Source organism: Castanea sativa, chromosome 5 (genome assembly GCF_040712315.1).
Source record: "Castanea sativa cultivar Marrone di Chiusa Pesio chromosome 5, ASM4071231v1".
In the NCBI taxonomy this organism is placed as follows: Eukaryota; Viridiplantae; Streptophyta; class Magnoliopsida; order Fagales; family Fagaceae; genus Castanea; species Castanea sativa.
In genome coordinates, this window is record NC_134017.1 from 46,969,461 (window position 1) to 47,041,549 (window position 72,089).

Consider the following 72,089-nt stretch of genomic DNA (forward strand, 5'->3'; position numbering starts at 1 on the left):
TGTTCTCTAATTCTAAAACTTACATAGTACATGTTATCAATTGTGAATGAAGTAGATCCGTTAATTTTTCCGCTGCACATGTTTTGTATGAGATACAAACAACTATTTTCATGTATTTTCCAACAGGTGACCTTTGAGACTTTACACTAGATGGAATGAAATATGAAGGGAAAAATGGTTTTTCTGTCTCTTTAGTAAGACATAAGTAAGGTTGATAGGGTTGAATGGACATTTTTGGATAAAATTATGGAAAAATAGGCTTCAATTATATACGGAGGATTTGGTATTTAAGTGTGTAAGCACTATATGTTATTTCATTTTGCTCAATGGAGCACCCAAAGGTAACATTTAGGGGTGTTCACCAAATCGCAAAAATCGCACCAAAACTGCTAGCAAAATGGCATAATCGCACCATACCGCATTGCATAGTGCAGTGTAGTTTGCGGTTTTATTATAAGAAAACCACACAAACCACATCGCACCATACCCTCTCTATATCTTAATATATTTATTTATTTTTAATATTAAATATATTATAAATAGTTTAATAACCCTAGTTTTAAAAAAAAAAAGTTTTGGGCTAGGTAGGAAAAACCCAAACTTTGAAAAATATACCGACTTCAAGCTGTTCAAACCACATTTTATACACCACACCGCACATGTAAGAAAGAGAATAATCACAAAATAAATGCAGGACAATTTATCAACGTGCCTATTGAGTACACGAATAACATGGTGAGCAATTTGAAACCTATAGGACTAAAACCTTAGATATTAGTGGCACGGGTGGTGGGTCACATGAAGTCACTAAATCATTAATGACCAAGTGGACTAAAATTATTAGGGACCAAGTGGGCCACACTAAAACAGAGAAAATTAGTGGCACTACGGGAAAGAAATGTGGCCATGAGAATGAAGATGACGACGACAGAAAGCAATCCAAGGTGTCGATCAAAAATCCAAAAAGCACAAGAGTGGAGGCTATTAACCAGCCTAACCGAGCATAATGATTGTCCTAAGCTAGAATTGTCAGGAGCTTGGGAACCTTTGTGTAGGCACTGTCCTTTCTCACTTGGTGACGGAAAAAGCTCTTCAGGTTTTTTTTTCTCATGGAGACAAAACAAACAATGGATAAGATGAGGAACATTCAGGCGGACTTACATTATGACTCCATGTTATTGTCAAGCGGGCAAATTGGCAATGTTATGGAAAGCATGTGTCCACCTACATTTGCAAACTCATTCTCAAAATCATATAGATGCTCGAATAGTGATTGCTAGCTCTTTACCATGAAGATTAACCGGTTTTTATGGGAGACTCGAGGAGCATTGTAAACATGAGTCTCGGGAGTACTTGAGGAACCTCCATTTAAGAGACTCTCTACCCTTGGTTATGTTTGGGGGACTACAATGAAATACTATCATCAGATGAAAAGCAAGGGTGAATCCCATGATCTCTTCAATGAATGGATGATTTCCAAAGTGCATCATTACACTGTGGGCTGATCGATCTCGGATTCAATGGAAATATTTTCACTTAGAGGAATGGTAGGCCTGGGAATGAGTTTGTTCAAAAGAGATGGATCGGGCATGTGCAAATATCGAGTGACGAGTTTTATTCCCTCATAGCAAGGTGCACCATTTCTAAGCAGCATACTTTGATCATGATCCTATTCTACTTACCACTCAGGGAGACCCACAGGTTGGTAGACAAAGAAGAAAGCCAAAGCGTTTTGAGGAACAATGGGCATCACATCCAGCATGTGTCAATATTATATAAGAAGTGTGGAATGGCTAGAACCCCACAGGTAGCCTGATGTACTAGCTGTTTGAGAAAATTAAAAAAATGTCATGGGGCCTTGGTGTAGTGGAGAAAAACCTTGGGCACTTTAAAAACAAAGATTGAAGAAAATATAAAGAATCGAAAGCTTTGACTTCTGCGAATAGGGCCAAAAATTGGGAGGTGATACAAAAGGTGAGGGGTGATATAAATTCCTTGCTATTCCAAGATGAATTATTTTGGAGGCAGAGGTCCAAGCCTATTTGGCTACCGGCGGGGGACAAAAATACTAAATATTTCCATTGGAGAGCAAGCCAATAAAGAAGGAAGAATCACATCCATGGTTATTTGGATGAGAATGGCCAGTGGTGTACATTTGAATCTGACATAGTAAAGGTAGCAGAGTCCTATTTTCAAAATTTGTTTACGACATCACAGCCATCAAACTTGGAATCGGTGATAGATTTGGTGGACAGGGTGGTAACCCTAGATATGAACCTTTTGCTTCTTCAACCTTACACCCCGGAGGAAGTTAAAAGGGCATTGTTTAGTATGCATCCTTCCAAATCTCCTACACTTGATGGTATGTCTCCTTTCTTTATCCAAAAATACTGGCATATAGTAGGGAATAATGTTACTAATGTTGTTTTAGCAGTGTTGCACTCTGGTCATTTTTTGCATAAATTGAACCATACCCACATTGTCCTCATACCAAAGATAAATGAACCTAAGTCTGTATCTGACTACCGCCCCATTTGTCTAGGAAATGTTGTGTCTAGAATTGTTTGTAAAGTTTCTTTTTTTTTTTTTTTTTATAATCCGCAAAGAGATTTATTTTATTCTATTAATTAATTACACAAGATTGTATATAAAAACTTATCATACTTAAGTAAGAATAGTAGCACCAGGCCCATTATTACAAAGAATGTTGGGTTCTCCCATAATGTGCATCCCACCAATATGTGAGACTCATGTGATGTGAGAGGGTTAGATACCAAATACAAAATATCATCTTTCAATTCTATGACATGTGACATGCCACTATGGTAGGCTTTCCTCAATAAATTAATTTAATATTGCATGGACCAATGGTCCAGAAGTCAAAATATTAAAGTCTATAAATTTTTAGCCGAAAGCCTTTAAATTTCTGTCCAATATACATATTTGAGGGCCATGAAGACTGTATTGAACAATAAACCACAAAAAAAACAAAAAAAACAAAAAAACAAACAAAAAATAAAAAATCGTTTCGCTAAAACTTAAATTTAATGTAGATATTCATTTAAATATAATTGAAAAATCTAATATTATAAACATATAAAAAGTAAGAAAAATTATACCTAAATTTAACCCTTTTATTTTATACCTCACCTTCACATGCCCAGCCATTGTTTTCCCCAGTATGACAGCATGGGATGTGATTAAAGACCAACGGGGAAAAAGAGCAGGAGCGTATAGCAGTGTGGCTGTACTCGAGGCTTGAATGTTGTAACGATGATAACTATATTTGATTTGATTTTTCTTTTTTTCCTTTTCCTTTTGGGGATAGGGATAGCTACATATATTTGATTGGAATATAGATTTTTTGTTTGCTTTTGTTTTGTTCTATCATCTGACTGGTTAGTGGTTAACTCTTAACACATCAAAAGCAAAGGCCGTTATCATCAATTGGCTGCAAATGTTGAAAGTAAAATGAGACACAACCGATGTGATATTTATGTATCAATACATGTATCAGATACAAGATAAAATTTTTTCAACTCTATAAAGTTGTAATTTACAATTATATTGTGTTGACTTTAATTCTATGCCAAATTTGATTGTAATTTCTTCAATCATATTTCCATGTATTTATGTGAGTTTTTAATTGTAAGAGATGAGTGTGAGAGAGTGTGAAGACTCAAGCTTAAAAGAATGAACAAGTGGATTTCACGAGTGTCTCACGAGAAACTTACTTGCGAAAGACCCACATGTAGAGCACATGATTGGAAGATGAATAGTCATGCCAGCCTGGAGATTTTCTCAAGTGTCTCGTGGGTAAGGCCAACTTGCAAAGTACTCATGAAACATTCTATTTGACAAAAAGCTGTGTTTTGCTTTACCAAGTCTTTACCCACACTATATGTACCCTCATTACCCACAAATTGTAAGCAGTGATTTTCAGAGAGAAAACCCTAGAAAATACACTTGAGAGTTAGAGATTGTTATACCCACAATCATGTACACATTTCCTTGTGTTTTTCCTCAAATCCTACCTCTCCATCTCTAAATCCTTGAGAAGTTGATAGCTCAAACACTTACTACACTCATTCTGAGTGTAAAGTGAGGTTTTGGTGTTGTTGGGAAGTATTGGAAGGAGCCATTTATTGGCGGATGCAATCAAGCTGAATTGCGAACAAGGTTTTGAGAAGCCAGTTGGTAGTAGGAGCTTGGAGGGCTCAAGTACATGAAATAAACTAGACTTGGAGGGTTTTTTGTTATTCATGTACTCCAACTTTATTCTCTAGTGGATCGATTTCGACTTGGACGGTTGCAGAGAGGTTTTTCGCCGAGTTCTTCGGTTTCCTCTTTAATAACACGTCTCGATGTTATCTTATGTTTGCATCTCTCTTCCTTACTCTTTAAGCTTTCATTTTATTGTTGATAATGAATGAATATGGCTTAAGGTAGTGTTATAAGTAGTTTGCGCTCATTTACTCTTATTCCACCCTTAGCTTAAGTTAGAGTAAAAGCAATTTAGTCATAATTTTTAATTGAGGATTTGAACAAGCTCTTGTGTTTTTACACAAATCCGAGCTTTCAATTGGTATCAGAGCAGGTTCACTTACCGGATTTCATTATCCTAGTGTGATCCTAGACCCCTTGTCTTGCTATGGATATAGCTATGGCAAAGGCCAACATGAAGTGTAGTTCATGTGTTTGTGATAATGGCTCTATGAGAATCCTTGGAGATTGTCCTAGCAATGAGCTTCTAGAGTTATTCAAGTCTAAGAAACATGCTAGAATTTTTGTACACATGCTGAAATGTTTAGAGCATAGAAATCATGAGCTTCATAATAGCTTGTGTGAGTCTAATTCCTTAATTGCAAAATATAAGAGAAGGAATAGACATTTTTGTGATAAAATTGATGGTTTGAAAAGAAAGCTTTACTTATCCATGAATAGTTTAAAGGAAGATGAGTCTTGCTTTGATGGCCAAGAATGTTTGTCTCATGTGTGTCTTTTTGTTCATACTGTATTGAAGGTGTTTAATTCATGTTTGTGGTATCTTGACAATGGGTGTTCAAAGCACATGACCGAAGATAAATCACTCTTTAAAAGTCTTAAGGAGAAGGAGAATGGTTATTTGACATTTGGAGATGGTAGCCACTCACAAGTCCTCGAAAAGGGAACTATTGATATTCCGGGACTTCCTTTGCTAACCAATGTACTTTATATCAAAGGGTTGAAACCAAACTTGTTAAGTATCATCCAAATATGTGAAGAAGACTTTCTAGTTCAATTTTTAAAGAAAGGGTGTCTAATTCTCAGTGAGGAAGGTGTGTAAGTCTTGAAGGGACTTAGGGCCATTGACAATTGCTATGGCATAGTTCCCAAGCCAAATGTATCATGCCAGAGTGCATGTGTAAATCTACTGGAGTTATGGTACCAATGCTTTGGACATGCAAATTACAAGCAAGTGGCAAAAGTTTCAAACCTTGAAGCTATGATTAGATTGCCAAAATTTGGAAAAATCGAGAAAAATGTTTGCAGTCCATGTCAATTGGGAAAACAAACCAAGGCATCCCATCCCAAAGTAAATGTTGTTGCTACATCTCGTCTATTGGAGTTACTTCATGTGGATCTAATGGGTCCAATGAGAATGGAAAGCATGGGTGGGAAAAGATACATCATGGTTGTAGTTGATGATTTCTCAAGGTACTCTTGGGTGGAATTCCTTAGAGAAATGTCGGAGGCAAGTGACAAGATGGAAAGATTATGCAAAAAGCTCCAAAATGAGAAGGGGGTTCCCATAGTCAAAATCAGTAGTGATCATGGGAAGGAGTTTGAGAATGCCAAATTTTAAGTATTTTGTAATGATCATGGTGTTAAAAAGGAATTATCAGCCTCAAAGACTCCACAACAAAATGGAGTTGTTGATAGAAAAACCGAGTGATCCAAGAAATGGCGAGAGTGATGCTTCTTAACAAAGACATGCCACAGAAATTTTGGGCTGAAGCGATGAACACATCATGCCACATTGGAAATAGAATTTTCTTCTGAGCGGGAACCAAGAAAATGTCATTAGGAATGGAAACGGGCCGAGTTCGGGCTAGGGTTTATGCATACCTACCCAAACCCGACCCGCGGGCCCGAACCCACCTCGATTATTAAACGAATTTTTTTCTCGGAGCCTAGACCCGCCTCGTCGGGCTCCACAGGCCCCATTTAGTTTAGGCCCAAGTAGTGGCCCAAATAGTGGCCCAACAAAAAAAGAAAAGAAAAAGAATTGAAGCCTACTTTGGTAAAACGTGGCCCAAATGCCAAAATTTGGCATTCAAGCCCATTCAAGCCATATAATGTGGCCCAAATGCCAAAATTTGACTTTAAGGCCACGTTATATGACAGTCAAATCAATCCAAAATTCCAAATTATAAGTTAATCATAAATCAATAAATCACCTGTTAATTATACGTTTATAAATCAATAAATCATAACTAAGATTTTAAATCAATAAATCACCTACCTAAGATAACAATATAATCATTAACCAACAAAACCATAGCTAAAATCACCACCTAAACATAAAAATAAAATAAATCCAACAAGTCCAAGAAATAAGTATCACAAGTCCAAGAAATTAAAAAATTACAAAATAAATCCCACAAGTTTAGAATAATTACAAACCAACAAATTAATCCAACAAGTCTAAGAAATTAAAAAGGCTACTAAAATTAATACAAAATGTCTAATCCTCCACAACTGTGACACAACTCCCATCCTCTTCATTAGGCTCCCCATCATCAAGAATTGTTTGAAGTGTACAATCTCCAGACATAGTTGAAGAACCTACAACAACAATGAATTAAAAAATGGAATAAACTTCATCAAATTGTAACTAGCAAATATAAAAATACAATTTTGATTTTATAGTCCTCACACAATACCAAAATAGTCCTCACACACACACACAAACTCAATTCACATAAGAACAAAATCCAACCAAACACTCAACAAATTCAAGTATGTAACGAAAAAGATTAAAGAGTTGTTGCAATGAATTTAATTTCAAAGAAGATTAAAGACTCTCTAGTCTCTACATCAACAAATGTCTACCAAATACCAGAACCATATGACCAAAAGTTTCGAGTTATGCAAGAAGAGTAAACATTAATCAAACAGATCATTCACGAAGGTATTGAGCATTCGCAAAATAGCCTTATAACAGAAGAATAATAAGCTCCTTTATCGAAAGCAAACATATGCCATTCTATGTAAGGAGTAGTAGTTAGAACATTTGGGCAAAAATGCATAACAGAACTATTAGAAAAGTAACAGAACCAAGTCTGGAACAGTACCAAGCTAAGATAACAGAACCAAGTCTAATCCAACTACAAAACTATTAGAAAAGTAATCAATCAAAAGCAATACATTAAAAAAGACATTTTGTACAAAATGCAACTATATAAACAATTAATCTTAAACGACAAAGGAGATATACCTACGGAACACCTAGCGACTAATGACAATAGCATAATCACCAAAACACCTAGTGAAGACACCATGGTCACCAACGTGGTGCTCAACGTTGCAAATCACAAATCCTTCAGGGATAGATCTGAGTGGCAGATAGCTTGGCCGAGGCGTGACTACATGCTCTTGTGCGTGGCTGAGTGTGTGGTTGCGTGCTCTTATGTGTGGCTGCGTGAGTGACAGAGAGAAGAGAGATTAAGGGTAAGGGTGAGGGCGTGAGGCACTGAGGTGTGAATTGAAATAGGATTTTGAGAGGCGGATGGGTATTGGGTTAGTGACTTCGGTTTTACAATGATATATATATATATATATAAAGAGGGTTTTTAGTAATTTCATGGTAATCGGGTTATATCCGGGCCGGGTTTCGAGTCGGGTTTTAGGTTTTTTTTATAAAATTCGAACCCAACCCAGACCCGCTTCAGGTTTTTTTTAAAAACCCATACTAGACCCGATTCTTTATCGGGCTGGGTATCCATGGGTTGGATCTAAATTTCCAGCCCTAAATGTCATATGAGATTTGGAAGGAAAAGAAGCTAAGGTGAAATATTTCTGAGTATTTGGAAGTAAATGTTTATTCTCAATGATAGGGAGAATCTTGAGAAGTTTGATGCCAAGAGTGACGAAGGGATCTTCCTAGGATACTCCGTAAATAGCAGGGCATATAAAGTGTACAATAAGTGCACAAAGATGGTGATGGAATCGATAAATGTGGCCACCAATGACACCATTCCAGAAAAGGATGTTGGAGAGGATGGTTAAGTTCCAAGCCTTAAGAAGAATGAGGGTGATAGTAACATGTCCTAAAGTGGTGATGTTAAGAGACAATCTCTGGAAAAGAAGTCTACTTCTACTGCATCAAGAAGGGAGACTAGATCAACTCAAGGGTCTTGTAGTCCACTCACACCTCTAGAAGTTCAGCTTCCAATCTCTCATGATGAGGAACCCTCTACTTCCAAGAAACCTTCATTAAGAGTAACTCTTAATCATCCTAAATCAACATTATTGGTGATTTGGATGAAGGACTCCGTTTAAGAAGAGGACCGACCTATAGTGTGAATCATGTGACGTATCATTGCTACCTTGCTCAATTTGAAACAAAAAAAGTGGAAGAAGCTTTGAAAGATGAAAATTGGGTAGAATCCATGCACCAAGAGTTTCATCAATTTGTTAGAAATGATGTATAGGAGTTGGTTCCGAGGCTCAAAGACACACATGTAATCGTCACCAAGTGGATCTTTAAGAACAAGACCAATGAAGATGGTGAAGTTGTTCAAAACAAGTCTAGATTGGTGGCTCAAGGATATACTTAAGTTGAAGTGTAGACTTTGATGAGTCATTTGCTCCAGTAGCAAAACTTGAGTCAGTTCGAATTCTTCTCTCCATAGCGTGTATTATGAATTTCAAGTTATACCAAATAGATGTGAAGAGTGCTTTTTTAAATGGACTTCTACATGAAGAAATGTTTGTTAACCAACCGACGAGGTTCCAAGATCCACATTTTCTGGACTATGTACTAAGATTGAAGAAAGCGCTATATGGGATGAAGCAAGCACCAATAGCATGGTATGATCGTCTTACCTCATATCTTTTAGATCATGGTTTCAAGAGAGGTCAAGTAGATCGTACACTCTTTGTCAAACCAGATGAGAAATCTCTTCTTGTTGCTCAAGTATATGTGGATTACACTGTATTTAGGTCAACAATTGATCACCTTGCTCAAGAATTTACGGAATAAATGAAGAAGGAATTTGAAATGAGCATGGTGGGGGAGCTAAATTACTTCTTAGGCCTTCAGGTGAAACAACACAAAGATGGGGTATTCATATCTCAAGAGAAGTATGCCAAAAATCTCGTAAAGAGATTCGGTTTAGACTCCAAGAAACATGCATCCACTCCAATGAGTTCCTCGGTAAAACCGAGCTCCGATCCAGCTCATGTGGAAGTAGATCCAACATTCTACAGGACCATGATTGGTAGTAGTCTCCTTTACCTCATTGCAAGTAGGCCAAACATAGGCTTTAGTGTCGGGGTATGTGCACGCTTTCAGGCAACACCTAAAGAGTCCCATCTGACAGCGGTCAAAAGAATCATCTGCTATGTCAATGGAACTTCCGAATACGGGATTTGATACTTAAGATATTCGAATGACTACGTAGCCGAATACTTAGATGTTGATTGGGCCAGGTGTCTTGATGAAAGAAAAAGCATCTTGGGAGGTTGCTTCTACCTTGAAAATAACTTGGAGTCGTGGATGAGCAAAAAGCAAAATTTAGTATCTCTTTCAACAACTGAGGCTGAGTACATTCCAGCGGGGAGTTGTTGTGCTCAACTATTGTGAATGAAAAAGCTCCTACATGATTATGGAAACTCTCAAGACACCATGTGCGTGTTATGTGACAACACTAGCACCATAAATCTATCCAAGAACCCTATTCAACATTCAAAGTCATAACATATCAAGATTTGATTTCACTTCATTTGAGACTTGGTGGAGGAGAAAATTGTATGGCTGGAGTTTATCAACACCGATGATCAAAAGGTAAACATTTTTACTAAACCCCTTGATGGTCCATGGTTTGAATCTCTTCGTAAGACCATTGGTGTTGGTATCATCCCTTGACTCATATCTCTTGTGTGACCTACTTTTGTTTATTGGTGCATTCTTCCTTTATAGGTCTCACATGTATGTTTCTTTTACAAGTTTTTGTTTGTTGTATCTGTTGATTTTACTTTGTTTGTTCTGTTTTTTAGTGTGTTGAAAAATTCAAAAACCCATAAAAAGTTAAAAATCTCAAAAAGTTTGATTGCTTGTGTTGTGTATATCACATGTAAGTTTGGCTTAGTACATTTGTACGAATGGTTTCGTGCATTTACTAGCTTAGCTTGTTATGTATGCACATTTTCTAAGTGTAACCAACATCTATAAATCTAAGTTTGATTGTTGTAAATATATCTTCAAGCTTGTCATGAATGATTGGTCAATAGTTTTGCTTGATTTTGATACATGAGTAGACTTGTGCCTATATATCTCCTCACAATTTTTTTTTTCTTTTTCAAAAGAGTTCTTCAAATGTCAATCTCCAAAAGGAGAAAGAGCTGAAAAAGCTTTGCTTCGAAAACTAGTTTGACTAGGAAAAGGTGGAGCAAATATGTATTAAAATGTATAGTGCCAAAGCCAAAAGCTTATTTATCAAAAATACATCAAAAAGTTTCTGGCATCACTTTTTAGAAATTTGAGTTGTATTTGATCAAAAGTATGAAAAATTGAAGCCAAATGAAAAGCTTTCAATCAAATGTAATCACTTTGGTGAGGGGTCATATATGTTCATTTTTACAAGTGAGATAGGTCAATTGACTTTATACTAATTGTATATGACTTGATTGAATTGATCATTGAAGCTTCATACTAGACTATGGACTAGTTTATACTTGATCCACACACACATCACACAATTCTAATGTTTAATGAATGCTTATTCCATTTGTGTGATTGTACGTGTTCAAATGTGATGTGTATACTCAATTGCTTGTTGATCAAAAAGATTTTTGAAGTATTTTTTATATGTTTTTGAAAGTGTTTTTATGTATTTTGTGTCTTTAGAGTTTTGTACAAAATGTTTATCTCATTTTTATAAAAAAACTCTTCTAGAAACATTTTTGCGAGTAAGTCGCGACTAAGTCCTTCTTGTGAAAATGAGGATGACAAATTTCAGAATACACTGAATTTCAAACAGAGAGTTTCGTGACTAGCTCGCGAGTAAGAGCTACCCGCGAAAACTGTCAGTATGCTTCAGTGGCAATTTTGGGAGTAACTTCGCGAGAAGCTTACTCGCGAAATGCGCGAATTTGCAGTTTTTAAAGCTAAATAGGGACAGTTTTTTCAAACCTCTTCATTTTGCCTCCTCTGTGTCTCTCAACCCAAAACGCACTTTCTCTCAAAAACTCACCCAAAACTCAAAATCAATCCCTCCTAAGACTCAACTAAGGTATGTTTCAACACTTTTTCACTATTATTTACTTAGATTAGGTCTTAGATTCTAGGATATCTAGGGGTGGTTTATTTTTGAAAGGGTTGAAAAAAATTTAAGTTTCTTGCAAATCATTTTAATTTTCTTGATTAGGCTGTGTCCTATTGTGTTTGTTTGTGTTTGTGTTTGTGTTGGACCCAAGTGGAATTTTAACATGTATTGAGAAAAGGTTTCATCATGTTCGTGCATTGTTTTACATGTTAGTGGTGTGTATGTACTCTAAGTGTTTGATGAAATGCCCAAATGATATATTATCGTTGTTTTGGACTTCGATGAGTACCAAATTTTGGGGATTACTATGTTTTTACATTCTTAACATGTTTTAAACATTGGTTGTGTGTTTTACACACTTTGCCCCATGAGTGTTTTATCATGCATTGTCATGCATCACATATGCACACTTGATGCACACACATGATCACTTGACATGTTTTGCATTTCACTTATGCTAGATAAGTATTGTTACATGTTTAGCACTTAAAATATGGTCTTGTGAAATTAGGTTTTATGTTTTATGTTCTTTTTAGGACTTTTGTTCATTTTCTTAAACTAACTTGTTTCTAATCAAGTTTGTTTCCTTGTTTGCATTTGTTGTTTTTTGTTTGTGTGACTGTTCTTTTTGCATATGTATTGTCGTTCCTCTTGCGATAAAGACCAAGTGATTGACCTCACAACATCCCCTGTGTCAAAGAAGACCTGACATTCATTCGACGACTTTGACAACAAGAGATTCAAGACTCTCTTGGACTTTCAGTCGTCCTCCAACAACTTTGAGAGTGCACCAACTGTGGTGGAAAGGGTTGTACAATTTGACACCCTAAGATCCACTTTTATCCCTAAGATATTTGCGGATAAAGATTGGGCAAACCTATTTGGAAACTTTAAGGATCCCATTGACGAATTGGTCAGAGAGTTTTACTGGAACGCTTGGTTCACCAGAGCTAAATTGAAGTGTTGGGTTCGAGGAAAGGATTTTATCATCACTCCAGACTATCTTGCAAAGATTCTTCACATCAATCGTCCGGCGCATGTGGACATTTCACCATATGATGACAGACTAACTCTAGTGACAAAGATTCTTGACATTCTAAGAGCTGATTATGAGGTATCCGCCAAAGGAGCACAGTTTATCAATCTTGGAAGAGCACAATTTTTGTGTGATCTAATCAAAGGAGCTTTAATTGACATTTGTGCTCACATATTTCAGACGATGGGGAAAATAGTAGGACGATCAGTTGCATGAATGTGTCTTCCTTTCTGCAGTCTTGTCATGAAAATCATGGTTTTTAAAGGTGTTCGTCCACCAAAAGATGGAACTATCCTACTCTGTCAATGACCAATATCCATGATGTCTCTCCAAATGAGCAAGAGTCACTCTTTTGCTAAACAGGGAAAGCAAAGTCCCTCCAAAACACCAAAGAGTGACTCCTCCACACATGCCACTCCTTCCAGACATTGATCAGCTACTCCCATTATCCTCAAGCCTCCCGAGACTGCATTTCCTCACACGCCTGAGCCGTAGTCTACTAGCACTCAGTCAGGACCATCTAGTTCTCATCCTAATAGGTTGACTACCTTGATTGAGGGTTTGCATGAGCGTATTTTTGGTCTTGCTAATGTCATATACTCTACCAACAACCAAGTTACGATTCATCTAACAACCATTGAGACATAGTTGGATGAGATTCAACGCAAGCTAGAGGAGAGCCTTTAGCTATTCGTGCCAAAAAGGGGGAGAGCATCTTAATGTACATCTTTGGCTATAGCTTATAGTAAGAGGGAAAGCATCACAAGAAAGAAGGTGTGCATATTGAAAAGGGGAGTTTTGTGGGCTCAAAAGGAGGAAGCTTACCTACAGTCACACACACTTTTGGATATTCTAACCATTGTTTGACTAGTCTGGTTTACTTTAAAGTTTTTATAGCTTTTGGATATATTTTTTACATTGCTTTCGAAAGCTTTTAAGTACTTTAGTTTAAAAAGTTTAAAACTTAATCATCTTTAGTACTTTTTGTGTATCTTGATTCTTGTAGCCATTTTTATGCTCATTGCTTTCTATTGCTCGTAGCTTTAGTTTCTTTAATGCATCATGTTTGTTGGACATGCAATTGATTTTAGTATTACTCTTAATTGCATTGTGTGTCCAGATGATCATTTACTAGACAAATGTTCATTGTAGTCATTTCTTAATGACTATTCATGTTTGAACAAGTTATGCTTCAGAGCTTATATCTCTTTTGGTATCTTGATTGCATTTTACTTATTCCTATACGTACCTTGTGTTCTACTTGTCGTGAGCTTAATGAAAGTTTGTTGTATGTGCAAGTTTTTTAAGATACAGGTGTATACGATGCAAGTGCTTCACAGCTTCTAGAGTTAGGTGTGAGTGAGTTTTGCCTATGTTCCTAAACTCGCGTTTAACTCTAGAATTTGTTCAGGGGTTTTATCATGGAATAGCCAAAGGAGGAGATTGTAAAGTTGTAATTTACAACTATTTTGTGTTGCCTTGAATTTTGTGCCAAATTTGATTGTAATTTTTTCAATCATATTTCCATGCATTTATTTGGGTTTTTCATTGTAAGGGATGAGTGTGAGAGAGTGGGAAGACTCAAGCTTAAAAGAATGACCAAGTGGATTTCGCAAGTGTCTCACGAGAAGCTTACCCGCGAAAAAGCCATGTGTAGAGCACATGACTGGAAAATGAAGAGTCATACTAGCCAGGAGATTTTCGCAAATGTTTTGCAGGTAAGGCCAACCCGCGAAGTACTCGCGAAACATTCTGTGTGGTAAAAAGTTTTGTTTTGCTTTACCAAGTCTTTACCCACACTATATGTACCCTCATTACTCACAAATTGTAAGGAGTGTTTTTCAAAGAGAAAACCCTAGAAAATACACTTGAGAATTAGAGATTATTATACCCACAATCATCTATACATTTTCTTGTAGTTTTCCTCAACTCCTACCTCTCTATCTCTAAATCCTTGAGAGGTTGATAGCTCAAACACTTACCACACCCATTATGAGTGTAAAGTGAGATTTTGGTGCTGTTGGGAAGCATTGGAATGAGTTATTCATTGGCGGATGCAATCAGATTGAATTGTAGGATCCGGAAAGTTAGAGAAGACAAGGTTTTGAGAAGCCAGCTGGTAGCAGAAGCTTGGAGGGCTCAAGTACATGTGATAGACTAATCTTGGAGGGTTTTTTGTTATTCATGTACTCCAACTGTATTCTCTGGTGGATCGATTTCGACTTGGAGGGTCGCGGAGAGGTTTTTCGCCAAGTTCTTAGGTTTTTCGTCGAATTCTTCGGTTTCCTCTTCAATAACGCATCTTGGTGTTATCTTGTATTTACATCTCTCTTTCCTACTCTTTAAACTTTCCTTTTATTATTGATTATAGATAAATATGTCTTAGGGTAGTGTCATCGATTGTTTGCACTCATTTACTCTTATTCCGCACTTAGTTTAAGTTAGAGTAAAAACAATCTAGCTGTAATTTTTAATTGGAAGTCTGAACAAGCTCTTATGTTTTTACACAAATCTGAGCTTTCAGGCTCAACGAGTTGATAGTATAAACTCTTGTTTTCTTCTATCCCAGAGTGGCTTATTTACGTTTCCTAGGAAGCTACCACCGATATGTCTTAGTGTTTGAAATTATTTGCTGTCATAGACCACTGAACTTGGCGGAAAACTCAAAACATTACAAATTCAACAAAATCAGAAAAAGACGTAACATCTTCTTTCGTGTTTTATGAAAGAAAAGCAATAACTTCCCCAATATAATGAAATTTCACATCATATTATTTCCTATGAATTTTTTTTTTTTGGGAGTTGGTGTGGGGTTGGTGAATAATTATATAGATTAAGAAGGCAAAAGAAGTGGAGGGACCAATCTCAAACTTCCGGGGAAGAAATCCAAAGGGAAATTTTGATGAGTTGTTCGCTCTTGCCTAAGAATTAAAAATAGTAAAATACCACGAATTAACCAAAAATAAAAGAGTTAATTTTATTTTATTAAAAGTTTTCTTTGTTTCCTATATTTTATTTATTTTAAAAAAAGAAAGAATGCTGAGACGGGTTAAATAATAAATAATGCTGAAAATGTTGAGTTTGTTAGTGTAACAAATTTGGTCAGATGGACCATTTTCGAAAAGAAATCAAATGGATCAAAATAAAAATTCTAAACTGCCTTAAGCTTTTAGAGGAAAAACGTAATTAGAGTAAACTTCATATATCTACAACGGAGGGTTCGCCTATGGCTCTGGCAAAGAGATATCAATATTTTATTTGATTCACGGATCAATTCGACACAAGGTTCGGCACTAATAGAAGTTGCCGACTATCCTAGTAGCAAAGGAAAAGGGCAGGGCCTGAAATTCAGACCAGATGAGACTCTTCTCCGTTTGAGCCACTCCCACACACTGACCGGAAGATCTCAGTTGTCTTGGACTGGACAAGTACGTAGAGATCTTAGTGGGACAAAGGAGGGATGGACCAAGGAGTGCAGATGTAAAGAGAGGTGGAGTTCTCAAAACATCTTCTTACAGCTATTTCTTAATTTGGTAGAGATTGATGAACGTATCAAGATAAGCAATATATCATGTACGTATACTTATGTTAGATGACTAGGCTCATCACACATACATGCTGATTTTTTTTTTTTTTTTCTAGGCACATTCTTATAGGCTAAGAAATAAAATAAAGTTCATCCTCTACAGATAATTCCCATCTTAGTCAATAGTTTGTACTTGTTAAACATGACTTCTTTTTTTCTCGAAAAGCATATATACCATGTATTTTTTGAATTGATAAACTTTTGCTTTCTAGTTATTTCAATTTGAGATGAAGAATAGGATTCAAATATTGCTAGAACGATAATTTCAAATCAATTGCTACCCGTTTATCAAGCACTGGAGTTCTCTTCATAATTATAAACAACTACTTGAAGATGCGCATCAATTACTCCTAACTAGACAGTTCGTTTATCAAGCAGTGGTGTCTTCTTCAAAAACACCTACTTGAAGATCCATATCAATTACTAACTAGACAGCCAGTTTATCAAGCAATGGAGTCTTCTTCAAAACCACCTACTTGAAGATCTGTATCAATTGCTTACTGGACAGCCCGTTTGAGTGCTAGTCCCAATTTCAAGGGAAATACCTACGTATTTCTTAAAGTAGAAGACAAAAGTGGAAGGGAAATGAAGAAGATTGAAAATTTTAAAAGATAGGGAAAAAGAGAGATAGCCAGATCACAACGATATCAAAATTTGTAAATTAACAAAGAAAATTAAGATCTTTTGATCTTCTGTCCAAAAAGGGGGAAAAGTATATATTATGATTATTAATATTATACACGTAAAAGAATCTTAAAAGAATTGAGTAACAAATTGTAAACATAGTTCATCAAGACAAAATCATCAAAAAAATTATCAGTGTTATCATGAGATATGAAGATCTTGTTGATGCATTCGCCACTACCACTGCTAATCATAAATCCTCCAACCATACAAATGAAAGGATTTGATGTCCAGTAGTATTCATCAACCTGAAGAAAACATAGAGAAAATTATATTTGAATCATCACATAAAACATTCAAAGAAGAACTAAAAGGTTAAAAAAAAATGTTGGAATAAAAAAAAGTGGACATGAAAAATTCTATACTTTTAGGGTCCGTTTAGATAGAGTTTATTACTGAAAACTGAAAACTGAAAACACTGTAGTAAAATAATTTTTAAATGTGTAAATAGTACCGTGGGATCCATTTTTAATAAAAAAAATTCTGAAAAGTGAAGTTTGTGGGTCCCGTGAACAATACACGGGACCCACAGATGTGCTGAAAAGAGCTAAAAAGTCAACAAAATGCGGCTACTGTTCATAAACAGTAGCATGAACAGTAGCATTTGTCCCCTCAGTTTGAAATGCAACAAAGAAAAAAAAAAAAAACTGAAACGTAAAATGCAAACGCAATAATCCCTATCCAAACTCGGCCTTAATATATAGAGATTTCATTCTTCCTAAAAACTAACAATAATAAAATAAAAACAGAAGATTTCATAAATCAATATCAATATATATTTTATTTAAAAACAAATATATATTAATATTCAAGTGTAAACTTCTTCTTTTTTTTCTTTTTTTCTTGCGAGGAATTGACAGTAGACTTTATTTATTAAAAATCATGTTATGCAAAGTACAATGAGAAAGAGAAAAAATGGGTTGTGTAAGGTAATTTACCTTATAATTAAATTGTGTTCTTGGTTCTAACTTGTATGCTATCAATCTCACTTATTTTAAATAATAATAATAATAATAATAGTAGGTAGTAGTAGTATACAGAAATCCACTAATTAGCACCTCAAGTAGATTTAAATGTCGATTTCAATGGAAGACATAAAAATCTTATTTACATATTCATTCAAAATACTTAGTGGTTAGTTTTTCTTTTTATTATTTTAAGTATAAATTATTTTATAGTTATGACTATCTTTATGTTTACAGAAATCCACTAATTAGCACCTCAAGTAGATTTAAATGTCGATTTCAATGGAAGACATAAAAATCTTATTTACATATTCATTCAAAATACTTAGTGGTTAGTTTTTCTTTTTATTATTTTATGTATAAATTATTTTATAGTTATGACTATCTTTATGTTTACATTTATATTTTTCACATTTATATTATTTTGTACCCTTATATATACATACACACAAGAACACACATAATTATAAACATAAATATAGAGGTTTCTTTGTTTGTACCAAAAAAAAATTGTTAACTTGGTTTATAAATATTTATAAGTTGAATTGAAAATAATCTGGCATTATAGCAAGTTAGCTTTGAGTTGACCAACTATATGTAGGATGTAAAATGTCGATGTTTATTCAATAAGCTCAAAAATTATGTGTAATATACCAATGCCTAATTTAGATGATAATGGATGAAGGGGCCAAGTTAATAATAATAAATGCAAACATTGAGGGAAAGATATACAAAATTTTAATTTTACAAACGAAAATAAAAATTATCCTAAACCCAAAAGTTGTAATTTAAGTTTTTGACAAAATTAAATAAGATGTATAGATATTTTGGAGAAAAAAAAAAATTGTGGATTAGACAGTAACAAACAAAAAAGGGTTTAGATTGAATTTCACATTGTTTCATTAGTATTGTTGATCAGATCAATTAGAGTTTAGTAACTATAGTTTGCACAATGCATCACTTTTATCCTTGAGTAGAGTCATTATATGCAACACCTAACACTGAGGCATATTTTAGAACATGAAGGAAGTGTGACAAGATTTTTGTAAAACCTCAATATGCATGGCTTCCCAATCATTTTATACATGGGAAAAGTTGTATTGTTCAACCCTTGGAATAATTTTTTGGAGAGGATAGTTTTGTTTTCGTTAGACCCAAAAAAAAAAGGTTTAAGCAAAATTGTGTTATGTACATATACTCAAATTAGCGATGGGATAGCAAGAGGTATTTATCGATCTAGCTAGCCTACTAATAATGAATAATTTTATAGACAATTATTTTTACAAAAAATTTTACAACTTGTTAATTTGTGCTATTATGAGTGGTGAATATTTTTTATCTTATGTGACTCACAACTTTATGTTTACCACTTACAAACACACAAATCAACAAGTTGTAAAAATGATTGTGTCTTTGATAATATTCTTGCTAAATAAAATAAATAAATAAATAAAAACAAAAAAAAAAAACAAACTAAATTCAAGTAAGAAGGATACGATGATCTCAGGAAACTAATTAAACCCTCGTAGGAAACGGAATGCCATTACATAAGACCACTTAATAATATATTCTTCTGGAAAGAAATGAGGATACCTTTTTCATTTCATCATACATCATTATTGTCATGACCTATCTACTATATGCAAAATGTGGGTACTTTCCTTAAAGAAAAAGTGTTGCTACTTTCTTTTTGGACTGAAATTTTCAGTTAGATATAGCAGACTGGAGAGAGAGAGAGAGAGACGTCCAAACTTCCCCTTTTTTTAAACTAATATGACATTCCTAATCCTAAAGGACTCCATTACCTAGATATATAGGTAATTAATTAAGCCAAGAACTCAATCAATATGTGTCATATTACATTATTAAACGTTCTTTCCTTATTTAATTTCCTCCTAGATCTAAAAGCACAACCAAATTGACACAGCAAGCAACTCAAACAAATTATTCAAATGTCTTCTAAAAGTATCTCCAACACTATCCCATATGTATATAAACATTCAACTATCAGGTTCATCCACTTCATGATCCATCATTTTCCATGAACCATCAGCTTGTTGAACCAGACCCTTGTTCTGCACACATTGCCATGACGCCGGAACAAGATACTCTTCCTTCAAACCATCCATTGTCTTGTTTACGAGTACAATATCCCGATGAACCTCCAACTTGAACCCTCCTAAAGTCCCATGCGTTCCAGCAACTCCATGCAAGTAACCCTCCAAGTTATGCCAAGTTGACAAATTTCCAGGACTCTTCAAATAATGTGATTTGCGATCATCTATTTTCAACTCGTCTCCAACATCAGAGTAACCTATGAAAGGATAGTCAGGAACAAGATCTGGAGCATTACGAATACGTAAGACTCGAAGATCTTTATGTTCTGAGAAAACTTTCTTGAAGTTGGAATCCCCCACATGAGGACTGGCAAATACTATTGCTGTTACTGGACAAGCTTTGTTTGGCTGGTCTTTTAGCTCGTTTATTCTATTGGCAACTATGTCAACTGCATTTAGAGTTGCAACTGCTGCACCCAAGCTGTGACCAGTAACAGTTATACTGATTTCCTCGTTCTTGAATTCTTCTACTAGTCTCTTAATCTCACCTAGAACCTGAATGACAAAAATAGCAAACAATGTTTAAGACTTAGTTATTGCTAAGATGTTGTAATTCAGTAACATTGCATATTCTTTTTTATGTGGAGAATCAGGGTTTGAATCCCCTCTCTCTGACTCTTCCCCATAGTTGCTACTATTGAGTTATCAAAAGAAATACTTTGAATATCATTTTTTTTACCTTGATTTCGATCTAATTTTACTTATATTACTATGTTCTTAAATATTGTCACCTTTTATATCTTATCAGTAACTCTCTTAATTAAATTATGAACTTATATGGCTATTGACAAATATATATATATATATATATATATATATATCTCAAAACTTACCTGGTTTCTGGCACTAGTCTTGTTGAATGGAGAACGAGCATCATCAGAAGTGTATATGGAATACCAACCTTGGTGCACCTTAGGATCATCCTTAACCCCAACTCCAAGTAATTTGGAAGCTGAAACCAAAAGAAATTCTAGATCATTAATCCACTCCAGGGCTTGTACTGTTCCTCTCCAAGCAATCACAATATCCCTCCTTCCTAACACGGCCTTCCCTTCGTCTGTGGCTACCGCAACATACCCAATCCAATTTGATTCCTTGCTCCATGCCTCCCTTGATAATGACTTTAAGATAAACGCATCAGGAACATCGATGCTCGACGTTGCATACAAGAACTTGGTGACACGATATTTGAAAGGATTTCCTTTCTCTAAATTCACCTTAGAGAAGAAATCCTTCTTCGCATATCGGCTACTTCCCGCAAACTTAGACATCTTCTCTGTATCAAATGCATCATATGTAGCTTGAGCCATTTCTCCATAATGAATTATGTACCTTCGAAGATCATTGTCTAGAGGCTCCAACAAATGCTTCCAGTTATTCTCGCCGCTAAGAAACCTCCACTTTTTGGCTATGCTATCCATCTTTTTCTTTGCCTTTCCACCTTCTAAGGATGAGTCCTATTGCATGCTTTATATTATGTACTACATGAGCAATCATATAGAGCTTTTCAAATTTAGAGTCAAATTAATTTTAATTTTCACAGTTAGGTAACAAAAATCTAAATACTAGATTGTGAGAATGAAATGTCTCTGTCTAGCTGCCATAATTGTAATTTTAAAAACTCTGACATATTCATATGCGAATGTTTCAACTCACATTTAAAGATTGGTCATGTTTCTCAAAAAAAAAGAAAAAAGATTGGTCATATTGGCCCTATTGTTCAATAACTTGGCCTAATAACTCAAGTCATTCGGAAAGTTAAAAGAGTATAGCCAGAACTTTCTTTTTCCCATCCCAATAAACAATGATTATTCATTGGATATGTTAGCTAGCATAGCAATACCATTAAGTCAAATAACCTTTGGTACTCACCGATTAATTCGTACAAATCCTCATACTTAACCACATATTACAAAAACGTTAATATTATTATATAATTAATCACCTCCCACGTTGTGAAATACTTTTAAGGTATATTTCACGTGGACTGATAACTATTGGGTAAAATTAGGCAAAAGGATAACATTTTCGAAAAAAAAATGAAAGAAAGAAAGAAAGAAAAGTTAAAGAACTGGATTTTCGAAGCTTTATTAATTTCAATGCTTCAAGCAACATGCTAGCATTCCTTCAGGATTAGTAACCGAAATTCTTAAATCTGATGGCAGTACTGGATCATGTAACTTGTATGGTCTACACTGCTGTTAAGTTAAGTGGTCATGACCAATATGGCACATCCTTGGCTTTGAAGGCCTTCCCACCATTCTCTTTTTCTTTTACTTTTTCCTTTTTTCCTGCCCAGATTCCAGTATAGCAAAATTATAAACTTCCAAAATAAAATTTATCATTAAATAATAGTAACAAGCCGTGGATGAAACTAACTCTCTCTATTCATATATATTTAGAGAAATTTACAATTAATTCCTTGGAGATTTCTCAAAAGTAAACGGCACTTCTTATTATATAGGTGTTTTGATTTCCAAATATTCTTATTTACTAGATAACCCTATTAAGTAGGTTTATTTTCAGTAATTGCTATTATTTTGGCCCCCAATCTTGAATTATTATTATTATTTTCTTGTTTAATTGGTTCCTACCCCATTAGTCAAGTATGTGATCCCATGTGCATATTAGGTTTGCATCTCCACTCTACACTTGACAGCGGAACCACTTATTCCCGCATCACAAATATTGCCTCTAGCCATCTATTTCGTGTAGGTTGATCTAAACCAACTCATCAAGAAACGACTAGTCTTGCCTTCGAAGTTTTCAAAAGAAATATATATATATATATATATATATATATATATATATATATATATATATATATATATATATATGTATGTATGTATGTATGTATGTATATGTAAAGTATGAATATGATTGGAAGCCGAAGAAGGCATGTATCTCGATTTGTCGATGAGATACTTTGCCGACCTTTGCCAGAAAGGCAAAAAATGACATGTTCTGCTCACTAATGCGGTGATATATGTAAAGTATGAATATGATTGGAAGCCGAAGAAGGCATGTATCTCGATTTGTCGATGAGATACTTTGCCGACCCTTGCCAGAAAAGACAAAAAATGACATGTACTGCTCACTAATGCGGTGATATTATGGCATCACAATCCAGCTGCTTCAGCTGGCTAGTAATGACATATAAGGAACTCCCTAATGAAAGTTTAGGCATAATACTTAAATTAATTACATAATTCATTGTAAAGGTATATAACGTGACTAAAATTATATGTGGATGTTCATTTCAATTGTGAAGGAGTGGGTTGAGTGAATTTTTCTCCAAACCAAGTTGGAAATTGAAATGGAATAACCATGATCAATAGTGGAATCACTTTAGGGTCTAAAATGGGTCCAGTTGAGTTAGGTTAGGTTGGATTCCACTTGGTTTTAGACCAGAAGCTAGTTGTCCTAAATGGGTTGCTAATAGGTCGGGTTAATCAAGTTAGGGGTTAATTTGTATTTTTTTTCAAAGGCAAAAATAGAAATAATAATAATATTAAATTCATGAAAAAAAATAATATCATTACCATAAAAGAATTAAAAAAAAAAAAACTGAATTCATGAACCATGTCAAGTCATCAACCTCTTCAAATGCACTTGTTCTTGTTGCAAGTAAGATAATAATAAAGTTAAATTACCTAAAAAAGCTAATTAATTTTTTTTATAAAAAGCTTTAAGAATTAAGCATAAAATACTAGGTAAAGAAAAATAAATAATTATTTAATATGAATTGCACCTCAATTTGGCAAGTAATTTCATCTACAATTCAAAATTTTAATATAACTTAAGAATACAATTAAAGTCAATCAATAAAAAATTTAAATTTTATAATTATTACTATTTTATAAATGAATTAAATTATTGTCAATAAATTAATTAAATTATCTTCAATGACCAACTCAAAAAAAAAAAAAAAAAAACTTCAATATACAAAAGGTCAACCATCGCACACCTTTGGTGCGATAATCACACCACAATGCTTGTGGGGTGTGAGGGAAGGAGAGGGCTAAGGGCTAAGGTCCACATCTAGGAGGGAGTTTCACACCTATATACACTTAGATTATACTAAAGTAGAATTTCTATCTTTTATATATATATATATATGTAAGTGCACAAATTGTACTTGGACCCAAAAACAAGTGATGGGTTCTGGCCCAATGAGTCTTATACAATGAAATTTGTAGAGTATGAGTTTGAAACCTAAGTCTGGAATGTTGGAAGTTGATTAACAGGCTAGATTGCCACAATCTATGCAAGTGATAAATATATATGACAAAGTAACCTCCTCGGACGTAAGCCGAAAACAACGTATATAATATTTCTCTTTTTGTACCAAAGATTACAAGGTTTAGCTTTTTTATCCAAGAAAACTAGTCCCCCCTCTTCTTTCCTCTATCGTCTTCTTATATACTTCTTTTTCCCTGTTTCATCCACGTGTCACACAAATCTTCCTCTCAAATACTTGTCTAATCTACCACCTTCTTGAAATCTTAAAATAATAGCAGAAATGTTAAATTCTACTGTTCAGAGGTCACTTCTCCATTAATGCGGTTAGGGAGGTAAATGCAGGGCCTTTAATGTGGTGGTAGCAGCTTTTTCCTCAGATATTTCTTACACATTACTGCTTCTAAAGAGTGCTTGGATCACACTTTTACCCACCAATTCTTCCAGGATTCTGCCTCCAACCTGTTTAGCAAGTCCTAGGGTCATTGCTAGGCCTGTCCGAGGACATACTCCTCCTTGGACAACTCCTTTGACCATTATAGTACGGACTGACTTGTGGGCTTATGGAATCTGACCAAACAGACTTGTATTAACCAATCAGACCCAAAACTCAAACGTTTGTTTAAACATTCTTATCCCCACAATATATATATATATATATATATATATATATATATATATATATATGAAATTTAGTAGTTGTGTATATATATATATATACACAACCCATCCTAGAAGCTAAGTGGGTTGGATAACTTGGATCGAATCGACCCATTTTTTCCTCTAAGTCCAAAATTCATGTGTCTAGTTGGGATCTAATTTTGTTAGGTTTTCTTTAAGGATAGGGAACTACAACATGCTAAAATTGGGGGGGGGGGGGGGGGGGAATTCCTTGTTAGATATTGATTGTATAAATCAATTGCATAATCCTTCAAGCCCTTCTTTGTTTAGTTAAAACTTCAAGTTGATGCTATTAAAATCAATTGAGAAATTAATCTAAGGTTTTGTTTCGACCAAAAAATTATTATAAAACTTCAAGTGATATATATAATTAATGTGTAATGTGACATGTTTAAATAATACGTGTAGATATTAAGTAATTATTAAAAGTTTTATTGATTGATATGATTCGATCATTGTATAATTGGTTTTAGGCTACACTCTTGGATCTTATAAAAGAAAAACTAAGAGAAGAATGTGAAATCTTGTAAAAGAAAGTAAATTTTTTCTTAGTTAATTGTATTTTGCTTAAAATGCAATATTTCATTTATTAAATATTCCTATCTCTTTATTTACAAAATTATTTTAGTTATATGTTGATGTAATGAAAAATCTAGAATTTCTTCCTCATTGAAATATTATTAACAAAAAAATTATTTGGTTCAGTTGGTTATTTAAAAACATTTTATTCCTTCAACCGGATTAAACATCAGTAAATTTTGTAAAAAGAACCAAAATAAGATTTGAATAAAATATTCATTTGGACAATAATACTTTGATAGACTAAAATAAAATTGAAAATATTCTATAAATTAACTGGATAATTTGATTATACTTTGGACCCTACAAATGGAGATATACATTGGCACAAAAACTTCGGGATCTTACTACCGGCCTACTTGCGATTTTAGGCCCACATAGACCATAGTCATAATAAGATAGTTAAGCACAATAAATTTAATGGAATATGTCTATCATTTCAAGTACAATGAAATTTTTTATCCCTTTGGAAGTCATTACTAATTATGTCAATTTTCCAATTGAACTATGATGCAATTTCTAAGTTTGTGTGATCCGTTTTTCCTATGAATGTTTTATTATTCATCTGTTTTTCTTGTGTCTGTGCTTGCTTACTAAGATGTAGAGCTTACCTCTTATTTCTCTATTTTAGATTTTGAGGATTAGAGAGTTTGTGCTACCATCGAGGTGGTACGCCTGAGAAGAGTATTAAGATTTGTATAAATAAATTACAAACACAAAAATCTATAGGACTGTTGGAAAATTTGAATTTGTGAACTTATTGGTCGATTGTAATTTTCTAGGAAATCTCTTTTAACTATTAATTTAATGGAGTTTAGATAATGTTTAACGGTCAGCTTTTGTTTCTTTCTTCTTCTTTTTTGAAGAATTATCTAATTAAAGGATGGTCAATGGAATTTTTATCAAATTTTAATTTTTTTTAGAGAGTTTTAGCCTATGACATCTGCTCTTGATAATAATTTTTTATCATCAGATCAAAACACCAATTAATTTTTTGTGTAGGCGGGCATTAAACCCCATGTCTTCCATCTTTTGAGTTTTATTTTTTCTGTTTTAGAAGAGCTTCCATTCTTTGAATTGATAAATAGATATTCAAGGTTCAGGCATTTAATATGACCTCATTCATTAAAAAGAGAATAACATAACGAGATATATAAATCGTCGATCATACCATTAAAAAGAATTTACACCGACTTACTTGTTTTCTATACTATGCTAGCTAATTAATGCATTCATAGAAAGTAGGCTAGTGTGAAAAGAGGATCTTACGCTAGGTCAAATGTATGAATAGTGTATGAATAGTGTATGAATAGAGATTATCAAACAAAAAATAAAAACAAAAAAAGTACGAATAGAATTTTAAGTTTTGCATTCATATCCCTTTCACATTACCTCCTTGAATTTTTATTTTTTATTTTTTAGTGTTAAGTGATACTTCCTTGAATAATGCCCGGGTGTTTCATTGATAAACAAATGAGCATATTATCAAAGTGATGCATTATTCATGCAAGACGACAAGCAATTGAGAAGACAATTTTAGGCTGAAAGAAGTCAACTCACATTAAAGACAACCTTTGGCCAAACCAAAAGATTGAAGCAAAGATTATGACAATACAAGCATAACCCGCAATATTGGTTTCCCAGTATTCTTAATTAATACAGTATCTAGAAAAAATTATACTGATAACCATTGGTATAACTCAGAGAGGATCATGTTCATTAACCCCGAAAACCAGTTTAAACCTTTCTCTATTCATACACTATTCAGACTTGAGAGAGAGAGAGAGAGAAAGGTTGAATGTTGGGCATTCTAGCATTAAGCAAAACTGAGCTAGGTAAATGTTGCCAGTTGCTACAGTAGCAAAATGATGTGATAGAAATAGATTTCTCTAAGTAGGGGCCAACAACGTAACATGCATATGGCTATTGTATCCTAATTCGTTCTTCAACAATATATGCTTTAAACTGGAGATAGCATGCATAAGTCTACTAGAGTGCTTATACTTTCTCTTTTTAAGTTATTTTTATAACTCGATAGTTATTGTATATGGAGGAGATTTAAATCCTTAATATTTCTGTCCTAAACATTAGGACATGCAAGGCTCTTGGGTTCTTCACTTATATACAAATACTAGTCATTAACTCATGCGATGCACAGATTAGTTGAACAAAAATTTTAAATTTTAAAGTTTCCTAATGTTATGATCATTTGAAAAAATAAATTACAATTTAAGAGAGAAAAAAAAAATACTAACACAAATAATGTTAGGCATGTCATGTCTATTATCAATGGCATCCTTTGTTTAATGAAAATTAAGGTCTCAATCATTTTTTTAATATAATATTTTTTTTGTTTGAGAAAGAATATATTATAATCCCTCCCATTGCTTAATTAGTTTGTAAAATCCTAGGTTTTTTTCTTGCCATATAAAATGCAACCAAGAAACCCAAAAATAAGAAAATAGAAACTATAGAAGTTTTTACATAGGAGACAGTAATTAATTACATTAAGAAATGGCATTGACACTCAAAAAGAGAGTAATCTAGAGCAATAGGTTTTGGATTTTTTTTTTTTGAGAGAAATGGAAAAGCTAGTTTAGTGTTATAGGCCATAAATAAATTGACATCGTTAGAGAATGAAGACAAATAAATGCATTGAAAAGAATAGATTTTGAAATATATGAATGTAAAAAGAAGAAGAAGGTAGTACCAGTTGAAAGGCCATAGAGTTTTAATCAAGATAGAAGATGACCAATCTAGGAAGCAGTTGGAACGCTCCTATTATTTGCATAGTCTCGGCTAGCACCTTTTTGCTTCTTATCTACTTATGATTCCAACTTTTATTCTTGGCAAGAGAAAGAGGCTCTTGCCTTCAGGAAAAAAATGCCACAAGAAACATATCAACACCCTTTTTGGTTCTTAAATAATAAAAATTTACAAAACAAATTTATGAGGTTAACGCATAACCTAAGCTTGTTCATCAAGATGATTGAACACACTAATCAATTTATACTGAATTAGGTTAAAAGAGTCCTATCATACTACTATTACTCTTTTTTAACTCGAGTCTATCAGGATTTGGGATTGGAAATTTATATAATTAAAAGAGTCTTATACTGTAAATGATGGTTATAGTCTACCACTAATTCTTTTCCTAAATCTGAGTCCTGTTATGGTGAAATTCAAGTCATTTGGTGTATGTGACAATGTGTAAGTATTCTTGATCTTATCTATTTTTTGTTCCTAGTTCCCACCCCTCTACAGAGTACAGACTCATTGATTAAAAAGAGATATACACAATATCTCTACTGCTTATCCAAACCAAAAACGAAACTGAAAGAGTACCCGTGTTTTGATAAGCTTTTGCATTGAACTCTGGAATTTAAAGGTAGCCGAAGCATGATATTTTTCAATAGAAAATCCAGGAGATCATTCAAACTCATTGCCATTGTTGTTCTTCTCTTTGCCTTGGAGTTTTAGAGAACATCGAAAACATTTCTATCTATATTAGAATGTAATGGGATAAAAAGATTTCATAGATTCAGTGGGAATTGAATTCCGAATTTTTGTGGGAATGGAAGTCCAAAACATTTCAAATTAAATATTCACCTAATATAATGGGATAAAAAGATTTCATAGAGACCCAATCAGACCATAATTAAAATTACAATCTTAAAAGAAAATAAGAACAATAAAAAAAATAGGACATTAAAAAATTAAAAAGAAAGTAACAATTAATAGTGTTTTAATTTTATTTTTTTAAATATTGTGCTAACGTAAAAAATTGTAAAAACTTTAGAAGCTTTGGTTTTATATATACTAGCATTTAACCTGCACAATGCACGAGAACATTTTACATATTTAAAATACCATCAATTTGACATAACATGACAATAAAATACAACAATTAATATGTTTGTTAACGCTTTTTTTTAATAATGCAAATCACATCAAGTAGTTTGGATATTTTTTTGTTTTCTTAACATTTTACATAAAAGAACAAAGGTAAAATTCCTTCTTTTCGCCAAGTTACAAATCCTTCACTTCAAATAGACTATTATTTCTTCTTTAATTTCTTCGTTTTTTTTTAGGCAAGAAAAAAACTTCTTAGCGTATGAACAATTCAACATAGTTCTCCAAATTCACCTGAGACAATGTACACACACCATGTCCTCTATTCCTTAGTTTCATTCTTTCTTTTTGACCGTTTCTCACAAAAATTTAAAATTTAAAATGCATGGCAGAAAGAAAAACACATATCCATTATTGAACAAACAACATAAAAAAAATAAAAATAAAAATAAAAGAATCTCACATTAAATAATTAATTGGGTTTTATTAAATACTCTAGAATTTGTAAAAAATCAAAATCAAAATCAAAATCAAAGCTCACATTCAATAATTAATTATTTTCATTCATATACCAAAGTGCAACAACACCCAGCAAACACAAATATAATTTAACATCCTTATTGTACATTAAAAAAAATCGAGAAAAACAAATTTCGAGAGAGAAACCAAAAAATCAAATCAAAACCCTTTTCTTGACACATAACTCAAATACCTAAATATAAATCAATCCAACCAAAATTACCCAAAAGTCCCATTTGTTAGCCGCAAAGAAACCATTCCAAGCATCTGTTGTGCTATCGGTCAATAAAGAAGCAGAAGCACCAATATTTTGCAAATACATACCACTGCCAAATGGTATCTTTTAGTTTATTTAAAAAAAGTATCGTTTGGAAGATTTCTTAGATAAGAAACATTGTTTGGATAATTACATCGCTTGATATTCATATTGTGAGAGACCGAGAAAACTTTCTGAGGTGCTCTCAAAAACAGATTTGGGTGCTTTATGGCACCTCTCTTTTAGGTAGTGGTGTGAAGTCGCCACTTATTTTTCTATACAGAAAAAAATAAAAAAATAAATACAACTACTTGTTCAAAATACTTCAAATGTCATTGATTCAATAAAAAAATATGATTTTGGTAAATTAACCTTACAAGGCTTTGGTTTAAGTTACAATTTATGCAAAAGAATACAAAGCTTTGGTCCTAGTTACAATCTACCAAAATTAAAGACAAAACACTAGTCTACCTATCCAAAATCCTAAATTCGGGGACTAGGTTATAGAATGGAAAAGTGTTAGGCACCCATTCCACCCAAATAGAGTATGGTCTTTTAGACTCTAATGACCACTATACCCTTTTTTGTTGTATTATGTTGAATAATATGTTATAATACACATGACTAACACTTAAATAAAATAAATTTAAATAAATTTTCCTTATGACTAATGTCCTCTTTTTAAAGAAAAATAAGATCTGTTTTGAAAAATAAAATAAAAAATTTGATTAGTAAAAATCAGATCTATTTTTGCGAAAGGTAAAAAAAAAAAGAATTTGTTAAGAAAATCATATTTGTTTTGAAGAGTTAAAGAAAAATGAGATTTGATTTGTAAAAATCAGATCTCTTTTTAAAAAGTTAAAAAAAAAAAAAAAAAAAAGAGAGATTTTGTTAAAAAGAATCAGATATGTTTTTGAAAAGTATTAAAAAAACATGAGATTTTGTTAAAAAGAATCATATCTGTTTTGAAAAGTTAAAGAAAAATGAGGTTTGATTTGTAAAAATTAGATCTGTCTTTGAAAGTATACAAAAATTTGATTTGTAAAAATCAGATCTATTTTTTAAAGTAAAAAAAATAAGATTGTTAAAAGAGGATTCATATTCATGAGACAAACTTATTATGCATGCATCACAAATTAAAAAAGAAAGACTTTAACCTAACTCTTAATTCTTTCTTTGAAATTTCAAAATCTACAATTTTATAAAAAGAATAATTTTCAAAAAAATTTCCAGATCTGTATTTAATGAAAATACAGACCTGTTTTGAGATCAGAAAAAAATCAGATCTGTATTTAATGAAAATATAGATCAGTTTTGAGATAGAAAAAAATACAAATCTATATTTAATGAAAATACAAATCAATTTTGAGATCTGAAAAAAATGGATCTGTACTTAATGAAATAACATATCAGTTTTGAGTTTTAAAAAAAGGCTTTGATAATCATTAGCAGATTTTGAAATCAAAGAAAAAGAATTAAAACAAACAAACAATTAAAGAACATGTCAAAGAAAATTCCAGCAAAGTATCTAAGCATGGTGTGCAATTATTTATTAAGAACAAGGCACAATAAAACATATTAACCACATTCATGCAATGAACAACAACATACTAACGAATGGGAAAGAAAAAAAAAAAAAAGAAATAACTAAATACCTCTTGCATGAGCGTGCTCTTCAAATGAAAGAATATTTTAGAAAGCAAAGAATATTATTTACTTCTTTGAGGTCTAAAATACTTTACATACAAAAAAGAAGTTCCTAAAGCGCAAAAGCCTCCAAAACGTATTTAACATAAGAGGAGCAGAGAAGTCAGAAAAGAAAAACCCTAAATTTTTATTTTTTTTCCTCTCTATTTATAGAGGTTGGGATGCTTAAAAAATAAGCTGAATGAGATCAGAAACAAATTGGAATGCGTCATTATCTCTAAAAAGTCGAAAAAGATTGGATTTATCTTAATCAAAAAGCAACCCGGGCTGGGAGAAAAAGCTATTTTATAATAGTCTTTTAGTTTGAATAAAATTTAAATTTATTAAAATTTAAATAATAAACTTTTTTTTGTAAATTAAACAATTGTTAATTTTATCCCTTAATTTGAGGAAATATATCCTAACAATTAATAAAAAGTTAATTTAATAATTAATGAGAGTAGCTGCTTATTAGGAGACAATTGTTCTAGAGAGAGAGAGAGAGAGAGAGAGAGAGTTTCATATAAATTTATCAACTCCTCTGAATCTATACAACATGTATATCCTTCTAATAAAAATACATGTGCATAAGTTGCAACTCAAAAAAAAAAAAAAAACAAACAAAAACGTAAGATGCTAGAGAAATTATATGGAAAGACCATTGGTGAATATATATAAGTTTTGAAATTTCGATAATAGATTTTTAGTTGGAGTAGGATTTAAATTCCTAACTTAGATGATAAAGTTTTAGCTAAATTAAATTATAATTAAATCTTATCCCTTGATCTGGGGAAATGTATCCTAACAATTAATAAAATAATTTTTTTCAATATTTAATAAAATACTTGAGGGAGAAAAAGCTAGGTATGTTGTGTAGGATTTAGGATTTCATTTTAAATATATTTTTTTTTTCTAGGGAAGGAAGTTAAAAAAACTATAATAGTCTTTTAGTTTGAATAGAATTTAAATTTATTAAAATTTAAATAATGAAATTTTTATATAAATTAAAATATTCTTAATTTTATCCCTTAATTTGAGGAAATATATCCTAACAATTAATAAAAAATTAATTTAATAATTAATGAGAGTAGTTGCTTATTAGGAGAAAATTGTTCCAGAGAGAGAGAGAGAGAGTCTCATATAAATTTATCAACTCCTATGAATCTATACAACATGTATATCCTTCTAATAAAAATATATATGTGTGTAAGTTGCATCTCGAAAAAAATAAATAATAAACAAAAACGTAAGGTGCAAGAAAAATTATATGGAAAGACCATTGGTGAATATATATATATATATATATAAGTTTTGAAATTTCGATAATAGATTTTTAGTTGGAGTAGGATATAAATTTCTTAAATTTATATGTATGTTATGTTACATGTTTTATTAAAAAATTTATTGTCACTTTATCTAAAAAAATTGATAAGAACAAATAAGTTGTTGTTTCTATCAACTGAAACTTAGATACATGTTGTATGTTTTGTTAAAACACTTATTTGTTTCTTTATTTAAAGAAATTGAAATAACAAATAAGTTGTTGTCTCTATCAAGTGAAACTTAGATTCTTATTGCATGTTCTATTGAAACAAGTATTGTTATTTTATTTAAAATGCATGTTGTATGTTTTGTTAAAACACTTATTGACCAAAATTTAGATGGATGTTGCATGTCTTGTTAAAACACTTATTGATTTAAACTTAGATGCATGTTGCATGTTTTGTTAAAACACTTACAATTATTTTATCTAAAATGTATGTTGCATGTAAAACACTTAATTTTACTTTATCTAAAGAAGGGAAAAATATCCACACACCCTCTAAATTTTAGAATAGTGGCCACAATGCCCCTTGAACTTTTTTATTGGTCAATTAACTCCATAAACTTTACATACCAGTCAAATAAGTACCTCAATTAGTCTCCTATCATAAAACTAACAAAACGGTCATGTGTCTCTCACGTGAGTTTTTTTTTTTTTTTTTTTTTTTAACTCAAACCAAAAAAAAAGAAAAAAAGAACAAGGTCTTTGAAAGCCAAACCCAGTTCTTCGTTTCATACAATCTTAAGCTTTTCTTGGTTCAAAAAGCCTAACCCAGACCAAGTTCTTGGTTTCTTAAAAGTCTTTAGTTTTACTTATTGAAAAACCATATCCAATTCTTTTTATTTTTAAGAAAAAGGTCACACTTATGTGAACAAGTTTCGATATTTTAACAGCTTCTAATTGCTTCTTGAAAAACCATACCTAGACCAAGTTCTTGCTTCTTGAAGCTTTGGCAAGCCCATCAATACTTTAACAGCTTCTATCTCAATAAAAAAATAAAAATAATAAAATAAAATAAACAACTTCATTTTGGTTTAAACTAGCATAAAGCAACTGTTAAATGTACTAAAACTATTTTGTTAGTTTGTCTGCGAATTTATGTGTATATAGGCCCGCCAATTTCAACATATCTATGGTATAGGTATTCTCAATATAAATTGGAACCACTTGGTTTCTACATCACGGAGACCTTGCTTTTCTTTGGGTTTGATTTTTTTTTTTTAAGCTCAAGTGAGATATACGCAACTATTCCATTAGTTTTTTAACAGTAGACTAATTGAGGTACTTATTTGGCAAATATGTAAAGTTTATGGAGTAAATTGGCCAATAAAAAAGTTCAGAGGGTGTTTTGGCTGCTACTTCAAAGTTTAGGAGGTGTGTGGGTATTTTTCCCTCTAAAGAAATTGATAAGAATAAATAAGTTATTGTCTCTATCAACTGAAACTTAGATGCATGTTGCATGTTTTGTTAAAACACTTACTGTTATTTTATTAAAAGAAATTTTAAAAATAAAAAAAAATTTGTTGTCGGTCTCTACCTAAGAAGCACGGGTGTGTTTCCAAATTTGGGTTTGGGTGCGGGACTCAGCAATTTTTCAAAAAGTAGGGTGCGAGGTGCTGCAATTAAAAAATTATTAAAAATATTTTTATTTATATTTTCTATACATTTTTACTATTAAAACATTCTTAAAAAAAACATAACTAATCCAGCGACACCATTGGCCAACCAAACCTTCTGCAGGGCGCACTATATTATAGTTTACATAGCACCATTATATTATTTTTGTTAATATTTGGATCTAATTATATTTCATCAAAATAAAACAAAATGGTACAAAATGTAATTATACTCAACTGCCCCTAAAAGCAGCTAATTAATTGAATTAGTTAAAATAAAATTCATTTCTCTTATTTGGTGTACAAAAACAAGGCCGAGGAGCAAGGCCCATCTGCGAGAGTGTGAGGCCTGGAATCATTTCTCGGCAACCAAATGAGGCTGAGGAGCAATCGAGCAAGTCAATCACAATCATCTCTAAAAAAATGAGATTCATGTATGATCGTCGATCATTGATTGGCTGTTCCCGCATGATTCAAGGTCGATTTTAGCCTATTTCGGCCGTTTCGATCGTCGGCCGATATGCTCTAATTCAGTCGATATGACATGATTCTGGCCGAATTGGCCTGATTCAGCACGAATCGAAGCCAAGTAGGTGCAAATCGGAGTTGGTCAGCGCAAATCCAAAAAAAAAAACTCAGACACGGCACCGACGCGCTGGCAGCGACATTGGTGGCTGCACCCCAAGTTGGGCCGCATCGAACGCCAGTGCGGCACCCTCCCAACCGCGTCAATGCTTCATAGGTCTCTACTTAAAAAACTATTTTTGTCCTAAATATTGTTGTAATTTGATGAAGCCACTTGGCGCAACTATGACTTCTAAACCCAACTTTTATGATTTAGTATGTTAATTGGAGTATTTTCATTTATGATAAACTTCTCTTAAAACTTTTAATTCTAAAAATAAACATAAACTACTATCATCAGAATAAATATTATTTTTAGAAATAGTTATTGTCTCTTTTGACAATTTTGAACTTAATTATTGAAAATTGGATTTCTTAATGAATTTGTGTGGAAAACTATTAATTCTCTATTTTTAATTGTGATATGGAAAGAGATAAAGAATCTATTCACCATCCATGTGTGTGGAAGATTGAAAATTTTTACACTTCTAAACTACCGCAAATAATGTAAAACGTACAAACATAGCTCACAACATTTGAAAAGAGAACAATTTTTTAAAAATAATTTTTATTCAAAAGCTTTGGGTCTTGATCATTAATATTTTTACACTGTAAAACAAATAAACAATGGCCAATAGAGGTCTTAATTTTTTTTTTTTTTACTACATAGAGGGCTTTCTTCTTTTTTTTCTTCTTCTTCTTCTTCTTTCTCTATACTACAAGACAAATAAATATAATATATTATATTTTATTGAAGACCTTCCATTTGGGGGCTTTAGGTCATTACCTAAATGGCATAAGGCTTTGATACTTTCCATTATTGAAAAACTTATTCAATATAGTGGAGAATAAATAAGAGAATTTTATTTACATGCATGGTGAAAAATTCCTCTTTTTCATTAAAAGAAGACAAAAATTAAAAGGGTAATTGCAATAAAATTAAGGGGTAAATAAAGAGAAATTATTAAATCCATTAAGAAGATTGTTAACGTGGTCCTCCTAGTCTTTCTAACTAATAAAACACTACTATATATACAAATGTGACATCACCTAATGATTTTTATTTTTAATTCTCTTACATTATTTCCATATGATGTCACACATTTGCATAAATAGTATTATTTAATTGATTGGGAGGATTACGTCAGCAATCCTCCCGGTGGTCTTAATAATTTCTCATAAATACGAGTAAACCAACAAATCTTTTATGAATTTATTATCATTATAACTCACACTGGAAGGCTTCTTTATTTTCCTTTTACAAACGAACGACCCTTCATATTTTTATTCCACTCTTAAATCTAAGAACACAACCAAAAAGTTCTAATAAGCAACCAAAAGCAACGTAAACCAAGTAATGAAATGATTTCTACATGTAATTTTAACCACATATATTAACATTTAAAGATCTCTCTCATCTTCTTCATGATCCATCAATTTCCATGAACCGTCTGCTAGTTGAACCATACCCTTGTTCTTCACACAAAACCATGAAGCCGGAATAAGATACTCATCCTTCAAACCATCTATCATCTTGTTCACGAGTGCAATATCACGGGGAACTTCCAACTTGAACCCTCCTTGAGTCCCTAGTGTTCCTGCAACTCCATGCAGGTAACCCTCCAAGTCATGCCAAGTTGACAAATTTCCAGGACTCTTCAAGTAACTCAAATTGCGAGTATCTATTTCCAACTCTTCTCCAACATCAGAGTAGCCTATAAATGGATATTTCGGAACAATATCTGGAGCATTACGTATACGCAAGACTTGAAGATCCTTATGATTAGAGAAATTTTTCTTGAAGCCGGAGTCTCCCACATGAGGGCTGGCAAATACTATTGCTGTCACTGGAAAAGATTTCCCCAGTTGGTCTTTGGGCTTGTTAAATCCATTGGCAACTATGTCAATCGCATTTAGGGTTGCTAGTGCTGCTCCCAAGCTGTGGCCAGTAACAGTTATACTGATTTCCTCATTTTGGAATTCTTCAACTAGTCTACTAAGCTCACTAAGAACCTGGATGACCAAAAAACAAAAAGCAAATAAAATTTTAATTATCATATTTAAACCTTGAATTTGGTTGAACCTTATTTTAATTACTATTTTCTTCACATTTTTCCATCTACTATATTTTGTCAATAAGACATTCACCCTACTTTTTTCATAGATAAAATATGATTGAAACCTTTGGTATTAATTTTTATATATAATAATAGGTGCAACTGAAAGAAACTCAAATTAAAATTTCAAATTAGAGTTCTAATTTTGCGTCATATGTCCTAAATTATTCATTCTTAAAGAGTTTTATTTCTTAATTTTAGAATCAAATGTGAGACCATACCATGAATATTCATCTAAGTAAGTTATTAAGTATAAAAACCAAAGAGTCTAAAATAAATTAATCGTAAAAAAAAAAAAAGTGATTAACAATAAAAAAAATGGAAAATTTACATTTTATACCTAATAATATCCTTACATAATTTTTTAAAGAGTTAATAAAAATAAAAATAACTATTAATATTATGCATTTTATTTTATATCTTTAAATGTATTCATGTATATGCATGAGGTTACAAGCTAGTTCTATAATAATTAATTTATACAATGAAGTTAAGACAACAATTAATTAGTTCTTTTATGTAAGAAAAATTTTAATATATAAATTTTTTATCCGAAAATAAGAGACTTCACAAGTTATATAAACTCCACACTTGCCTACCCGACTAGCCCGGAAGCAATTAAATTTAACCTCTAAATTAAATTATAAACTTATAATAGACAAATAAAGTATCAAAATATACCTGGTTTCTGGCACTAGTCTTATTGAAGGGTGAACGGGAGTCATCAGAAGTGTAGATGGAATGCCAACCATGGTGCACCCAGGGCCGGCCCAATGAAATTTGGGGCCTAAGGCGGCGGAAATTTTATATGAGGCCTTTTTATGTGAAACATTAATTAAATAAATATATATAATACTAATTAAATTAAGACTAATTTGATGTAAATACAAAAATTGATGAATAATAATAATAATTAAACTAAGGTTAATTTCATACAGAGAATTGAATATCATAATTGAACCATAAATTTAAACAAAAAGAACTAGAAAAAATATTATTTTTTTAAAAAAGAAACTTACTTTAACTTGGATATATAACTATGCATAGTTAAGTACAGTTGTAACCTAAATTTTAATTTATATATTATTTTTAAGAGAAAGAGATAGATAAATATTATTTGGTGCGTGGCTTTGTAGGATATTAGTTTACAAAAATTAAGATCTCAAACTATTAGAGGAGATTAATCATCATTGATGATCTATCACATTTGCAGCATTTTTTTGAAACATTTTAGGGTTTTAATTGGTTTTAATTTCTATTGGTCTCTTATTTTGGAAGCCTTGTTAGAAATGAAAAAGAAAAATACTAAAGATACTGCAAAATGTTCACAATATAATATGATAATGACTGTAATTGATAAAATTCAACAATTTAATTTATTTGTGTTTGAATTAATTTTTTATATGATTGGTGACATGTTAGTTAAATTTAAACTTAAATCTATAGTAAAATTTGTGGTATCTTTAACATCACTTTAAAAAAAGTACTAATTATTTAAAAAAAAATGTTATATTTTTATAAAATTTTGGCCCTTTACAAATAGAAATGAGGCCTTTTTTAGTAGGGAATTTTTTTTTTTTGGTTGTGGGGCCTTAGGCCTAGGCCTAAGTTGCCTAGGCCTTGAGCCGGCACTGGGTGCACCTTAGGATCATGCTCAGCTCCAAGTAATTTGGAAGCTGAAACCAAATTAAATTCTAGATCATTAATTCACTCCAGGGCTTGTATGGTTCCTCTCCAAGCAATCACAATATCTCTCCTTCCTAACTCGGCCTTCCCTTCGTCTGTAGCTACTGCAACGTACCCAATCCAATTTGATTCCTTGCTCCATGCCTCCCTTGATAATGACTTCATGATAAAGGCATTGGGGACTTTGATATTTGATGTTGCATACAAGAACTTGGTCACACGGTATTTGAAAGGATTTCCATTCTCTAAGCCCACCTTAGAGAAGAAATCCTTTTTCGCATATCGACTACTTCCTGCATACCTAGATATTTTCTCTTTATCAAAGGCATCATATGTAGCTTCAGCCATTTCGCCATAATGTATTATGTATTGGCGAAGATTAATGTCGAGGGGTTCCAACAAATTCTCCCAGTCATTTTGACCACTAAGACTCTTCCACATTTTGGCTATGCTATCCTTTGTTCTCTTCATGTTTAGCTACACTTTGTACGGATGTACTACTAAAGCATGCTTTATATAGCCGTTTGAGAAATCAAAGACTGCGTTTGAAATACAGAGTCAAATTTGGAATAACATCAACTTAATCATCTCTGACGTTTTCTTCCTTTGAATCTACAACTAAAATCAAATATTATAGATTGTGAGAATGAAGTTGGTCTTTGTTTAGCAACCTTAATAGTTAGCTGAAAACGATGACAAATTCTTGTGCGGATTTTTTTTTTTTTTTTTTTTTAATCTATGGCACTTAAGACTGGTCATATCTGCTCTATTTCTGCAATAACTTCCTAATTATAAATCGTCATTACTGAGCGATACCATTAAGTTAAATAAAAACAGATACATGCTAGGTAGCGACACCGTTAAGTTAAATAATCTTTCGCACATGAAATTAATTTCTCAAATTCTCTTCTTACTACTGCAAAATGCAAATGATATATATATATAAAAAGTAAATCTTATAAATAATTCTGGATCAACAGATACAACCTAATCCCACTCAAAGAACTTGTCAAATACTCATATGGCTCATATGGTACATCAATCTCATGTGTACTATTTTCTTAATAATACTTTGTGTTGATTTTTTTATAGATATGATAGAATTTCAATCTATAGTTCTATGATGATCACTCTTCATCATCAAACCAAAACAGTAATTTTTTTTTTTAGAGTTTCACAATCTATGACGTCCGTTTTTTATGATATAGCTTTTTATCATCAGACCAAGATACCAATCGATTTTTGGTATAGGCAGGAATTAAATCCTAAATCTTTTATTTAACCATCATAGATTTTATCAATTGAACTAACAAGAACCCACAGGCCAAGACAATAATTGGACATAACAATATCATTAAATTCAAAAAATAATTGTTTAAAGCTTTATAACTCAACTGCTTGATACCTCCTAAACTTTTGAAGCTTTAATTTAAGGACAAAATTTAGTTACAAAATTAGTCGTACCCTTAAACTACAACATTACTTAATATCTTTTTATTGAATTTTAATTTTGATAAATCCATCGTTGGATTACATCTTCTTTTTATATCTCCTATGCTTGCAAAATTTTTAGAAAATTAAACATCAATAGTTACGTCATAAATCAATTGTTTAAATTATAAATTTTTGTAATTTAAAATTATGCATAAAATATAAGCTTATAGAACATATAATAAATAACATTCGATTGACGCAAAAATTGACATGTGTATTAAGAGTGTAAAAAACATATAATTTAATGGTTAGAGTTTCAAAATATATAATAATATTTATTTTATTGAATAAGATTGTAATCTTATACTACAACCAAATTTGTAACTAAATTTTGTCATTAATTTAATGCTTCAAAAAACGTGCTCATATTTCTTCAAGATAGCGCGCACGACTGAAATTCCCCAATTTGACGACAATATTAAATCTTGCAACTTGTAAGCCCGGCAGAGTTGTTAATTCAAGTTTTTTTTTTTTTTTTTTTTTTGAGAACCAGTTGTTAATTCAAGTTAGTTGACGATGACTGCTCATATTCTTGGCTTATTGAAAGGCCTTCCCACTTTTTTTCACCCAATTTTTTATGGAGCCCCACATTCCAGTAGCAAAATTATTAGACTTTGCCAAATACAAGTAATCATATAAATAATAATAGTATATATAGTTAATAACTTAATTGTGGTGGCAACTAGCTTTCTGTTCACATCTGGGTTTTAAGAAAAATATATTGACTTCCTTTAAGAAGTTGAGATGTCAACAAGTTAATTGCATTCCCTAGCTCCTTTTGAATTGAACATTAATCTCCCTTAAATTAGAAAGATATTTTATGTTGATCGATCAACAGTCAAGGTACAAGAAACAATGGGGCTATCAAATTATTTAATTTGTTCGTTAGCGTACAAAACAAAACAAGGAAAAAGGCTTTTTCTTTTCAAAATATATTGTTAGATCTTTGATTGATTCTCTTTTATTTTATTTTTTTGTCAAATTTTCCATCTTAATTATGTTTTTTAATAATTATGTTCTTCCTCACAAGAAGCAAAATGCTTCAGAAATTTGAGTTAATTTAACAAAATAGAAAAACAATTAAATTTTTTATTTTTTTATTTTTTATTTTTATGTATATGAGCAACAATACATTAAATAAGAATAAGTCAGGTTCATCAAAAAAAAAAAAAAAAATAAGTCAGAATAGTCGAATGTAAGCCCCAATTGGATTAGTACAATGATTATTAAATATAAATTCAATGGTCATCGTACCTTTAAATAATGAAATAGTAATTTCCTCCCAAAAAAAAATGATGAAATAGTATGTCATACATTTAAAAAATTATAATAAATGTGTTAGGTGAACGAAAGATATCTATAACGAATTATATTGCGAGTATCATTTGTATAATACTTTTCAACTCGAGAGAAGCCAGTGTACTCTTCATCAAAGTAAGGAGTAGGTGATATTTCACGCATGAAACCTGATCAAGGGATGAAGAGAGATCAGTGTGAAAACTATGGTTCATAGGTACTGAAGGGAAGATTTCCATGGTCAGATTTTTTAAGACATATAGTCAAACATGTGCCATTTATGTTTGCATCTTCACTCTAGATTAGACGCAGACAGCAGAACTACCTATTCTCGATGACAAATATTGATTGTGAGTTTTTCTTGCAGGTTCATCTAAACCACCTCAAGACACAAGCAGTCTGGATTTGAAGTTATGAAAAGAACATATGTGGAAAATATGAAGATGTTTTGAGGAAACAAAAGGGAAAAATGTCATTTTGTTTTTCATCTCTAAATTTTAAAAAATTCTTTTTTTCATCCCCAAACCAATCCAAAATTATCACAACCCAACTCAATCCCTATGGTAAGATCAGCTTAGATTTTAGAACTAACATGAAATTTTTCAACCCAACAATGCCCAAATTTGGGTTGAAAAATACCCCTAACCGAACCCAACTCAATTTATGAACAAAAATTTCTGTAGCATGCAGGCCAGAAAGTTGGTATGTCTGCGTCACCAAAATGACTATAATCAATTATCATCCTTCCATATATATGCCAAAAGACATTGGTTATTAGGTCATCAACATCAAGTTGTATTGAATAAAAAAATGAAGGGCTCTCAGCTTGTTGTTTCTGAAACTCAACAAGCTTCTTGCGTCTGTCTTTCATAGCTTTTTTCGTTTTTGAACACAAATAATTATTATAATCTACAAAAAAGATAACCCACATTTTTTCACCTCCATACTTGTCAACTACTCTGCTCATAAACTTGGACTGATTTATGTGAGACCCCACACTTATCTGTAATATCTGCTTCAACAGCTTGTGCAATAGTTACTCTTCTTTATGAGGGCAACATGTGAGCTTTGTTCACGAGGTACAAGTCCATGAATATTCCCTTCTTCAACATGGACGACTGAATATTCTTCATGAGGTTGACGAGAGATATAGTCATTTGTGCTAAGCAACATGTTCTAACATGTTTCCGAGGTTTCTCACATTCATATTGCGTCTCCTTTTGTAGCAAAAAAAAAAATTTCTTGGAGACATAACAATCCTATGTCCCCATCCTCCTTAGGTTTATTTATAAAATCCTTTCGAACACTAAAGCCAATTGACCCAGCATATTCATTATAGAGTAAATGATTCAAATCTCATGCAATTTTTAGCACCAAATTCGGTATGTTATCCTCAGCCCTCAACTCATGCTCACTCCATTGCATGAATACGATAATTAATATCCACATCTGTTAAGAAAGGTTGTTTGCCAATTAGTTCAATCAAATTCCACACATCATTAAAGAAACGGAAATAACAATATATATAAACGTCAAGCATGTAGTCTAAATGATAAATTTTTTTTTTTTTTTATTTTTTTGTTGTTAATAATTCAATAGTTAGGAGTGGTGAAATTTAAATCTGAATATCTCCGTTGAAAATATAAAAAGATGCCAAGTAGTTGAATTACAAGAAAAGACAATAATAAATTTGATATTAATTTGGCATAAAATTAAAATATCTTATGCAAGTAATCATTGTACTTAAATCAATGTTATATTAAATTTTTCCTAGAATGATAGCATAAAAAATAATTAGAGAAACCTTTAATAGAATTGTCTCATCCAAATGACTCCATATCAAAAGAATCTTACTTTCTTGTCTTAGGACTCTTGTATTTAAATCCTTTACTCTTTTCTTTAATTGGTTTAGAAATAGGGCAAATTACAACTTACCCATTCGTATGTGATTTGACTGAAATTTAAGTTGTCTATCAGTAATTTGAAATTTGACACTTTACTTGCCTAAGATTTGACTGAAATTGAAGTTGTCTGCTTGTGATTTCAAATCCCATGATGCAAGTGTCCACTAAGTTATTTTTTATCTTATTTGATCTTGTACAAAATTAAATATTTAGTCTTGTTTTTAGCATAAATGAGTTGTGAAACTCTAACTACACTAATTTCAGGTAGGTAAAGTGTCAAATTTCAAACTAGAAGTAGGTAACATAAATTTCAGTCAAACTACAAATGAGTAAGTTGTAATTTGCTCTTGAAAATATATAATTACTAAATATACCCCACCCCAATCCCCTGGAGCCCTCAGGCTCAAACTAAAACCCCCTCAAACCCTGTGCATGGGGGAGGTTTCCATCTGGGCTACCGGTGGTTATTTAAATCCCTTACTAATGAATATAATATTGTCTCAAAAAATAGGCAAGCATCCATTACGACTCTTGTATTTAAGTCGTAACCTAACTAATACGGATAGTTTATCAAGAATCATTTCTAAAATAATTGAGTTGCTAATATAAAAGAATATGGGTCAACGAAAATTAAAATTAAACTTAAATAATAATATTTATAAAAAAAATTTAAAGTAAATTTCTTAATATCATCACATTGGAGTACGTAGATTAATCAAAATCAAATTGGGGAAAAAACTAACTAGTCTATAATTTTAAAAAATGAAATCCAAATTGAAAATATCAAAGCTCTCAAAATAATTATAGAGATATTAGCCTTATCACACGTGCTCTGTGCGTGCATGAGGCCATTTTTTTTTTTAGGTTTAATGTCATAACTTTCTATATATTCATCACAATTTGAGGTTTAAGTGTATGTTCGATCATATCATGCATTTGAGAACTACTGATACAACCATATGTGTCATTAGGCTAGATCTAGAAGATGAATACACTCACACACGAACATATGATTTCAATATTTTTGCGATGTTCATTTTTTGTGGCTAGCCTTATAACACTTCTGGCCACATCAATAGTTTTCAAATGCATAATATGATCAAATATACACTTAAGTCTCAAATTACAACCAAATCACAAACCCAAAATCAAATCACACCCAAATCACAAACTCAAACCCACAACCGCCGAACCATCAAGAACAAATTTCACAAACCCAATCACAACCAAATCACAAACTCAAACCCCACAACTGCCAAACCATGAAGAAAAAATTTCACAAACTCAGACCTATGAAGAACAAAAAATAAATAAATAAATAAAAACACCAAAACCCACGAAGCACCACGGTGAGAGAGAGGAAGAGCTAGAGAGAGAGGGACGACCAAGAGAGAACCGATTAGTTGATGACAGGCGATGATGCTAATTGTAGGCATCGGGATATGGCATCTCTACTAGTTTCAGATTTGGAGTCTAGGTGCTTTGGGTGTACCGGAGCTTTGAGAAGATTGAGAGAGAGAGGCACGGGTTAAAGGCACAGGCAGAGCCAAGAGGGGGCCATGTCCCCCCTGAGTTTTGAAAAACTCTCTTAATAATAGTACTAAATGAAATAAAAAATAAAAACTAAAGTATAATATTTTTGACAATAAAAATATACAACAATTCCAATCCTAAAAACTAAAGTAACTATGGGTCTAGGACTAGAAAGAGTACTGTAGTTATAGGTCCTTAGCATGGCTGAGTAATTTAGCACTTAAATTAAATTTATTATAATTTGATAATAGTAATTTTTTAGTTGTTTGTTAAATTGATATTAGTGGCTTGGATAATTAAATTAAATTGTCATTATAAACTTGTTTTCTATCAAATTGAGGTATTGAGGTTATAAAATTTAATATTCAGGATTTCATATTTAGTAAAAACTTATGGGGGAAAGTTCTACAATTGATGCAAAAATGACCTCTCATGCTGTTTGCACCAATTTAGTTTAGCATCAATTATAAGTGATTTTAGTGCCATGAAAGAGCATAAAAGCAACCCTTTTAAGTTAAAGTTAATTGTGAAATTAAGACTTTTTTAGTCATCTTTTTATGCATAAGAACTTTATTGTGTTTACCTTGGCCCACCTGAAAATGTTCCCTGGCTCCGCCACTGGTTGAAAGGGATAGGTGTAGGTTGAGGGAGAACTAGAAAAGAAAAGGAGAGGAGGCAATTTGTGAGAAAGAGAGAAACAGGGAGAGGACACACGTGTGGGGATTAAACAAATAATATATGGTCTTGACATGTTTAATGTAGTTGGTATTTTTGCATGTTGGTTGTTAAATTAGCATTTTTAGCATTTTAACATTCTTGACGTGAATGCTCTCATTGAAACAAATTGGATTTTTTTAAGCCAAAAATGGCCAAAATAGTAGGAACTGAATCTGGTAGGAGAGAGATGTAAACTGTAGTTATGGAATTTGGCTAGAAGTAAAAAATGGTGGACGAAGAACGGTGGGAGAGTCATGTAAATTCTAGTTTTTGTATTTGGTTAGAAGTAGAAGGTAGTCCAAAAGTAGTTTTTCGCCATGTTTAGTAATGATGATGCCGAAAATCGTCAATAAGTCGTACGATTCTCATGTGTTTCCAATAGAGAACCTACACAATACAAAAGCTGAAGACCTTAAGAGGAGTACTAGTATGGTATCGGCCAAATACCCTCCAACGGTCAAGTTAGAGAAATCTCTTATTCACAACTCTAGAGTGCCAGAGCTGGGGGGAATTATGCGTACCTTGATTTATGAGGGTTTTGTGGTATTTATAGTAGTGTAGGGTTGACATCCGTGCCTTGGTCAAGAAGTTCTTTCCTTCTAGGAGAGAACCTCTTGGATTCTGTATATCTCTTGGAGTTCTTTTCCTTGTAGGAGTCTTCTTGATTAGGGTTAAGCGTGCGGCGCAAGAAGTCTTCTTATACATGTATGCATGGAAATCAAGTAAGGCTATATCAGACCAGATGGAGATTCGCTTACCCTCTTCAGCTTGTTCTTGTCAGCTTATGGTGTCATCCCTTTGTTAGGGTCGTCAGCTTCGTTATGAAGTTGTAGACTTCATGATGCAATTGTTTATGCCAAGCGATGCCGGTGGGATCATTGGGTTCATCATCCCTTTTTATCGTCATGGTTTACCTACAAAATTATCCTTATCCTACAAAATTATCCTTATCAAGTGGGAAGTTTTAATTTTGTAGTGGGAATAGGAAGTTTCATCAAATGGTTTTTTTACTTTTTTTTTTTTTTTTGAAAACATCAATGTTGGTTGATAAATATGTTGTAGCAGATTGACTTTTTTTTTTTTAGTTTTGTTTCGGTAATTTTGATTATTGTGTTTTAATTGTGGAGCCTATTTTTGAGGGTGTGGGAGGAGAACACGAGTGGAAAAAAATTAACTGAAGCAAGGTGTTTTTATTTTTATTTTTATTTTTTGAGTAATGCTAAGATCACAACTTTGCTATAATTTATCCACATGGCGAGTTGTAGACCCACCACTTTTACTCCTCCATCGCAACTTGCCACATGGGCAAGTTATGGCAAAAGTTATGACAAAAATTGTGGTCTTAGAATTTTTTTTTTTTCATTGAATTATTAAATTTAAATTACTTGTATGCCCTCACTTATTTATTTGCTTAAAGAAAAGATAAGGGGCAATTTAGAGATTTGAGATATACATACATATATATATATATATATATATATATATATATATATATATATGAGGTAACTAACTATTAGAATCCTCTTAATAGATTAAAAAAAAATTGCATAGATGATGGGATAAGGATAAGGTTTTTTTTTTTTTTAATAGAATTATTGAAATGACAAAATTTAGCTATAAATTTGGATGTAGCCTAAGGTTATAACCTTACTCAATATCATTAACATTACTACATATTTTGAAAATCTAACCATTGGATTACATGTTTTTTACACTCTTAATACATATTTCAAATTCTGTGACAATCGGATATTATTTACTATATGATCTATAAGATTATATTTTATGCATAATTTTAAACTACAAGAACTTGCAATTTAAACAATTTATTGATGACATAGCTGTTGATTTTTAGTTTTTTAGAAATTTTGCAACCATGGAGGATATAAGAAGAAGATGTAATCCAATGGCAAATTTGCCAAAATTCACCTCCAATAAAAAGATATTGAGTACGGTTATAGTCTTAGGCTACAACCAATTTTATTACTAAACTTTGTTATTTTTTTCTATGAAAGTGAGAAAAAAAAAGAAGAAGAGATTTTAAAAGAGGTTTCTATCTTGTAAAAAGAGAATTAAAATATTAAAAAAAAAAAAAAAAGAATGGGCAAGTTACAGTGGGATAAGGATAAGGTTTTTTTTTTTTTTAACTTACTGTGGTTTTTTTTTTTTTTAGATAAGTGCGGTTGTTTTGAAAACATGGGTCAGTAAGAAAGTGGTTCTATTTTGTAGGTAATGTAGTGGTTAGCCCTTGAGGTTTTTTTTTTTTTTATGGATATTTTATCCGTTTAGTTGATTATGATTTTTTTTTTTTTGGAAAAAAAGGTAAGTCTTGTAAAAAAATTGCCGATTTTGTAAGATTGCACGTTTCTTTGTGGTTAAGGGATGAGGCCGGTAGTAACTTATAAGTATAGATAATGTTCTAATTTTTAGCAATTTTAGAGTCCATGGCTTAGAAGCTAGCTTGAAGTCCACAGCTTAGAAGCCCCTTAAACAGTAGTATAGATTAATCTCTTCTAATTTTTTTTTTAAATTGAAATAACGTTCATATCAATTTTTTAACCAAAACCAAAAAAAAAAAAAAAAACCCAAGTTCTTAGAAAAAAAAAAACCATGTTAATTTAAGGGGAAAGAAACGTACCTCTCCTTTTTTGTTTCTCTTTCACCTTTTTCTTTTTTGTATGTGTTTAAATCTATAAAAAAATAAAATCAAATTAGAAAGAGTAAGGAGAGATGGTGCCTAATTTTATGGGACATGGAGAAACGTGGTAAAAAAAGTAAAAAAAAAAACTGTTTTTTTTATTTACCTAAAATTAGGGGTTTTATTTAGAGTCTACGTCTTAAAGCTCATGACTTAAAGGACTTGAAAACATCTTATATAGTAGTATAGATAATTCCATATTTGAGCCCAAATTTTTTTTTTTTTAACATCACAAGTAACTTGGGGCTGTGTAAAAAGAAAGGAAATGATATAATTATTAATTAGTGGGCTTTGTTTGGTCAAAACTATAGGCAATTGGGCTTTTGACGTTCTTGGTCTCATCAAAGGTTAATTTTTTCTCATACCCTTTTGTTCATCTATAAATACTATACTAGCCTCATCACATGCTATTTGCATTTGATGAGGCTTTTTAAAAAAAAAAAAATTTAAAAACTTGTGTTTTTATTTTATAGATATAATTTTTATTTGGAGAATCTAATTTATAAGTGAATAAAGCAATTTAAAAATCAATAAAAGAGTGACTTTTTTTTTTAGGCAATTTTGTAGTGGGAGTTAGAGTTGTATTTTTACAGGATTGTCCTTTAGTTTTGTCTCTACTTAAACATAGGAGTGTAGAGGTACTTTTTAAACCAAAAAATGAGGATCCCAAATAAGGAAAGCCCCTTAAATGATACTAGCCTCTCACGCGCCTGCTCAAAGACTTTTCTATTTTTTGGGTAAAAGTTAATAATTTGCATTTATTATAATTTGAGATTATTACATTTTTCAATCACAAAAAAACTTAAAGGTGTGATAAAAAAAATCACTAACAAACATATAATATTCATTACACACCTAGGTTTTTTGTGATTAGAAAATGTAGTAATCCCAAATTATAATAGTTGCAATTTATTAACCTATACCCCAAAAAATAGAAGAGTCACTGAGCATGCACAATGCACGTGCTTAGAGGCTAGTTTTTCCAATAACAAAGAATGCATGGTTAGTGTTTATTTTTAGACTATCAAAATAAAAAATAAAAAATTTACATCAAGTGAAAATGTATAATATGATTTTGTAATCATAATCAGTTTAAATAGGTGTGTGCAAATGTTTATGGAATATATTATTAATTAAGAAGTTAATGGATCAATGTAAGGAATTTGAAATATTTACATCAAAAGAAATTGTATATAAATTCACTACATTAGAAACATCGTAAAAAAATCATATCCAAACTACGCAAGCTACGGTGAAAAAGTTGGTGTAGCAATATCTTTTGTTCCCCATTCTAATTGCTTTCCAGCTGCATTTGCCATTAACCTATTTTCACATTGTAAAATGAATTACTTTTTTTGTTACAAATAGGAACTTTATAGCATATACAACATTATGATAACATGTTATTAAACAAAAAAAACATTATGATAACTTAAATTCAAATCAAGCATATGCTCACTGAGTTTATGTTTTTAAGGGGAGGTTGAGTGGTGTTTGACATTGTTGACCCTAATTCTAAGAGGAGTTACTGATTATTTTTTTAAGGGTATCTTGGAACAAAATAAAAGTCCGATCTAAGAAAGATAATTTTGAAAAAAGAGATGAACGTGAGATATTTTTTAAAACATGATTTCAATAACTGTATTTGAAAGTCGTACGTGATTTTATTTTTTTTCAAACAAATAAAAATGATGGATGTGCATTTCTTTGTTTAAGAGATAAGAAATAACTATAATTTATTTTTTGAACGCAGCGTAGTATTTGAAAAGATTGGTATAAGGATAAGTATTTTTTAAAAAAATAAATAAATAAAACCACTCTCCCACTAACTCATGTTTTCAAAAAAACCCTAATTATCAAAACAAAAACCCATCGTAAGTTGAATAAATTTTTTTTTTTTTTTTTTAAAAACCTATCCTTATCCCATGATAACCTACATCAATAATTCTATCCAAAAAAAAAAAAACTTATCCGTGTGTACAGAATAAAAATGAACGTGAAAAGAAATATAACAAAAAAAAAAACCTAATTTTTAGGATATCTGTTTTTGAAAAAATAAAATAAAATGCTAAATTTTAGGGAAATTAAAAAGATCAACTTGGAGAATTGGTGTGACCCCTATCCTTATCCCATGGTAACCTACATCAATAATTCTATAAAATAAAAATAAAAAACTCATCCTTACATAATGAAAAAGAACGTGAAAATATATAGCAAAACAAAAACAAAAACAAAAACAAAAAAAAAAAAAACCTCATCCTTACATGTACCGGATGAACCAGACCGTGAATTTTTTTTTTTTTTTAAACGAAATAAAACTTGAAAAGAAACTGAAAAAAGAAACCTAAATTTAAGGATTTCTATTGTTGAAAGTATTAAAAAAAAACAAAAACAAAAACAAAAAAAAAAAAAAGCAAGTTTGAACGTGAAAAAAAGAGAGGCAAATTAGTGTGACATTATGATAAAAAATGGTTAGGATTTAAAGAAATCTATTAGAAGAGTACCTTAAGAATCTGAGAAGTTTATTTATAACTAATTGATGTTTATCACTTTGTTTTAACTTTAATTATTTTTGTTTAAGATTTAAAAAACTGTGATTTTGATATGAGAATATTTTTTTTGATATTTTTTCTTTCTGTTCTTTAAAGTAACCCAACATACTTCCCTATAAAAAAGATTTAAAAAAAAAAAAAAAAAAAAAAAGAGGAGTAACCGAACAATTAAGAGTATTTGAGTTTAAAAAAACAAAAAAAAAAAAAAAAAAAAAAAGAAAGAAAGGAAGGACTAAGGAGTAACTGAAAATACTTTTCAAATAGGGAAGAAGAGATTTAGAAAAAAGAAAAAAAACCAAGTAGCCTAATCCTCTAAAAAAAATAGCGTAAATTCCAAAAAAAAAAAAACCCAAAAGAGAGTTTGCAAAAAGAAAAAGAAAGAGTTTTACCAATATCCTTTCTCAAGAAGCTAGCTCAAGCACAAATCCTTTTGTTTGAAAGTTCTATGTCAGGCATGGCCCATGGGTAATAAGCAACCATCAAACACCTTTGAATCCCTAATCACATTCACTCATAGGTAAGTACTTGGCAGCCATGGCAGCTAAGAACTCAAAGAAAGTCAATGATAAACAAAATAAAATAAAATAAAAAGAACTTGCAAAAAATAGAACCTGAAAAGCCGTTGGAGCCTTTGATAAAGTCCGTTTAAATTGTTTAGAAACCAAATCTAAAAGTAGAAGAAGAAGAAAGAAGAAAATGTAGAGCTAAACTGAATGTTTTCAATATGAAAAAGAATTAAAGAAATTGGCAAAGCATACGTGAGTTTGTGGGTCTTAAAGTATAAGAGTTTTAATTTACATATTTATCCTCGTTAGTTAAAAATTTGTAAGTGGGTATGATGAAGATATTTTAGGCATCAAAATTGAGGAATTCAAATAGTAGAAGTCCCTTAAATAATAGTATAAATACTATATAATAAAAGTTAGGCTTAGAAGCCGTAGTTGCGCTAAGTGATTTCATCAAATTGTAGAATTTTTTTAAAATTTTTATATTTTAAAAAAATATATAATTTTTTCTTCTCCTATAATTTCTAAGTCGATAAAAAGCTTAATTTGATTACAGTCTAATTACAAGTGTGTCTATCTAACTATTATCAACAAAGCCTAAAATAATAGGATAGAAAGAAAAACAAAATCTAAAGCATAAACTATTAAAATGTGTAGTTGTGAGGTAGAAGTATAGCTAATCTCGTGAATTTATTATTAAAAAAAAAAAAATTATTGGGAGGATATACACGGAGAGGATTTGTTATCTACTTTTTTTTTTTCAAATATATATATATTTTTTTTGTATAAATGTCAAATTTTTGGATAGCAAAAAAAAAAAGCTAATAGCGTTAACAAATAACAACTTGATTTTACGGTATAATAGAAAAAAAAATTGTAATTAATGTTAACAAATTGATTTTTATGGTATTTGATTTTTTTTTCTTTTTTTTTTTTGCTTATATCAACTTCTTCACAACTTAAAATTACTGTTTTAAATGGAAACAACTTCTTATAATTTTTTTTTTGGTTGAAGTTTACCATGGTAGGATATATATAGGAATGATTATGGATTATAGTTTTATTATACCATAACTCTCATCTTTAGATTTTTCAGGTTATTATAAATAATAAGGTCAGGTTCATGATTTTTTTTATTAATATTTTGAAGGTCCAAGTATCTATCATTTTTTAGGGTTATTTCTTTTTTTTTCTCTCAAATAAATTCAAAAAATAAATTCCCAATTTTGTTTTTTTTTTTTTATTATTCTTTTTTTTTTTCAAGGAGATTCCTTGAGGTTTCGAAGCACTCAATAAAAATACTCTTGGTATTGAGTTTTTCTCAAAACAATTTCTTGAAGTTTATATTTACACATTTAGGGTGAAATTTAGTGCCTCCTCCCTCGCTTTCAAAGACAAAAATTCAATTCTTATGTAAATTTATCTACTTTTATTTTTTAATGTTTAGTAATTTGGGTTGTTCATAATTCTTAACTATTACATTGAGGTTGAAATCAAGGTTTTTCATTTAAATATGCACTTTACATATGCAAACTCCCTTTATATTTTTTTAGGCATCTCCTTTTATATTAGTTGCATTCAATTAATTTTTTACTTGTATATGATTTTTTTTATATAAAAACTTAATCTTACACAATATGCATTTATTATATAACTTAAATTAAAAGGTTACTTTGTGCATTTGGCATTGGCTTAAAAGGCCAGCTTTTTTTACTATTTAGCTTATTTTTGGTACTATTCATGGATCTCATTACACTTTTTGGTACTATTCATGGAGCTTTATTTACAGTATTTTCAACAAAAAATTTTCAATTTCAACTAAATAAGTTATTCCCAAACGGACACTTAGTTAAAAAAAATAAAGTAAAAGATTACTTTATTTTATTATTTATTTAATTTTAAATTAAAATAATTTTTTTCATTCAATGACAAATGATAGCCGTGCATCGTACAAGCATAATACTAGTAGTAGTATAGATGACCGAACTTTGACTAGTGGGTGACTTCCTCATATTGTGCCACATAAGCTTTGGAGCCTCCACAATTTTCCATAGCAATTTAATTTTTATAAAATTATTTAAAAGTTTAAACTAAACTAGCCTCTGAGCACGCGCTCACACGCATGCTCAAAGGCTCTTCTATTTTTTGGGTAAAGATTAATAATTTGCATTTATTACAATTTGGAATTTCTACTTTTTCCAATCACCAAAAAAAAAAAATCTAAGGGTTTGATGAATACGTGGGATAAGTTTTGTAGATTGGAAGAGTTTTAAAACTAACAAAAAAGTGATCCTATTTTGTAGGGAGTTAGTGAGTAGACGTAGGAATTTAAATCAACGTAAAATTATGAGTTTATTAGAAGAAGGCATTTCAACGTAGATGTAGGAATTTATTATTTTTGTCAATTTATTATTTTAACACCATTTTTAAGTTTTAGATAAGGGTATTTTTGACAATAAAAAAAGCAATAACTAACTTTCTTTTGCTAATTTACTATTTTAACCCCATTTTTAAATTGTTGGTTAATTAATTTAGGGGTATTTTTGACAGTAAAAAAACAATAACTAAAATTCTGAATCTTTTTAATATATACAGATACCATACAAAACACCGACACTCCCAAAATTAAAAACCCTAAAGATTGCATTTGAAAACCTTAGCCTTTGGTCAGAATCATTTGCATCAAAGCCCCCAAGTACTATTGCATTTGCTCTGATTTTGATTCCAAGAGCGAAAAAAAATACAAATTGGCTGTATGTGCTACAATACTCATTTAATTCCTCGTACTATATTCCTTTGGTCATCTCAAAAAGATATATGTATGAATCTATCATCTTCCTGAATTAGAGGTTATTTAGCCTTGCATATTGAATCAATTTATCATCTCGAATCCCTGATTCCCTTTGCATATTGAACCTAGTTATTTGATTTCATTCTAATTGTATAATTGTGATGCGAATGCTTAATTGGTTCTCATGACAAGACTTTATGTAAATTGGTGGCTACTGCCTCCTTGAGATTTGGGCAATGTTAATCTTCAGATGTGCTCCTATGTCAAGGGGATTTTTTCAATCTCTATGTGATTTGGGTTTCGTTCCTCCAATATAAGAGTTTTTTCCTCAATCTCATGTGATCATTATTTTGTTCCATCATGTGTTTATTTTTTACTTCATGAGTATAACTAAATCTTTACTACAATTTCATGGATTTTAATTGAAACCATAATATTTTAGAGCGCGATTTAAAATTACTGACCCAATAATTGATTGATAGGATATCTACTTGTAGTATTTACGTTCTCTGATATCAGAGAGGATGAGTTTATTCAAAATCGGCTTGCTGTCTCAGGACAGTTTTAGGAGTCACTTTTTTAGTTTTCATATTCTCTTGGGCCCAAATTCAATGGGCAAGGGATTAAGTTATCTGATGTAGCATGATTAATGAGTATAGTCGTAACCATTAGTATTTTTAAAAAAATAAAAATAAATAATTGAATTGGGAAAAGAATATCTAATATATATAGCCATAACCATTACAATGCTTTGAGTATTGTGGATAAAAGATGGTTATGGAGTTGAGTATTGGATCACAGTGTATGTTTCATACATAAACTAATTTTTGCCTTGATATGGTGTTATTTATTATGTTTGGTTTACCTGTTGCTTATTTTATATAGTGTTGTTTGTGATTAAGGTGTTAGTTGAGCTAACTGGAATTTATATTTCCTTTGTAGTTATTGTTGTGTACATATGTTGCACATTTCGTATGACTCAGATTCAAGAATTGTGTGCCACTTCTTACTTTGGTGAGTCTCCATTGAGCAAATTCAACGTATTGAGAATTTTACATCCATTCGAAAGGGTGAATGCGTCACTGAAATGAATATTATGTTCTTCCAGTACCTTTCTAAGAGTATGAATAATTTATTTTAACTTTATTACTTCTAGATGAACTGGACAAGGCTAATTAATAATCTTTCTCTAATTGTGTAAGGAATACAATTATATATGATCAAAATGTAATTTTTAAATGGCATTATGAGATGAAGTTTGTACTTTCGAACTTAATTTTTTTTTTCCATTCATTTTCAAGTTGACGTCTCTTCATGCAAAATAAATATTTAATTTTTATTAATCATATCCGTGCATTACACAGGTTAGCGCTTTACTTTGTGTTTATATATCTGGGGTTTTTCTGCTTTACTTTGTGCTCATATTTTTGGGGTAATAGTTTATTTAAGCTAATGGTAGGCAAGGAGGGGTGAGCCTAACTCATCAAAATGTGTGCTTGCTGCTTCTATCAATGACCATAAAGATGAACTAGTATGTGTTTAGTGTTACAAATTGTTTGAGTTTATTGAATTTTTTAATTTTAAGAATGTGTGTTCTTGTTGGCAATATATATTTCAATTTTGTTTGTGTTTGTTTTTGTTTTTTTTTAAATGTTTAGTTTTGGTTCCAATTCTTAGTTTATTATGGTTGATTGAAGTTTGGAGAGTTCGAGAATGCGTAAAGGATTTCATCCGCAGAAATGAATATTGCATTTGTAAGCATCTGTACATCAATAGTATGTTTTGATTTCAATTGGGTTTCTTTTGCTGTTTGAAGGTTTTGGTTTGGATGGCTTGTTGTACAGCTAATAGAGTTTAATTAATGTTGCCCCAAGGTGTAGTAGAATTGATTGAGGGCCATGTCTCATGAAGAGGTCACTAGTTTGAATCTCCCATTAACATCTTCTTGGGGCCAACACTATTAAAAATAAAAATAAAAGTTCAGTTAAAGCTAATAAGTTGAACAAACAATATGAGCCTTTGCGTTTTGAGTTAAATTTGGCAATGCATATTACAAATTGAGTTTGCAATTGTTCATGAAGTTTGGGACTTAAAAGCATTGTACTCAATTGCCATTGTATTTACTGTTGTTTTCTGAAGAAATAAAAGGCAACTTATAAGAGAAACAGGTCCTAATATTTGTTGCAACCGGTTGATTGGCTGCACTAATTATTCCCTTGCATATACTTGGTGATAATGTGTAATGTTTCGATTGCCAAAAGAGTAACTTGCAAGTTTCACTTATTGCCGATGTTGTAGCAAAGAAGCTCGCAAGCAACAAGAATGTTGACGTAGATTTGTTACTAGTCTACGCTGCAGCTTCACCTCCATAACACTCGTCTAAGAAACACCATGTAGAAGTCTTATGTCTTAAACATACATTGAAGTTTAAGTTTGGAAGGTAAAGTAAAAGACTTAGTCTGTTTGGATTAAGGGCGCAGGAAGAATAGAGTAAATTTGGGCCAAAATTAACCTATTTTTAGCCAACTTTACTTTACTCCTCTCCACCCCCCCTCCTTCCCCCCTCAATCCAAACAGACCATTAAAATAGATGAGAACAGAAATGAGTTTATTGGGTAAATGAGGACCACAAGATTGAGAATCTTCTGAAATTTACTTACACGAATAGTTCCTTGGCTGAACTAAATTACAAATAGAGTAATATCTTGGGCTTGGTGTTTAGTTATTGAATAAGTTGAAATCATATGCCAAGTTAAAAACCGAACATCAAATTAACATTTCAAAGAAAATTCTCTCCCTCGGTAGGAGCCTTTCTCTCTCGCCATAGCACGAGTCCTCACTCCCTCCTTCCAATACAGGTTCTTCCTGGGTCCTAAGTAGCCCATAAGGCTTAGCTTAACCTCCTACCGAAAATGGATCAAGCAATCATTGATGGGATTCAGCATCTCCGGCTCACTAAAGAAGAGGAAGAAGAAATCTCCATATCAACCACTGGTAGATCAGACCTTTTGGATGAGTGCACGTTGAGCCTATTTGAACGACTTTTAGCAGATAGGCATCAGAATATGCGAGCTCTAAAATCCACTCTAAGATCAGCCTAGAAGATGGGTTCGGATTTAAGGATTGTAGACATGGGAAAAAATGTCTTCCAGTTCAAGTTCAGCTCAAGCTATCAAATGGAGTGGGTAGAGAGAAATGGTCTTTGGAACTTTGACAATAATCTCCTGCTCCTCTGTAGATGGAGAAAAGGACTGTCAGTAACGAATATCTCATTCACTCACTCTCCGTTTTGGATTCAAATTTGGGGTCTTCCCTTTGAAAGTATGACGGAAGAAGTTGAGAGGGACCTCGACAACAAATTGGGGAAGTATATTGAATCTTATAGGAGATCCTGATCGTCGAAACAAGCAAAATTTATGCGGATACGAGTGGACATACCCATTGATAAGCCCCTGAGAAGAGGTGGAAATAGTATCAATCCGGAAGGAGATAAATACTGGGTTACATTCAAATACAAAAGGCTTCCCAACTTTTGCTATATTTGTGAACTTCTGGGTCATGATGAGAAGCATTGCTCCGAGCGCCAAGGTAAGTCTGAAAGTCACAGGCAATATGGAGATTGGATCCAAGCTAACAATGGTTCCAAAGGAGGCATTGAAAAAAAAAAGTCGCTAGCAGCAGCGGGTCTGAGGAAAGAATGGATGAAGACCTTGGTGATCGGCATACTCCAGTGTCTACCAGTCTGGCGAGCCTGGGAACGAAGCAGACGATGCTCTCAGCAGCTCTGTCAAATCACACAAGCCCCAACAACATAGAACAAGGACAAGGCAACACGTTAGTCTTGCTGTTAGCAGAAAAGTAGGGAAATGACGATAAGGTATGCCCCTCGAGCCTAACACCCTCTTCAGACATGCACCCACGTGATCCCCAAAAGCCTTCAGAGGCCAGAAAGGGAATGGATGCTAACTCACTTGCTGTGGGCTTTCAAGTGCACCCACCTGAGGTCGAAAAACCACCCAGCCCAAACAAACCCACAAGCAAACCTTCCCTTAAAAATGAGCCCATCAACACCCCATTAAGCCCAAGGAAAGGGAATTTAAAAGAGTAGCTAGAGCCTAAGGAAAGAAGCCCCAAAGCATTAACGTGCAAGCTCAAAAACTAGCTGGGCTCTCGGGCTCTAAAAGAATAGCCATGCATGATTGTCTGGATGAGAGTGTAGAAAAACCACAGAAGAAGCTACGTGCCTCACACCAAACCAAAGCACTAAACAACTTGGAGAGATCGGCGGTGACTGTTGAGTAGCACCGCCGGGAGCAATGAATTCCCTATGTTGGAACTACCGGGGAATTGGGAACCCCCGGACAGTTTTTGCTCTCCGTGATTATGTGCGGCGTTGGAATCCCAAATTAGTTTTCCTCTCTAAGACAAAAATAAAGATTAGACGTATGAAGAAAGTAAAATACAGTTTGGGCTTTTCACATGGATTAATTGTTCCTAGTAGGGGTCGCAGAGGGAGTCTTGCCTTGCTCTGGTCCAGTGACACTAACTTGGAAATTAAAAGTTATTTAGACCATAATATTGATGCGGTAATTTCTAAGTTAGGCAATGGTTTTTTATGGAGGCTCACTGGGTTTTATGGGCATCCGGAGACCCATCTCAGGGAAGAATCTTGGAAACTCCTTTCTTTTCTCAATAATCAACTTAATTTTCCTTGGTTTTGTTGTGGTGATTTTAATGAAATTCTCTCTATGAATGAAAAAGCAAGGGGTGTCCTTCACTCTCAAAGCCAAATGGATGGCTTCCATTAGGTTGTGAATTTGTGTGGCTTCAAGGACTTAGGGTATTGTGGCCTTGATTTTACCTAGTGTAACATGAAAGAGGGGAACAGAATTTTACTACGCTTGGACAGAGCCTTGGCTACCTCGAAGTGGCTTGAACACTTCAAGGATCCGAGAGTGCATCATCTGGTTGACTCAACATTTGATCATTGCATTCTCATCACCACCAACTCACCTTTCCCAGTTTGTAAAAGGAAGCATCATTTCCATTTTGAGGCTATGTGGGTCAAAAGGGAAAATTGTAGAAAAGTCATTCAAGAAGCTTGGAACTCTGGCACCCTTGCCACCACACCAAAGAGGGTTGCATCCAACCTCCAAAGATGTGAAGTTGCTCTAACCAATTAGAACCAAAATGTGATAGGCAATATTCAACAGAAAATTCAAGAGAAAAAAAGAGCACTCAGTTCTCTAACCATTGATGACAGAGGCACTAGAGGGGCTGAAATTAACCAGCTTAGAAGGGAAATTAATGATCTCTTAGATAGCGAGGAAACCATTTAGAGACAGCGCAGCAAGGTTCATTGGTATAGGGAAGGGGATCGAAACACAATTTTTCCATGCCCGAGCTTCTGAGAGAAAGAAAAAGAATACCATTTTGGGGCTGTGGAATGATGATGGCATTTGGTGTGAAAGTAAAGAGAGCATTGCAACCACTGCAATATCTTATTTTGAAAAGATTTACTCCACCTCCTCTCCAAGTGGAATCAGTGAGGCCGCTAGTGCTTTGCCTAGGTGGGTTACTGAGGATATGAATGCTGAGCTTACCAAGGTCTTTACAAGAGACGAATTCATCAAAGTGCTTCAGCAGCTTCACCTAACCAAAGCACCCAGTCTTGACGGTATGTCTACAATCTTTTTTCATAAATATTGGAACATTGTGGGGCTAAGCATCACAAACATGGTTTTAAATGTTTTGAACTCAAATATGCCCATAACTAAAATAAATAAAATCAATATTGCTCTCATCCCAAAGACCAACCAGCCCTCCAAAATGGCAGAATTTCGCCCAATCAGCCTCTGTAACACCACATATAAGCTCATATCAAAAGTCCTTGCTAATAGACTTAGACCAATCCTCCCAAGTATCATCATTGAAAATCAAAGTGCATTCATTCTAGATCGTCTTATCTCGGATAATGTCCTAGTGGCCTTTGAATTCATGCATAATTTGAACCACAAAGATGAAGGGAAGGATAATTACATGTTAATTAAATTAGAAATGAGTAAGGCTTTTGATAGAGTTGAATGGAATTTTATCAAGGTGGTGATGGAGAAAATGGGTTTTGCTAAAAAATGGGTGGACCTTATTCTGCATTGCATCTCTTCTGTGTCTTATGCAGTTATCATTAATGGAGAGACATGTGGAAACATCACTCCTTCAAGAGGCATTAGGAAAGGAGACCCCCTCTCTCCTTACCTCTTTCTTCTTTGTGCTGAAGGCCTTTCAGCGCTCATTCATAAAGCTGCCCGTGACAAGCAGATCAGCGGAATGCCCATTAGGAGAGGATGCCCAATAATCACTCATCTCTTCTTTGCCGATGACAACCTCCATTTCTGCAAAGCGAAGGACCAAGAATGTCAAAAGCTTGTCGACATCCTCAATAGCTATGAAGTAGCTTCGGGACAAAAAATTAACACCTACAAGTCTTATGTCTTTTTCAACCCAAACACCCCTCAAGAGAGAAAGGACAGCATACTAAATATCCTTGGTCCAATGCAAGATTCCAAGCATAACAAATACCCGGGACTACCCACTATCATCGGAAAATCCAAGGCTCAAGTGTTTGCGGAAATAAAGGATCGATTGGCAAAAAAACTTGCTGGTTGGAAAGGAAAGCTTCTCTCAATTGGTGGGAGGGAGATTCTTAATAAGGCGGTAGCCCAAGCAGTGCCCACAGATACAATGAGCTGTTTCCAACTCCCTAGGACTTTATGCAAAGATTTAGAAAATATGATGAGGAATTTTTGGTGGGGGCAAAGAGATGATGAGAACAAAATTACTGGGGTCAGCTAGAAGAAGATGTGTAAATCAAAGTCTCATGGAGGGATGGGTTTCAAAAACATTCAAGCTTACAACCTAGCCATGTTGGCCAAGCAAGGTTGGAGAATTCTCACCAACCCAGACTCTTTGATGGCTCGGGTCTTTAAAGTCAAGTACTTTCCTCATGATGAAGTTCTCGATTCCAAAAAGGAAGTAACCCCTCTTATACTTGGCGGAGCATCCACAATAGTCTTGAGGTAATTAAAAAGGGAACAAGATGGAGGGTTGGTAATGGTTGAAGAATACATATTTGGGATGATAAGTTGCTGCCAACGCCAACTTCTCACAAAGTGATCATGCCCCAAATAGATTTGAAGACTATCCAATGGTATCCTCCCTTATCGATAATGACACTAAGTGGTGAAAAGTAGACGTGGTCAGGTCCATCTTTTTTCACTTCGAAGCCAACACAATTTTAAAAATTCCCCTCAATTATAATCTTCCCGAAGAAAGCCTCATCTGGATAGGCAATAAACCGGAGGGGGGGTCTTTACAGTCAGAAGTGCATATCACATTGCCTCAAGCCTAGTGAACTCAAAGGAGGAAGGAAAGTGCTCATATCCTGATTCTAGAACCTATGGAAGCGGATTTAGAGCCAGAAAGTCCCTCAAAAGCTCAAAATCTTTTCTTGGAGGATTTGTGTAAATGCCCTTCCAACCATGCTCAACTTAAGTTGTAGGGGTTTTCATTGCTCAAGTTTCTGCCCTTTATGTGATAAGGCCTTGGAATCCACTACCCATGCACTTCTCCTCTGTGATCACGCCAAGCTAACTTAGGCACAATGGCATAATTGCCCAATTGAAGTAACTTCCTCATCTAGAGATCTAGTGGATATAGCCTTGGAATTTATTGAGAAAGGCTCCCCACTTTACTTAGAGCTCTTCTTTGCAATGGCTTGGTCCATTTGGTGGAATCGCAACCAAGCTATTCACAAGGACTCGGGTACTACTCCAAGTCAGGTATGGGAAATGGCAAACAGAATTCTAGGTGAGTATAAAGATACATGCTCTCTTCCTGCTTTTTCTCCAGCCCCTACCCCTACGATTTGGAAAGCCCCTCCGCCGGGTTTCTTCAAAATTAATGCTGATGGTGCTGCTTCAGATGATGGCAAACCTTCTAGCATTGGTGTGGTGATTCGTGATTGCCGAGGCCCTCTCATTGCAGCTTCAAGCAAAATTCTACCAGCACCTTTCTCAGCTGAGATCTCAAAAGCTATGGCGTTGCAAGAAGGTGTGCTGCTTGCTTCGGAATTGGGAATCTCCCATGCCATTGTTGAGGTCGATGCCCTCTCAATTATTCAAGCCATCACTGAAGGTGATCTAGGTGGTGAGCTAGGACACATTGTGCAGAACATTAAAGGCATCTCTTCCTCATTTTCTTAGTGCTCTTTTCAGCATTTGAAAAGGAGTGGAAACAGAGCAGCCCATGAACTTGCAAGAGCAGCTAGAATTTCAGGGGTTTCACAGGTTTGGAAAGGTGTGTGTCCAAGCTTTGTGGAGAATGTAATCCTAGAGGAAGGTAGCATGTAGCTGTTTGTTGTTTGTTCTCGCCGCTATTGTTTTGTTCTCTCTGTTGTAGCTCAATTTCAAATGAATGAAATTTCATTTGTTTTCCCATCAAATAAAAAAAAAAAGTTGAAATCTGATCCTAGTTTGAATAAACAATAATAATATTAAGTGTAAACTATTTATAATGAGATGAACTTCTATGGTACAAAATTTTACATATATGTGTGTGTGTGTGTATATATATATATATATATATATATATTTTAGGAATTCTAAAACACCTTGAAATGGTACACTAAAATAGATTGGTACCGAAATATTCTGTTTTACTAGACAAATTGAAACAGGGATTTTTTTTTTTTTTAAATAATACTAAAAGCCAAACTATTTTGTTAGTTAGCACAGTTTTGAAACTATTTGGGTATCTAACAACTCGAGACCAAAGGACTCGATTTTGGAGTTATAAATCGAGTATAACTTACTCGATTTCCCATCGTGCAGCAGCTGAGGTGGATACTTGGTCCACGTAGGCACCGAACTCAAGTCCAGTGGACTCAAGTTTTGTCATATAGAAATTGAGTCCGTAAGACTCGATATAGTTTTCTTCCTTCTACTTCAACCACTGGAGACGACCTTTCTTGTTCTTCCAAGCCCCAAAAACCCATGAACAAAACTAAATACAAAACCCAAAACAAATACCTGATTGGACCGCCTGAAGCTTTCGCCGCCTGGGTTTAGTCAGAATCGCCGCCTGGGTTGCTTCTCCTCTAGCAAGATCTTCTCTAGACTCCAACGTGTTCTTCTCCTCCACTGAACCGGCAGCAACATCACTAGAGCGACAGCGAGAAACCACACCCACATTAAGTCCGATCCGATTTCCCTCGCCTGAAGCCTTTGCCGCCTTCGCTGCCTGGGTTGCTTTGTTATTGCTTCTCTGGTGCTTTTCTGTTGAGTATCAGGTGGTAAGAATTGCTGGGTACCGAAATCAAGCCTTACAAACTCGATTTCAATTTAAAAGAATCGACTCTGTAAGGCTTGATTTTCATGCCTACATGAACAAATTTCTACATCAGCTGCAGCACGATGTTGAAATCGAGTTCAGTGTACTTGATTTAGCATTCCAAAATCGAGTCTCACAAAGTCAAGTTGCTAGTTTCCGAAATAGTTTGGAAACGATGCTAACTAATGAATATGTTTGAAAAATGATGGTATTTTGAAAAAAAATCCTTGAAATAAGGTCCGAAACAGAATTAATAACATTGATTTCAATGACTCCCATTAATTTATATAATGGATCTTCATGCCTAAACCCCTCCAAGTTGAGATTGTAATCTAAAAGTGCAAGCCGCCATTAATGCGTTTTGCAATCTTAAGCAAATAGCAAGAGAAAGTTTCTTTCAAAAATCTTGAGAGAGAGAGAGAGAGAGAGAGAGAGAGATGGCTTCTTTTTATGTATATGTGCTTTTAAAAACCTTTGTAAAAACATTGTAGTGGGAGGTTTCTACTTTCTATATTATTGCAACATATGGTGTTCATAGAGTATTATTAAACTCAAAAGGATTATACTTAGATACCTACCATTTAAATAAAGCAAAAAAAAATTTCAATTCTCAACACTCTAGTGTATAAAATGTCTATTCTTTTTTAATTGGTATCTCAGTTCTCTGCACTCAAATAAAAAATATTCATGATGAACAAACTCGCTTGATGCTAAGAAGTAAAAAATTACTGTAACATTTTTTAAGTTTTGATTCATTGATAAGCTGTACATAACATACATTCAATTAAAAAAATTTCACATGGCAAGTAATTCTTGTAAATGAAAACTATTATTGCATGGAACTAATGTGCAAGTCAGCAAGTGATTATGATAAAAAAAAAAAGCAAAAATTTTGATTTAAAATTAATTTGAGGAAAATAATTAGGAACAATGTGGCAGTAGATGTGATGTATACCACATAGAATTATTGTTTATGTCCTCAGAAGCTCTAATTAAACAAAGAAAAGTTTTGATTTGAAAGAAAGTGTTTGTTCGGTTTAGACCCCTTAAACCGGATTGTTTAACCTAATTAAATAACCAAGTTGATTATTAAGTTTATTATTCAAATCTAGGTTAAAAAAGCATATATCATATCATACACAGCAGCGAAAAAGTAAATAACACATTGATATGATGACCTAGGAAACTCAATAAAACAAACTATTTCAAAATAAAAAACCTGGCGAGGATTTGACCTAGCAATCCTCAAGGTAAAACAAATTCACTATAAGAAAATCAAAGTTTTTACAATCAGATTTAACCCTAAATCTATTACTACCTCCAGTAATAACTTACTGACACGACCCCGTGAAAGCTCTGAATCCACGAACTCCTTCTCTCTTCGGATTCACTACAACACAAGCACCCACACTTGTGACTTTGAGATCCTACTCAAAGGTTTAGCAACACAAACTCTCCAATTTGTGGCTTTAATACCACCCTTGAAGGTTTAAATCATCAGCAGTTGTTGATCTTGTTGTAGCAACTTCAAATCTACCGGATCTAATGATATGAGAATGATTTTCGACAGTGATTTTGATAGAGGAAGACAAAATACATTTTAGATCTTACAAAAGCACCTCCAAAGTCTCTACAAAACATGTCTTAGGGTTTCTTTTATATACTATGTGAAATAGATTTGAAACCCTAATCACTTATTGGGCCAATGGGCTATTAGGCCAAAATTAAAATCTGCAGAGTTTGATTTTCAGCGATTTTCGATCGGTCGGATCTAATTTTTGATCGGCCGGGCTTCACAGAATTTGAACTCTCATTTCTGCAACTTGAATGTTCTTGTATTTTGACTTGTAATACCTTGAGTATTGTCTAATAAACTTTATAGACTTTAAGATCTATACCTAAACAAGTTTGTGCTCACGGTTTGCCAATTGTTCTAAACTTTTAAAACATAATGAAAGCTTGCAAAAGAGGGAGAGCTTAATTATGTGAGATTTTCTGTGAGTTTGTTGTGAAAGATTTGGGGGTTGATGGTACAAGTTTTATTGCTATGATTGCCTACTCAATGAAGGAATTGTTGAATGCTTTAGCTAACAGCATGGTGCCACGTGTTAATAATTATTACAATCTAAAATTTAATTGAATTACATCTCCTTCTTAGAATCTTGAATCATATGTGATCTCTTTTTTCTACACGTTTGTGAAGACAACTTAATCTCCCACTCTACACGATTATTAAAAACTAGAAGGCATCCATGTCAGGGGACTAAGGTTTTGTTTGACTACAACTAAGGGAAGAGAAAAGAAAAAATAATAATGAAAAAGAAAGGAAAAGAAAATATTCCTCACGTATGTTCGAAAAAGAGAAGAGAAGAAGAAAAGAAAAGAAAAGTGAAAAATTGTTTTGCTTTCCTTTGTTTGGTTTGTAAAGGAAGATGAGACGGAAATAAAAATTTCTTTTTACTTTTGACCCACCTAAATTTGAGAGAGATGAATATAAAATCTTGGAAAAAATGTAAACTTCATATCATAGCAATTCAAAGTGTTAGGTTTTAATTTTTAATTGCCCGTTTCTCTTCAATTCTGCCCACATGGGCGAATTGAAAAAAGTGAGCCTAATTGAACTTTTATCCCTCCTTTTCTTTTCTCCTTAAGCAATGGAGAAAATAACCTACCTTCCTTTTTTTTCTTTTCTTTTCTCTCCACTTCCCCCCTTTCCAAATACAATGTAAGATGAGGTTTGGAATATAGCTAGCATAAGTGGAATTTACATTACCCTCAAGAGGATGTGTTATATTGTGGTCACACACACACACACACACACACATATAGAGACCAAGTAATCTTAGGGATATAAAAATTTTGACAACTATTTTCATATCTATTACAAGATTTATAGTATTAGAGTAGCATTATATTCAATTAATTCCACCATTGATACCAATATTTCTTTTTCTTTTTCTTTTTTACAATAGAGAGGAATAATTTGAATTTTGTACTTCTTTGTTGAAAATAGTAAGAGATATCAATTGAATTATAAGCCTTTTGGCCATTCACACCAATATAATTTTGCATCAAGTACGACTATATATATATATATACTTCTCAAAAAAAAATTATATATGTCAATAATTGACATGACAAATTATGTAAGCAATTATGAAAAATATATATAAATAAGAATATTATTTGGTCATATGTATACATGTTCAAATTAATTCATATATATAGATATATATTTGCAAATAGCATCTCTAAGTTTGAGATCGTTTTGATTTTGCCCTTTATTCTTAGAAATCATGGATTTTGTTCATTACGGGTGAATCCATTTTTAATATCATTCTTCCATTCATGTTTGTTAATAACATGGCTATTAATACCACCGCACACCCTTGGTACAATGGTCACTCCGCAAGTATAAATGTTTGTGGGGTGTGGGAGGTAAGAGCTGGGGTTCAAGTCTCCAGAATGGAGCTTCACACACATGTACACTTAAATTAGGCTAGAGTAGAATTCTATCTTGTAAAAAAAAACAAAAAAAAACATGGCTATTAATAAATGCTATCTAATCTTGTGACGGGCTAATAGGTCCAATTAAAACATAGTAATATATATATAGTGTATGTTTGACTAGCTTATTTTTTTCCAACTTATTTTATTATTCAATCTATTTTTACTACTATTCATGAGTTCCACTGCACTTTTTAATATCATTCATGGATCCTACTGTATTATTTCAACTAACATTTACCTTTATCTACAGTATTTTTAGCAAAAAAAATTTTGTTTTAGCAACATAAACGGATCCCAAACAGACTTATAATATGTCAATTAAAATATATAACTATCAAATTATAAATAAATAAAAATGGCATCTCAATTAAATAGCAATTGATATGCCTTTGTGTTAGAATTTTATTCCCTGTCATTTATATGTATTTGTGTTTGTTTAGAAAAAAAAATTGTTAATTGTTAATTGTTAATTGAGTGTAGTATATATATATAACTTACCTCACTATCTCTTAAAAGTTACTTTGAGGTTTTTCTTAGAGTTTGCGATGTGTATTTGTATTAGAACCTCATTCTCTCTCCCTTGTGTTTGCATTTTTGTTTGTTTCTTTGAAAAAAAATAATAACAAATAAACCATAAAATTAAATAATTCTCTAAAATGATTAAAAAAAAAATACTAAATCACAAATTGCATTAAGTTTGAGGGTGTTTTTATTTTACCTCTTAAAGTTTAAAATTTTGGATTTGTCTCTATTACCATATAGTAGTTTCATTTTGATCTATTTATTAGAAACTAAAGAGGACTACAAAACGAAAGCCACTCTACACCCTTTTTGAAAAGAGAAACGTTTCGTCCACAATATTTTCACAATAAATCATAAGTGGTTAGTTGTTATTGATTCAAATTGATAGAAAAATAACATGCTTGTATCGCATACAAAACATACGCAGCAGAAAAACAACGGATCTACTTCATTCATAAATGTTAACATACACTATATAAGTTTTAGAATATAAGAATAAGAGAGTGTACCTTGGAGCGGCGAATTTCAAAACAGAAGATCAGAAGCACTTGGCAACACTTTTAATCTTCACTCCAATTCCACTAACGCCCAAAATGTATGGTCTCTCAATCAGTTTCCAAAGGGAGAATGTCAAAGTGTCTAATACTTCTTACACACCATTTCACAATAGTGTTCTTACAATTCCCTACAGAAAATTTTGTATGTTTCTCCTTTTGTATCTAACTGATTATCTAATTGGGCTGACCTTTTGGACTTTTCCAATTGGGCTTAAGTGTGTGGCTTGGAGTGGGACCAAAAGGAACCAATAAGACACTAGCTCCATGGGCCTTGGGCTTTTCTGTCAACTCTTAACAAGTCCAAAATTATCATTAACTATATTTAATACCACTATATAAATATAGTTGCACTCTAGACCTTATTTATAAATTATATCCCAAGATTCTATTGTACATGCAACCCCTTCATAAAATATTCATAGTAATACAAAATCATAAATGTAGACTGCCACTCTGTGTATAATAATGGATGCATATTGTGTAAGATTAAGTTTTTATATAAAAAAAAAAAATCATATATACAAATGGACCTTTGAAGGACTTGAAAACCATTACAGAACTAAATATGATTTTATTACGATCTTTGTCTGATTGAATGGCGGATTTTTCTGGCCATTCTTTTTCTAATATGATAGAATTTATTGATTGCTATAAATCTTGATGATCGTTATACTGTAACCCATGTATACACCCCCAATAGCTGGCGAGCTTCTTTTCATTCTCAATCCATAAAAGTTTTACTTATAACAAAAAAAGTTTTACTTATAACACATTGCCAAAATTTATGCATAAGGAGTGAATATTTAAATTGCAATAACAAAAATTTATTATTAAACAAAGACGTAAATTTCAAGCATTGGAAAACATAACTTAGAAAGAGAAAGGCACGTGGTTAAAGGAAATGAATCTGGAATTATTTAAATAAAAAGGTTCATTTTTCTCAACAGACTAATCATGATTCATGAACTGAAAAAACTGTCATCTCTGACTATAATTCAATCAAAATTAATGTCAAACTTAAAATTCAAACCCTTTTAAGATGGATTTTTATAGGATTTTTATTCAATTAGAAAGTAAATAGCTAAAACAACATTTTGAAAGTTAGGAGTTCACCTACTTTGAGTATTCAGCATCTCTGTCACCGTATGACCTGTCTATTGCCTCTGTTTTCTCTTTGATACCAATATCCAATGGATATAAAAACCTCTACTTTGGTTCCATATGTATTTCATTATATGGTGTTCTTTATTGTCAAGGACCCTAACATAATAGTGGAGAACGCATGAGATGCAGGAATATATATGATTCAATATTATTATTAAAGGACTTTTCTAAGTTAGGCAGAAGAAAATAACTGAATGATACAGATCACATAGGCTACATAAAAAAAAGGCAAACAACAGGGGAAGTTAATAAAATGTTAGATCTACTGATACTGTAGGGGCACGTATTTAGAGTTCATTATAAAATTTTGTCTTTTAACATGGGAATATGATAGAATTTCAAACTTTTCAAGAGTGGCTTTGAGATCTATGGAATTATGCTTGAATAATATGATTCAATATTATTATTAAAGGACTTTTCTAAGTTAGGCTGAAGAAAATAACTGAATGATACAGATTACATAGGCTACATGTAAAAAAGGCAAACAACGGGGGAAGTTGATAAAATGTTAGATATACTGATACTAAAGGGGCATGTTTTTAGAGTTCATTATAAAATTTTGTCTTTTAACGTGGGAATATGATAGAATTTCAAACTTTTCAAGAGTTGGGTTTTGAGATCTATGGAATTATACTTGAATAAGTATTGAAAATCGCTTAAAGTTCATGTATGATCTATGCTTTCAATTTAAAATTGTAGCAATCACTATATCCAAATGAAGAAAATGGTAATCCCAACTAGTTTCTAGAATGATCACTAAAGACCAATCCAATCTAATTAAAGCCATAATAAACCATAACAGAACCCCCCTCCCCCCCCCCAAAAAAAAAAAGAAAAACCCTAAACGTAGGTTGGAAAGAAAAATAATTATAATCAGCACCACGTTCAATTCAGTTTCTTTACCATGAACAACAAAAATTGAAATAATTCTATTTGTAATTTCTATAGTCTATAGAAATATATGTAACTTCTTACCGATAGTATTTTCCTATGGAATGGCAGTGTCAGAACGTTGGGGTAATGGTGGCAGACAACATATTACTTTTTCATAAAACCAGATCACATATTACTATATGAACTCTCACAACTATCAACCCATCATGATATTAAAGATCAGGCATAATTTTGTGGCAACACAAATATTTATTAACATCAAGATTCAACAAAACCATTCAAGAAAGCACCAATGAAATGTTCTGTGAAGAGACATTTGACTAATAACAAGTACTGAATTATTGTATAAGACTAATTTTAAACCACAATTTCATTAAGAATACAGTCACAAGAGACAGAACATAATAGCAAAAGAGAGCCAAAAAAGATCTTTCAAGTATAATCTTGCATAATCTCAAACGTATCAATTCTGGTATGTAGACCAAATAACACAATGCAAACAAAAGTTCCGAGAATCATGAAGATATAGACAAACATATAATAAAAGTAAAACAAAAGAAGGAAAAGCATTTACCATCTTGATTTATTGAGAAATAAGAACCAACAAGCACCAGTTGATAAAGGCCGCAGCAAAGGTTATACCAAACACCTATAAAATAAAATTTCTGGTTAACACCATAACCCAAGTACTGTTTTGGCTTTATTCATACTTTATAAAAAATTTACCTGTTTAGTGTCTTATTGACAGATATAAATACTTTCTAATAATTTTGGCCCATACTATAAATAATTTTTATCTCCAAATCTCCTATTAGTACCTAAATCAGAAATAAATTTTGGCAGAAATATTTAAGAACCCCACATAACAAGTAACAATACAAGACAATATTATCTCACCAACAAGACTCAGCAATCAAGCCAAATAAAGTGACAAAGCTGAATTCCCCTGATACTAAAATAACAAAGTACCATACATATCGTTCATGTAGATCTTATTGTACTTAATGCTGCCATGAAATTAAGAAGACAGTATTTCTCTGTTAACAATTCCAAAAATCAAAACCAAAGAACGATAAGCATTTCAATGTTCTCCCAACAAAGACTTGGGAACCTGCACATGGATGAAATAAAAAGTATCAAGTACATGCATTGTAACAAGCCAAACAAAATATGAGTGAAAGAAAATTGAAATAAGAATGATTTCTGTGACAGTAACCTAAATAATAAAAAGTATTCAAACTGTCTAAATTCACAAATAAGACAATGAGAAGCTACAGCATCATGATAATCACAGAATGTAGCACGGCCAGTAGGAATGTCAAGGGGAAGGCCTGTGAAAGCTCTAAACAGAATGGATCTGTAAAAGTGGGCAAGCAATAGTTGCACTAGAAATAGAATACAAAGCATTTATATATAAATAAGAAAGTGATGTAGGAAGAAAAAAAAAGGATGAATTATTTGGTAAG

General features: G+C 32.5%; 1 protein-coding gene and 1 pseudogene across 1 annotated transcript; both read right to left on the bottom strand.

Annotated features, from left to right (window-relative positions):
• Positions 1-19,485: 19,485 nt before the first annotated feature.
• LOC142636552 (phospholipase A1-IIgamma-like) lies at positions 19,486-21,435 on the bottom strand. Its single transcript, XM_075810807.1, has 2 exons — positions 20,753-21,435; positions 19,486-20,414 (listed from the first exon to the last, which is right to left on the bottom strand). Exons 1-2 carry the CDS (start codon positions 21,338-21,340, stop codon positions 19,803-19,805), a joined length of 1,200 nt encoding a protein of 399 aa, XP_075666922.1. The 5' UTR covers positions 21,341-21,435; the 3' UTR covers positions 19,486-19,802.
• A 15,181-nt stretch (positions 21,436-36,616) lies between these two features.
• On the bottom strand, positions 36,617-39,570 carry LOC142636940 (phospholipase A1-IIgamma-like; annotated as a pseudogene).
• Between the last annotated feature and the right edge of the window lie 32,519 nt (positions 39,571-72,089).

Excerpts from the sequence above, each read along its gene's own strand:
- LOC142636552 (XM_075810807.1), bottom strand. The coding sequence starts at position 21,340 with ATGGATAGCATAGCCAAAAAGTGGAGGTTTCTTAGCGGCGAGAATAAC. Across the intron at positions 20,415-20,752 it reads AGACTAGTGCCAGAAACCAG|GTTCTAGGTGAGATTAAGAG; the intron begins GTAAGTTTTGAG and ends TTTGTCATTCAG.